Source organism: Chionomys nivalis, chromosome 25, assembly GCF_950005125.1.
Source record: "Chionomys nivalis chromosome 25, mChiNiv1.1, whole genome shotgun sequence".
Classification (NCBI taxonomy): domain Eukaryota; kingdom Metazoa; phylum Chordata; class Mammalia; order Rodentia; family Cricetidae; genus Chionomys; species Chionomys nivalis.
This window is the reverse complement of record NC_080110.1, coordinates 42,201,367-42,273,455: the sequence shown is the minus strand read 5'-3', so window position 1 is coordinate 42,273,455 and position 72,089 is coordinate 42,201,367. Positions and strand designations below refer to the sequence as shown.

The 72,089-nt window shown below is 43.2% G+C and overlaps 2 protein-coding genes across 2 annotated transcripts; both read right to left on the bottom strand.

Moving 5' to 3' along the window:
• Nucleotides 1-24,860: 24,860 nt before the first annotated feature.
• On the bottom strand, nucleotides 24,861-46,731 carry LOC130866286 (2'-5'-oligoadenylate synthase 2-like). Its single transcript, XM_057757591.1, is given in 17 exon segments — nucleotides 24,861-24,908; nucleotides 26,173-26,347; nucleotides 27,013-27,281; nucleotides 28,060-28,092; nucleotides 28,094-28,147; nucleotides 28,150-28,229; nucleotides 31,257-31,545; nucleotides 31,636-31,809; nucleotides 34,731-34,864; nucleotides 35,279-35,289; nucleotides 36,720-36,958; nucleotides 39,069-39,258; nucleotides 41,984-42,229; nucleotides 42,880-43,153; nucleotides 44,394-44,693; nucleotides 45,944-46,137; nucleotides 46,649-46,731. Coding segments are annotated over 17 exon segments (2,793 nt in total).
• A 55-nt stretch (nucleotides 46,732-46,786) lies between these two features.
• Nucleotides 46,787-51,135, bottom strand: LOC130866285 (2'-5'-oligoadenylate synthase 3-like). The gene is made up of 4 exons (XM_057757590.1): nucleotides 51,036-51,135; nucleotides 49,515-49,690; nucleotides 48,744-48,889; nucleotides 46,787-46,940 (listed from the first exon to the last, which is right to left on the bottom strand). Exons 1-4 carry the CDS (start codon nucleotides 51,133-51,135, stop codon nucleotides 46,787-46,789), a joined length of 576 nt encoding a protein of 191 aa, XP_057613573.1.
• Between the last annotated feature and the right edge of the window lie 20,954 nt (nucleotides 51,136-72,089).

Below are 72,089 nucleotides of genomic sequence, written 5' to 3'. Positions count from 1 at the left end.
ACATAGACGCAGAAGTTCTTAACAAAATATTTGCAAACCAAATTCAATGGTGCATTAATAAGAGTATACATTACAACCAAGTGGGCTTTATCCCAGAAACACAAGGTTGATTTACATATGTAAATCATTAAATGTAATATACCATACAAGTAAATTCAAGGACAGAAACCACAAATATTTTAACCAACTTTTAAAAAGCATTTGACAAAGTTCACCACCCCTTTATGATAAAAGTTCTTAAGGCTTCAGAAATAGATGGCACATACCTCAAAATAAGGGCTATATACAATAAATCTATAGCCAACATTATATTAAATGGAGACAAACAGAGAGAATGTTCTCAAAAATGAAAAATGAGACAAGTATGAAAACCTCCTCTCTCTTATTTCATAATAGTGCCCAAAGTTTTAGTTAAAACAAGAGGAAGACTTAAAATGGGTAAATTCAGGAAAGGAAAAATATCAAATTATCCCATTTGTAGACATGATTCTGATTTGGTTTTTGTTCTTTTGTCTTCATTTTGTTGTTTTGAGACAGGGTCTTACTGTGTAACTCTAACAGGCATTCATTTATACCAACATTCTATTCTCAGAGGAATCATGAAAAATATTCCATTCAAAATAACCCCCCAAAATTAAGTATCTAAGGAATGGATTTAGTCAAAGAAGTGAAAAGACCTCTACAAGGAAAACTTTAAGGTAATGAAAAAGGAAATTCCAGAATATACTAGAAAATAGAAACATACGCCATGCTACTAGATTGCAGAATGTGGTGGAAATTGCTATACTACTAAAATTAACTCATAGAATTAATGTGATATCTAACAAATTTTTCATTTTATGTTTCACAGCTTCAGAAAAACACACACAAGAATTCATATGAAACCAAAAAAAGACCACAGGTAGGTAACCAAAGCAATCCTAAGGAGCAAGAACCTTCCTGGCAGTATTACAGCATCAGGCCTCAAATTACACTATCTATCTACAGCAATAAAAGCAGCCAGGTACACAACAACCATATGACACCTCTATTTTACTCCTGCACATATACCCAAAGAACTCCATACCCTATCATAGAGAGATGTGCAGTCCCAAGTCTATTACTGTTTTATTTATTATAGCAAAAATTTGAATAAACATAGTTGTCCATTAGTAGGTGAATAGATAATGAAAAATCTCTCTCTATATATATATAAATATATATATATACATATATATGAATATTATTCAGTACTCAAAAAATAAAATTTTCAGAATTGGATGGGCTTAGAACATGTAATATTAAGAAAGGTCATGCAATTTCAGAAAGAAAAAACCCCACCTGTTCTGATATGTGGAACCCAGCCAATAATCTCTTTATCTGTATAAGCAAATGTACATGGGGGTACAGTATAACATGGAGAAAAGAGAACAAGAAAGGCTAAATATTTGAGGATGCGGAAGGACTGAATAAAAGTAATAAACCAACTTTCATATTTACCATCTGACACAAATAACTGTAGGTATCTATCCAGAAGAAATTACAAAGCTTATAAGAGAATGTTACATGAACACTAAAAGAACAATACACACAACTGTACGGAAGTATACAAAACAGCAAAAAATAAACATTTGGAAATATGTATGGGGGGTGGACTGTTAATACTGACAACTCCAGCTAATGGAGTAAAATAAAAGATCAAACTGCATAGAGATGTCAGAATATAATCTTTTTTTCAAGACAGGGTTTCTCTGTGTAACCTTGGCTCTCCTGGAACTTGCTCTGTAGACCAGACTGGCCTTAAACTCAGAGATCCACCTGCCTTCATCTCTAGAGTGCTGGGATTAAAGGTGTAAGCCCCTACCACACAGTCACAATTTAATTTTTCAAATACCAAAGAAGTGATCTAGAAAATAAACATGTTAGGAATTAGAAAGGGAGAACACTGCACAAAAAAGTTAGAAATGGGGGTGGAGTGGGAAGACAGACTCAAGAAAGAAGAAGAAAGAAGAAAGGGCAGGGCCCAGTACCCTGTAACAGCAACCCTTGTCATAAGCTGGTTGAGCATGAGCTGGGAGCAGACATGACAGAGGGCAGTCTCCATAGCAACTTGCAGAGAACAAGCCAGGAAGCTTGTGAAAGTTCTGGTTCATAGTTCATCCATAGTTTCTACTTCCGCTCCTTCCCTGAATTCCCTCAGTGACAGACTTTGACCTGGAAGTGAGAGTCAAACAAACCTCTTCCTCCTCTAAGCTGTTTTTGATGTGGTTTATCAGAGACATACTTTCTTGAAGATCATCTTACATCAGAGTCTCCACAAGTCTCCACATACTTCTGCATCATTGACTGCTTGAATTTTATCATTGACTCTGGCTCGTGGGTATGAGAGAGCCCAGCAGGCATCGGCCAGCACATTAGTGTCACTGACAAACAGCAGCCACGGAAGGGAATTCAAACAGGGAGAAACCCAGAAAAGAAAAGATGATTAGAAACGAAACAGAAACTAACTGAAATAAGATTAAGACTAAAGAAGCCTATCAGGCAGACACTCGGTGAGTTACAGAGTGGTTTACACTTCAAGCAATTGAAGAACATTTTGATCTCTAGCAATGTGACCAGTACTTAATCAGTTTTCTGAGCTGAGGTAGTCAGAACCCAATGAAAATGATTCAAGAAAAAAATGCTGTGTATTAATCCTTAAATTAGAATTCTTTGTTACAGTACACACTTACAGAAAGTAAAGAAAGTAAAAGAACTTTCAAAGATATTACAGCAGAGACATTCTGTTACAAAACTCTGTTATCAACAAAAACTGCTGTGGTTCTAAGAGTGATATCGAGCTTCATACTGGCAGTTAGAAATTACCCTAAATTAAAGCAAAAACTACCAAAAGCATAGTTTCTACAGACAAATACAATTTCTTTTTTAAAAAAGATTTTATTTATTTATTTGTTATGTATACAGTGTTCTGCCTGAATGTATGCCTAGAGACCAGAAGAGGGCACCACATCTCATTACAGATGGTTGTAAACTACCATGTGGATGCTGGTAATTAAACTCAGGACCTCTGGAAGAGCAGGCAGTGCTCTTAAACACTAAGCCATCTCTTCAGTCCCCAAACACATTTTCTAACACTAAAAATTTTAAACAAAAATCATCTTTCTATAAACATTAATATTGGTTACTATATTACTTTAAGAGTATTTTGTTTCCTAATGATTTCCAACAAGCAAATTGTTTATGTTAGCAAATTTTGGAGGGAGACTCTTCCCTCTACGGAGATGAGATAAAGCTCATACTGCAATTCTGAGTCATGTTCAAGCAGTTTGCTTTGAAAATAACCTACAAGTATAATGAACCCACTGTAAATTATAAAAGATCCTAATTCTCTATAAAGAAAATAATACTACCAATAAGAGATGTCTTTATTCTCCAAAATAAATATTCATTCTTTTCGTAAATTATTCATTCTTTGAAGATAAACATTAATTCTAATGCAGTATTTTATAATTTCAAAAAGAGACATCACCCTAACAAGGTAACAAGAATATACATGGAATCTAAAGAACACATGGAAAACACAACATGGCTTCCCAAGGTGTAATACTTCTTATGTATACAACATTACTCAGAAAGAGAAAAACCTACAGCAGAAGAGGGGAGAAGATACTGGAGTATAAGACATAGTCTCTGCACATGGTCTTATCTCCAGCAATGCTGCCAAGGGCCCAGACTTCCTGTGAAAGAGCTATTCATTAATAAGTTGAATATTTTCATTCCCTCATAATTCTTTCAAAAGAGATGCCAGCAGATCACAGTAACACTTTATAAAATCAACATTTTACATAAGGACTATTATTTTCTTAAAATCACTCATAAGGGAGTAAAACCAGTTATAGTATCAGTGTTAGAAAATGCAATTACTACACAATAATCAAAGAAAATGTTATTTCATCAAAGTAAAAGCTTTACTAGTAAAACAGAATGTTTTTCCCACTGCTGGAAACTGAACTCAGTACCTCAAAAAGGGTGGACAATTGCTCCACAAATTTCCCTTCAACAATATGAAGTATGAATCCTTATTAGTCTTAATCAATGAAACCCAGAGTCCTATATCCAGGGTGAAAGCTGAAAGAGCAGAGAAGCAGAGCAGCCAGTTATCAGAGACTTTTTACCTCTATGAAATCTCAGACTGAATAGGGCAGATCCTGTCTCTACAAGACATCAGATTGAATGGGCAGCCGAGATCCTGTTTCCACCTGCATTATATTCCTGTCTCCATCTTCCTAGTCCTGGGATTAAAGGTTTGGGCCACCACCACCTGACTCTGTTTCTCTATTAGACTGATTCAATCTCAGGTAGCCCAGTGTGGCCTTGAACTCCTGTTCTACCTGTTCCTCCTCCCAAGTAATGGGATTAAATGTGTGTGCCACCACTGCCTGGCCTCTGTGGTTAACTGTTGTAGGAAGGCCACTTGTTTGTTTCCCAGCTGCCCAGACTCCCAGTATAATCACACAGAAACATGCTACGCATGTCCTACTTTATGACTTGGTGGGCCCAGTAACACACAACTCATGATGGGCAGTTCAGGTCTCATATTAAGTTAGTGGCCCACTGTCAAATGTTCAGATTCTTCCAGTGCCTGAGATAAATGGCATGTGATCATCTTATTGGCCATATTTGTGCTTGTGTGTGTGCATGTGTGTGTGTGTAGATTATGTAGCACAGGCTTTAAAACTCACAGTGATCTTCCTACCTCTGGTGTCCAGATTGCTGGCACTAAAATAATGCACTACCACATATAGCTTGAAAATAATTTTTATGGTCTACATCGACTGTTCTTATCAAGGCCAAGGAGGCCAGAAGATGGTGTCAGAACTCCTGGTACTAGAGTTACAGATAGAAGTGGACTTCTATATGTACCAGGAATAGAATCTGGATGCTCTGACAGAATGTTCAGTGCTCTTAACAGGTAAGGTATTTTCTATCCTAAGTTTTCTATTCTTGATTTTACTGTCCAAGGCAGCCTAGTTAGACTCAGATACCTGATGCTGATTAAAAAGTAAAAATTCTCCTCTATTTGGGAAAATAAGTCTCAGGCAGGGATGAGCTCCCTAACTATTTATCCAATACAACATGATCAGCCAATTATTCATATATGCACAATCAACAAAATGGATTCTTCAGTTTGCATTCATGTGTTTCAGCATTCTTATTCACCCAAACTTAACAAGGAAGAAATTGGAAGGGATTGGGAAAGGAGGGAATGAAGAGATAAAAGGGAAAGTGATACAATATCTTTTAATTATCATTTTATGGTATTGTATGGAGCCTGCTTCTTGGTTCCTGGCCACCTGGCTAGCTTAGACCCAAGATAATTACACAAAACTGTATTAATTAAATCACTGCTTGACTCACTAGCTCTAGCTTTTTATTGGCTAGCTCTTACATGTTAATTTAACCCATTTCTATTAATTTGTGTATCACCACATGACAGTGGCTTACCAGCTAGATTCCAACCAGTGTCTGTCTCTGGCAGCTCCATGGCTTCTCCTAACTCTGCCTTCCTCCTCCCATACTATAGACCAAGCCCGTTTTCTTCATTCATTAACCAATAAAATCAGCACATAGACAGAAAGAACCTCCCTCACCATTATTGAAATAAGTTTTAAATAAAAAGAGGGGCTAGAGAGATGACTCAGCAATTAAGAGCACTGGATGTTGTTACAGATCCCAAGGTTCCATTCCCAGAACCTACATGGTAGCTAACCATTTGCTGTAACTCTAGTCCCAGGCATCTCCTATCTTCTTCTGGCCTCTGTAGGTACTGTGCACAGATGTATGCTGGCAAAACACCCATACAACTATTTATCTTTTAACGTTAGAAAAGGAAAGAATAGAATTCTCTACAGTGATGTCACAGTCCTGAGACAGCAGCCAGGGCTAGTTAAAATGAACTCCTGATCTTGCATGGAAACAGTTGTGGTCTTCTGCTGAGGCAGCCTGCTCAGAGGTGAAAGCAGCTTTATTCTGAGGTTAATAGAGTTCAATATAACCGTCCATCTAAGAGCAGAGTACACAGTGCTGTTAAGTGACCTTTTCTTGAAGTATTTTGTATTTATGTTCTCTATCTTTTGTATCTGTGAGAATTGTGACATTGGTACAGTTATCTTTTAGATCAAACATCAAGATTGACAGGTCACATAGGCTCCATAGCAATCTTCTTTCACTGTGTGGTTTACCTGATTTTCAGCTAAGACCATGTTGTTGTAAATTTTAAAAGTGTCACAAAAGAGAGCTCACAAAGAGGGATTTTTTTTATTAGGGTAAAGGGAATGTGAAAAGGGTGGGTCTTTAGGTAAAGTCTTTAAGTAAAGGAGCAGCAGAAGAGAAGAGAGAGGCAGAGAGATAGGGGAAGAGACAGAGACAGGCAAAGAAGTAGAAAGAGAAAGAGAAAAAGGGAGAAAGGGAGAAAGGTAAAATGGAGGGAGAGGGAAAGAGAGGGAGAGGGAAAGGCCCACTTCTAATGTGCACAGGAGGTGATCTTAGTGACTGAAGCTGAGGACATATCCTGTTACAACCCCAAGGGCAGACCAGTACAGATGCCTGAATACTAACACTTGTGGTACAAGATAAACATGTCACAGGCATTTCTTTCCATCATTATTATAATTTATATGTTTCTACATGACTTTGAAGTGAGAATGTCCCTAAACATCTCCACTTTTATATTGTCATCATATTCAGAAATGGATTTGTTAACTGAACCTGCTTAAGAAAAGACAGAACTCTCCATAAATGTGTAGAGACTCCCTTAGTAAAATCCACATGCTTCCTTTGTTTTGGAAATAACTCCCATGCTTTCCCTGCCTCCTGCAGGTAACAATTTTTCTTATTTCTTCTGTCTTGACTGTTGTGATGCTAATCTTGGAAGTCAAATTGACTACATCTGGAATTAACTAAAACCCAATGGGTATACCAATGAGGGATCTTTCTAAAGGTTTTAAAATTAAAGACCTGTCTTTAATCTGGATCATTTGAAGTGATTTCCATGTTCAGATGCTTGTTTGCTGTGCACACCTCTAACCCCAGCACTCAGGAGGCTAAAGCAGTCATATTTTCTAGGTTTGAGACCAGCCCTATCTACAGAATGAATTCCAGGGCTACAGAGAAAATCCCTGTCTCAAAAACACCAAAAAAAGAAAAAAGAAAAAAAACAATTAAACAAAGAATAAGATCTGTCTTAAATCTGTATCACACTTTTGGTAGTCACCTACATATATAAGGAACATATGTTGTGTTCGGTGGTCACACAATAACCGTGGGAGAGACCCCCCAAATCTATTAAACCAGAATCAAGCTTTATTCCAGAAAAAGAAAAAAAAACCACCACAGGCACACAAAGCTTGACCCCTATAACTGTGATCACAGCCAGAGGCTGGTTTCTGAAACTGTGGCCCTGGGGGCTGGTTTGGAACCTCTTCCTACAGTAAAATCTAGCACCAGGTGTGTGTCAAAGGCTTTTACAACCTTGAGGTCAGGCTTAAAGTCACATTACATTGTTAGTTTTACAACTTTTGTTTATAGAGCATTAGAATGGTAACTTAGAGTGTTGGTGAAAGATAGTGGCTGGCACAGTCACTTTTCTTTGCACCTGAAAGAATGTAAGGCAGAGTAGAGTTACATAAGGGGACAGTTAAAAATTAGAACACAAGCAGAGGGTCCCATAGAGGCAATAGCTAGAAGCTAAATTTTTGCCAGTACCTGCCTTCTGGAAAGCTGGGAGGCAGGAAATGATTGTTAAAAGTTTATCTCTGTACACAGTGGTTGCCATGATGTCTGCTCTTAAGGCAGAAAGTGTTTGTTAGAGGTTAGCAGTGGCTGGCAGCCCCCCCCTCCAAAATGTGTTTTAGCTTACAACTTTATATTTTTGCTTTTCTGGACTTGACCCTTAATTTCTATATCTTATTCCTGTACTTTTTATTACTGAAGAAGGAAGCTGTCTCTTTGTCTGCTTGCCCTAGCTCTGGCTACCAAGCTCATTTCTTTACCAGCATTAGAGCCTACTTCCTTAAAATTTTGGTATATACTGAAGACCAGCTGAGATATCCAGCCTCATGAACTTAACAACTACTAGACTCTTCAAATTTCTATGCTTGGCAGACATTTTTTGGATTACCTGGACCACAGCTTGTAAGACGTTCTAATAAATCCACTTTCTATATACATGGAGAGATTCATTCTACCAGTCCTATTCATGTAGACAACTTTGAATAATGCTGCTGTGGGTTTTTTCACCTGCCCATTGAGGAAGATGTGATGGCATTAGTGCTCATAAACACTATTTTTCCTATCTCATTATTCTCTAAGCATTCAACTTTTCCTGAAGACTACTTTTTATTTTTATCCATTTGAAAACAGTTTGTTCTGAATTTCATGAATGAAACTCCAAAGGAATGAAACCATCATGCAGCTTTCTGGTGGGAGAAAGACTTATTATCTGTTTTCAATCTGTGATCTAGTTCTTGCTTTTCTTTCCTGGTTATCTGAATTCCCTGTGACAACCAGGTAAAAATTATCTTCAATTCACCTGGCCTCAGTGTCACATACAAATATTTCCTTTTGTATCTTTAAATCTCCCTTTAGTTGTTAATATTCTAGGCATCCTTCCACCTGTGAGACAGGAACTGTTATGAGCTGGGGTATTTCAGCTCCAGGTTCTTTTCGAGTACTATCTATGAGAACTCTGTGCCCTTCTCCACAGAGAGTGATGAGTAACCAGACCAAGCAAGAGAATTTTTTTATGATGATTCTTTACTAGCAACTTCAATATCCAATACATCAATGGGGTTTACAGTCTTAATAGGCATGGGGGATTGATGATGGGCAACACACAGGCAATTCAATATCACAATTATTACTCCTACTAAACCTTAATACATAAAACCAATTCATAACTTTAATCTAACTTATCTATAAAATACTTCTTAACCTTAATACAACTTATCCATTACTTATCTATAACCTTAATACAACTTATCCATTACTTATCTATAACGTTAATACAACTTATCCATTACTTGTCTATAAAACACTCCTTAACCTTAACTTATCCATTAATTATCTATAAAACGCTTCTTAACCTTAACTTATCCATTAATATTTCCTAACTTATCAATTATCCATAAAATATCTCTTAACAATTCACACACTAAACATATGTATTAATACATCTATGCTCTTCTCTTAACCTCTCATACACACATGAAATAGCATCATACGACCTGGTATTCCCTGGTTTAAAAAGGGCTTTTTGAATTTCTTCAGGCTGGGCTCTTGTGCGTACTGGGGCCTCGGTAGCGAAGATCAACTCTTGACCCCGTAGTCTGTGCTCGGGAGATAAGGTTCTAATGATCCAGGCTGGTATCTGGTAGGGCCTTGGACTCGGCTATTCGAGTGACCGAGTCTCCCGAGACAAGGCTTTTAGTTCTCTACTCTCGAAGATGAGGCTTTGCTCTCGGGATGGCAAAGCGTTCTGTCTGCTCAGAAGACAAAGCTTTGCTCTCAGGATGGCAAAGCATTCTGAAAGGCAGAGTATCTAGTCTGTTCTCAGGAGACAGACCTTCAATATCCACTCTCAAGGAATGAGGATTTGCATTCGGGATGTAAGGCGTTAAATGTCTTTTTTCGGGTACTCGGGAGACAGAGCATTAAATGTTTAGGCAAGGCATTTAATATTGCTGCTTTTCGATAGGCAGGCTAGGAGACTCTCTCTTTCCACCGAGGCCTGGTGCCAAAGTCATTGTGAGAAGTGAGATAACCGTCCTGCTTCAGCCACCTCTTTTAAGTCAGTTCAAAATTGCCCCTCGTTTGATCCTTCTGATAACCAGGTGTCCTAGGTTATCAGTATTGACTGGCCACAGAAGGGTGGGGGTTCCTCTTGTGTGGCAAGATTATTTTGTTACCACGGTTGCTGGGTGCGGCCCCCATATCTGGCAGGGCCAGATGGGTGTGGCAGCCTTCAAATGGGCAAATGTTCTCTTAATATTTCACCTTAGTAATTTTCCATACCACACACAAGAAGAAATGCTTTTACATTACACCAAGTTACATTCATTCTTATTCTATAAATTTCCTGCTCTATCTACACTACAGATTCCCCTTTATTTATTTATTCAGAGGAATCTGTTTCCATGCTCATTACGGGGACATAGTATATTATAATGACCTGCACAAGGTAGCTAGCCACATTGTGTCAAGGAGAAGAATGGGGCAGTGCTTGTGGAGAGCAGGAACATAGCAGGGTCTGCTATTGGAGCCAGGGGCACATGCTATGGAAACGCATCTCTACTGATCTAGAAAAGGTCTTTGGGCCGGGCGGTGGTGGCGCACGCCTTTAATCCCAGAACTTGGGAGGCAGAGGCAGGTGAATCTCTGTGAGTTCGAGACCAGCCTGGTCTACAAGAGCTAGTTCCAGGACAGGCTCTAAAGCCACAGAGAAACCCTGTCTCGAAAAAAAACCAAAAAAAAAAAAAAGAAAAAAGAAAAGGTCTTTGGGATGAAAGGCAGGGTCAGGAACCACTGAGCTGTGTCCTTAATTTTCATTTTTAAATTTTTTATTTCATTAGTTAATTAATTAATTTATTGTTTTTCAAGACAGGATTTCTCTGTAGCTTTGGAGCCTTTCCTGGAACTAGCATTTGCAGATTTCTTTGTTTTTTCCTTCCTTCCTTCCTTCCTTCCTTCCTTCCTTCCTTTTTTAATTTAGTTTTAGTTTTTCGAGGCAGGGTTTCTCTGAATCTTTGGAGCCTGTCCTGAAACTAGTAGATTTATCTATATCTATCTATCTATCTATCTATCTATCTATCTATCTATCTATCATCTATCTATCTATCTATCTATCTATCTATCTCTATCTATCTATCTATCTATCTATCATCATCTATCTATCTATCTATCTATCTATCTATCTATCTATCTATCTATCTATCTATCTATCTATCTATCTATCTATCTCTATCATCTATTGTCTTTCAAGACAGGGTTTCTCTGTAGCTTTGGACCCTTTCCTGTAACTAGCTCTTTTAGAAGAGGCTAGTTTAGAAATTAAAGAGATTCGCCTACCTCTGCTTCCCAAGTGCTGAGATTAAAGGCATGTGCAGCAACCATCACCACATGGCTGAGCTGTGTCTTTAAGCACAGTATAACTGTATGGGAGGTGCTTTTGTCACTCAGGCCACACTAGCCAATCAGGCCCTCCAGGTGACCTGCCAGTCAGAAGTTGTGCAGGATTCTTCCAGCAGTGGCCACTCTCAAGATTGACTTTGAAGAGAAGATGGCTTCAGTGGTTTTGTGTGTTCTGCTGTGAGTGCAGGGAGCTGAGCAGGGAGCATGGGCAAGCTGGAAAATCACAATGAGGTGAGCTTGGAGCTATCCCCAGACCGGGAAAAGCGGCTAGTTGAGCCATGGGAGACAGTGTGGTGCATCCTCCTATGGCCGGGTGGGAGCCGGTGACCAGATGCAGAGTTCATCATGTTTCTGCCTGGTCCTGCTGGTCCTACATGCCCCAGCAGGGTCTGCATGATCCTGTGTGATTCTGCATGATCTTTGAAATTCCTGAGCTGGCTGGAAGCCTCTGAGTAACTTACTATCTTTACTGTGTCTGTTCAGAGATTTGGGAGTGGGACTGTGCTTTGAAATACCCTGTTGTTGACTTCACCGTGAAATGTGGGTTCCCTTAGTGCTTGTATTGTCGCAATGGAACACAGATTTGCCAAAGTCAGATAGCTTTGCTCCCTCTAGTATCTTCCAGAAGTTCTTCACTTGGAACATTTAATATTTGGGTTTATGATCCATCTGGAGTTAATTCTGTGGAGCTTGTAAACAGTATTTCCTGTAGAGAGTAGCACTCCACTGCTAAACTGTAGAAGAGTAGAATTGATGGTAATAGAATTACCAGTTCTTAAGAGACATTAAGTCACAAAATAGAATTTAGGTAAGGGAGAGCTGCACCCCAAATACCCCAAAGGCAATGGTATTCTAACCTGTTAGAGATTAGTATGATAAAATATAAAAGTTTGTTCCCCAGGATTAACCAGCTACATTCCCATCACAAAGGAGACAAGCCTGATTTACAACCAGCACAAATGCCCATCCCTCCATTAAAAAACTGGCTTCTAAATGCTGCTCAAGGGGTCATTACAGGGTCACAACTAACATTAAGTCCTGTTGTGCCATAAACGTATATTAATTCAATAATTAATTTCCATTCTTTTTGAAAAGTGATTTTGAGTCAAGGTCTCCTAATTTGATTGAGGTATGCTTGAACCCTGCCAGTAGCCCCACAAGGCATTGTCCTTGTTCTCCTCTTGACTAAACACTCTAAACCTTGGATTACATGTCTGCTGTACCACACAGTTCTAAAATTACCACACAATTCTAAAATTGTGTTTGCGTCATATAGTGGACTGTCCATTGCAGTATAGGGAAAGGGTTTGTGTGTGGAGCATGGCTTCTCCCTTCAGACCAGAAGAGGAGGAACATTGTTCTGTGTTCACTGCAGGAGGAAACAGAGTAGATAATGGCTAGGTCACAGACTGCCCTGCAGGGGTCTCCATTACAAAGAAGGATTGATGGGGCATAGTGAGTGACTTTCTTTGTAATTTCCCTGCATGTATTAATTTCTTCCATGTGAACAAAGACAGACAGAGTTGGTGGGTGAACAATTTAGGGAGAAGAGCTTGAACTACTAAGTATTCAGTTTCCAATTAGAGAACTCTCCTATGCAGATATGTACAATCTTAGTTGTCATAGTTAAGTCAGCTGAAAGGTTTGAGAAACAGGCAGTTGACTGTAACACCATCACATCACAACACTCAGTAGCCAATATTTTACATGGAACAAAGTCATGCAGTCTCTTATTAATGGCATTCTTTCTCTCAGGGAAGGGACTACTCCATTTCAAATTTAGGATAGATAAGTGTTCTACTATTTTTTTTTTATCATTTTAAAGCATCAATTATTGGTATAATTTTTAACATTAATTTTCTTTAGATGCATTACTGCTATATTTTTCAATGTTCCCAAGTTTAAGAATTTCATTCCATTCTTTCTTAAGTGCTGTTTATTTATTTATATCAGTTTAGAGCAGGGTTTCTTAACCTTGTTGGTCACAGTTTCCTTTGGGGGATCAAATGATCCTATCACAGGACTGGACTAAGACCATCAGAAAGTACAGATATTTTATATTATAATTCATAGCAGTAACAAAAATATAGTTATGAAGTAGTAGTGAAAATAATTTTATAGTTGGGGTTCAACACATCAGGAGGAACTGTTTTAAATGGTTACAACATTAGGAAGATTGAGAGCAACTGGTTTATATCAGTGTCTCCTGTAGCTCAGGCTTACCTCACACTATGTAACTGAGAATTGCTTTGAATACCTAATCCTGCCTCTGCTACCCAGTGCTTGAAAGACAGTCCTGAAACTCCAACCAGGATGGACCTTGACTGGTCTGTGGAAAGGAGAAATAGATCAGTGAATGAGTACCCTCCAACTTCTCTAGATTTTATTGTGAATTTACAAGTGGAGTAGGACCAGTGTAAGAACTTAGTTCACTGACCAACTGTAAAGCAAGCATAGTCACGACAGAAAAGGGGATTGGCAAGAAAGAGGGTAAAAGATTTCCTGCTGGGGCAGTAGTTGTCATTAGCAAACCCTACATTTAAGAATCTATATAAAAATTTATAATTAAACCAAATTACTGTAGTTACAGTAGTTCAAGCAAACTAGAAGAACTGGGTAAAAGTGTGTGGTCCTGCCTAACATGACTGTATACCCTGAGAAAAATGGTGTGAATTGTATTTGGTGTGCTCTAATACAGATCCCTAGTCTCTGGAGCGCATGACCATGAAGCTTGTTTCTACTTTTTAACTGTATTATTTTGATATGGTAATTACATTATTTTCACTGTCTCTCTCTTGCTTCCAACCATTCCCAAGGACCCTTTATTGTGTTCTAATCCATGGACTCTTTTTGTTTAACAATTACTGTTTGAATGTGACCTGTGTTTGGTTACAAGACCTCCCAGCTATGAAGTAAAGGGTTGGCTACACTGGACATTGAGTGTGTAATAGAATATGTACACATAGGACCATGTGCCTTGGAGGAGGAACAGGAAGTGCTCTGGGGGAATAGAAGATTTTACTAAACTACAAATTTCCTAGATTAGGGTCTTGTCTCACCGTAATGTGGAAGGACAAACCTGGAGGGATTTTGCTCTCTGAGACATTTGATCTCTGCTCACCCAGCAGGTTAACTGCTAATGTCTTGAAGCCCAGCTGGGTGGTCCTAGCTAATGAAAGACTCTACTTGGCAGTCAGTATCACCATAGGAGGTAGCTTACAGGTTCTTTCCAGGATTCTCTTGTTCTGCTGAATGGAGCTGTAAGAAGGACCACAAAGCCATACCATGGTAAATATAGGGGCCACTGTCCCCAGACCAAGAAGAGCAGGTTTGATGAGCTATTAGCTGCTTGGAAAGGAATAGACCATGATCCAGACAGGTTTTGTTAGTTTGGGTGGTGTCCCTTGGCCTCTGAACTTAGTTGAGTGTAGATTCCTGGCCAGTGATTTCTTGTTATTTAATTTTGGTTAGTATCTTGTGATTCTTTGTTTAAGGAACTATAATATGTATATGTAGGCCTGTCTTTGTGTATTGTTTTGCCTATGATACCATCTATATCGTTGATTTTATTATCATCTAAGTTTATTGGTTTCTCTATAAAATTATAGATCTTCATCATTCTTTTCCAGAAAATTTACTATATTATGAGGTCCCTGAGCATTTTTTGGTTTAGGAAGTTTCTGTAGAGAAACAGTTTTAGTTTTCTCTTCTTGATCTTAGAGGCTTACTTTTCCTCATTTCTTGGCCTATCTGTGTTTTCTAGTTTTTCATGTTTGATGTGGTTAATATATTGTTTTTGTGTTTTAAAGATCATCTCTACCTTAGTTAGCTTCAGCTGTCAACATGATGTAGATTAGAGTCATCTTGAGAGAACATCTATTAAGGCTTTGCCCAGATCAAAATTGGTACTTACTATGTTTGGGAAAATTTTGTTAATTGATGATTGATGTGGGAAGACTCTTCTCTTCCACTGATGGTTTCAATACCCTAAGCAAGTGGGACTGAGAGGGATAAGAAGGTTAACTAAACAAGAGAGAGTGACTAAGCAAGAGAGAAAGCCAGTAAACATTTTTTCCTAGTGTCTCTTGCCTTCAGTTCCTAACTGGAGTTTCTATCCTAAGCTTCCACAGTTGTGGGTTGTGATCTGGAAATATCAGTCAAACTTATTTATTACCTCAGATGCTTTTATTTAGAGAATTCAATAACAGCTAGAAATGAACAAATTAGGTCAAAATGTGATACACCAAAAGTGATTTTGTTGCTGGGTAGAATGTGGGAACGTTTTCTTTTGGAGGAAATGTGGATGATATTAGGACTTTAGGTGGCAAAAGCCATAGAAAACTGTACACAGAGCTTAATTAACTATTCTTTTAGGACTGGGAATATGGGGGTGTTGAAAGTAGCGCACACAGTGGAGCTTGAGCTTATAGGATTTCAGTGGGAAATAGACTTCATGAAAAATTTATCTATGGATCATTTGTATATTTTCTTCCCAAATCATTCCAATTTTCTCCATTCCCTGAGAAGTTGTGTAAGGGAAAATTAAAAAGTAACTGGGTAATTTCTTGGACAAAGCATTGATTCTGTTGACTGTTTATTACTGATGATTTATTTAGGTCTACAGTAGAAAAAAAATGAGTGGTGTGGGAAGAAATGAAAAGTCAGTTTTGTGGAGAGAAACAACACTAGGAAGATTCAAATGGCAGTCCTGTGGTGAAAAAGAGGACAAAATTTCAAGAAGTTTAGAACCATTAAATAGAAGGCTCTTATTATTTGAAGCCTAGGAAGGTTTTTTATCTATCTAAGGTCTTCAATTTCTCAAAGGAATATGCAACTTGATTCCTAATCTGAGAAAGCAACTTCATGCAGAAGCTGCTGGAACTCTGAACCAAGCATGGCAGCATCCATAACAACTTAGAAGCCAAATTGTGTGTGTTGGGGGGGGGGCGTGTTGATTTTTTTCCTGGAAAAGAGAAAGAAGCAAAATTTATAGTTCATAGAATTTCCTCTTTAGTTTTAGTTTAGCACTGTTGCATCCATCTATGTTTGGCAGTCAGAAAACCACAGAGGAGATTGAGATTTTATTGCATGAAGCTGTGAAGATGAAAACAGATGTATTTTTAGATGATAGGATGTTGAGATACCCAAGCTATGAGATATCTGCCAGGGAGAACTACATACAGGAAGTATAAGTAGCAAAGGATATATATATATATATATATATATATATATATATATAACATTTTTCATGGATAGTGCTATCTAAGCTCTTTGAAAATGAATCCCCACCTGTCTGGTGAAGAGCTAAAGGGTTTGTTGTTTGCCCAACTGAGTTTTAGTGTTACCATGAACCAATCTTCCCTCACTGTGTCCACATTTCTCTCTCTCTCTTTTCAAAATTTATTCTTCTTGTAAACAGAGACTTCTTATTCATTTCCTGGGCACCCAGACCTGAATAATCAAACAAAAACTATATTAATTACAGCACCATTTGGCCTACTAGCTCAGGCTTATTATTAACTCACTCTTTCATCTTAACCCATGTCTATTAATCTCTGTGTCGCCATGAGGCTGTGGCCTACTGATAAGTTTCTGGGATGTCTTTCTGCTTTGGTAGCTACATGACATCTCTTAGATTCTTCCTACTCTCTCTATATATCTCATCCAACCTGGCTATATTCTGCCTTGCCACAGGCCAAAGCAGCTTTATTCATTACCCAATAAAAGCAACACTTATACAGAGGACACCACACATCACTTTTCTTATAATATATCCCAACTGCAGTTTTTCTGCTCTCCATTTTTCTCAGTCCTCTCCAGTACTCCCTTCTCCACCAGATCCACTCAATCTTCATTTCTCTTCATAATAGAGCAGACATCCCAGAGAATTGAAATAAGACTAGGCACATATCAAAGGCTGGATGAGTCAACCTGGTAGAAGAAAAAGGGTTCCAAGAGCAGGCAAAAGAGTCAGAGACATCCCCCACTCCCACTGTTATCAGTTGCACAAAAACAGCAACTTTATGTACATAAAGATTCCACACCAGCACGGGCTGGGACCAAGAATCTTGGTGGAGGGTGTCCGGATTGAATGAATGCACACAGCACGAGGTTGAGGTGGAACAGCTTCTTTATTGTAACGCTGGGGCTGGCTTTTATACCATGGCACCAAATGAGGAGGGGGCTGTGAAAGGACTGTAGCCTGACCCAGGCAGGGATCAAGGAACGGTCACCATGCTCTCCAGGAGCAGAGGGAATTTATTATGTTTTCTTTGCAGATAAGCACCTCAAATGGGGGCAGGGCTATCATAGCTCGGGGCTGCAGTTCCCACATAGTGCTTTCCTCATAGGCCTAGAGACAGTGGTGGGAGGAAACATCATACTGAGGTCATACACAAGAGGGCTGCACGGTCATCTAATAACAGCCAAGCACATTCTGAGTGTTCAGTATCTTCTGCACAGGGCTGGTCATGCATGTGTACTCCTGCTCATGCCAGATTTACTGCAGAGCAGTTTGTTGCATTTATATCATGCATCTCAGGCTTACAGAGTCTGAGATTTGTGTGTGTTTATGAGAAATTATACATGTATGAATGGAGGTAATACAGGACATTGAGTGTCTTCCTTTATAGTTTGTCACCTGATCCATATTTTCTCTGTGAGCAAGGAGCTGGGCTGGCATCCAGAAAGCCACAGAGATTCTCCTGTCTCTGCCCCCATAGTGTTAGGGTTACAGGTCCATGACTAACACTTCCTAAGTTAGGTGGATGTTGTTGATTTGAACTCAGGTCCTCGTGGTGTTCAAATTGCCATTATCCACTGGGCTATCTCCCCAGTCACTGTGTGTTTATACTGCATGATTTTCTGTAGTGCCTAACTTAATATCACATGACTTTATGTGTCTAGGTTCTGAGAAGAGCAATGTGTGTGTGTGTCCTATGAACTTGTAGATGGACAGCAGGCTATGGAATAGCTGTATGTGTGCAATTGTGTGGGGATGCATAGCACATTTGGGTGGATTTGGCACGCAGCAGGCTGTGTCTTAGGTGTGTGCACATGTGTGGCTGTGGCTGTGGCTGCAGCAGGTCACACCATCAGGCTTTGATGCTGACATAGGACAAAGTCACCTACCGATGGAGTTGGGGACATGCCTGGTCACTCACTGACTCATGGGCTTATTTTCAATTTGAAGGTCCAGCAGAGTAGAGCTCATTGGCTATGTCATCTTGGGTAGTCTTGTGGCAGGGTCCTCTCTTAGGTTGTCACCCACACTGCCATTTCTAAGGGGTCCTTCTTTGGTGCCCCGACTTCCTTACTAGAAAGCTGTCTGAGGTTGGGGAATTCTATGACTAAGACAGGTTTCTGGGGGAACCATATTACAGTTTATTTCTGGATCATTCCCTATGGGCCCCCTCCCTTTGCAGTTTCGACAGCATGCAGCTACTCCTTTTCCCAGGCCTCTCATTCCCTGATCATTCCCTGATGCCTGAGACTCTACTGTTTCCATGGCTTTCTTAAGCCAAGATCAGTGACCTTGTCTTTAAGTTAACAGCAGCAGTTCACACAGTGGCCGTCTGGGGATGCTGTGTTCCCCAAATATAAAGCCTCAACTATTATCTACACTCCCCAAGCCCCAGTGTGCATTCAGGGGTGTCCCTGGTTGTCTTTGGATAGAGCTGGACAATTTTTTTTCCTGTGGGGGAATGATTCCTTTATTTATTTATTTATTTATTTATTTATTTATTTATTTATTTAAGATTTCTGCCTTCTCCCCGCCACCGCCTCCCATTTCCCTCCCCCTCTCCCAATCAAATCCCCCTCCCTCATCTGCCCAAAGAGCAGTCAGGGTTCCCTGCCCTGTGGGAAGTCTAAGGACCTCCCCCCTCCTTCCAGGTCTAGTAAGGTGAGCATCCAACCTGCCTAGGCTCCCCCAAAGCCAGTACGTGCAGTAGGATCAAAACCCAGTGCCATTGTTCTTGACTTCTCAGCAGTCCTCATCGTCCGCTATGTTCAGCGAGTCCAGTTTTATCCCATGCTTTTTTACACCCAGTCTGAGCTGGGCAATTTTTAATTTTGGAGATACATTGTGTGTCAGGCCTGGTATAAGATCTTCAAGTAGAGGGTCATTTCATGCATAATATAACATGTGTATGCATGTTGGAGGGTGGAGTGGTGATGGCTAGGTTTCCAGGGGCAGATAGCACTCCTCTGACAAGTTATGCATCCTGCACTAACTCTCCCACAGACACGAAGGCCTCTGGCCTTGTCTGAGGTTTCCCTTGGGAAAGCACGCCTCAGTTATTAAATTTCAGTGAGTTCTCTGCTGCCTCATGTTTAGAAAGACAAAATCCACAGTCAGCCACAAATATTGCTGGTAAACTGAGGGGACATCTAAGGTGCCTTCATTCGCTCTGTGAGCCAGCTTGCTACTTAATGTCCTTCTCTGATGGATTCTCATTTCCCACTCTCAAAATTCTAAATCCCTTTTCCCCAGCTCAGCCCTAAAGTGATCCTCTGTTTGGGTGAATTTATCAAATGATAAATACTTTCAGTTCAGGAATAGAAGGTGTTGGTTGGCGAGATTGTCAGTAATGTGACTGGTCACAATCATGAGTACCTATGTTGGAAGCCCAGGACTCATGAAAATACCAGGAGTGGTGGCACAGGATTATAGTTGCAGAGCTGGAGAGATGAAGAGAAGAGGGTGCCCAGGGCTCTGTCCAGTCAGTCAAGATTAATGTGTAATTCCAGGTCAGAGAGAGACCAGATTTCAGAAAAGATGGATGACTGCTGAGGTGTGTTAGCCATGGTTCATGATCACATCTACCCCACAATAAATCCACATATGATGAGAGAGCGTGAGAGAGAGAGAGAGAGACTATGAAAAAGAGGGGTCTAAAGAAAATGAGGGGCAAGGGATGGCAATGGTGGTAGAAAGGGTAGCACACTTCCTCTAAGGTGTAACCTAGATCTAGCTGCACCCATGTGACATGAAATCAGAAGGGGACTCTCTGGGAATGTTCTGATTTGGGGGGCAAATAACAGGATGTTTGTCGGTGGGAGGAGAATAATACCAATTTTGAGTATTATACCCAAAGGATGCTCAATTTTATACCACAAGGACATGTGTTCAACTATGTTCATCGCAACATTGTTTGTTATAGCCGGAACCTGGAAACCAAATGCCCCTCAACCAAAGAATGGTTAAATAAAATGTGGTACATTTACATAATAGAGTACCACACAGTGGTTAAAAAAACAATGACATCTTAAAATTTCCATGGAAATGGATGGATCTAGAAAAAAAAAACATATTGAGTGAGGGAACCCAGACAGAGAAATATAAATATCATATGTACTCACTCATAAATGGCTTTTACACATAGATCAAAGAAAAACCAGCCTACAGTTCACAACCCCAGAAAACCCAGACAGCAAAGAGGACCCTAAGAGAGACATACATGAATCTACTTAGGAAGGAGAAAAAGACATCTCCTGAGTAAATTGGGAGTCACAGGAGAGGGTAGAAGGAAAGAGGGGATAAAAGCAGAGGAGTGGGGAAAAAGTATAGCTCAATAAAAACAACAAAAAAGCAAACCTTAAAGAAAAGTAAAAAAAAAAAAGACACTGAAACTGAAGTCAGGCTGTCTGCAGCATTGCACTGCAGTCTGTCCCCTTCCTTCAGGTCCTCAGATCCCAGGTCAGGCTGACAAGATCTGCACAGGTCAATGAAAGTCAACAAGTGGCGCCTGAACCAGGGACCTGAATGAAAAGTTACAAGAGGACTGGTGGACCCCTGCATTAGTAAGGAAGTAGGCAGGGATTAATGATGGGCAAAACCCAGGAAAACTGGCACCATATATTGAGTTGATACATCATTTCTTTAAAGTGACAGGTACTACAATGTGTAAATCCCTGTTGAAGAGTGTTGGGATTTAATATCAAACTGTGATACTTAGTTTCCTGAAAAGGGCACTTTAGATCCCAGAGTGTGGAGTCAAGTGAAAGGAAAAATAGTGAAAACCCATTGACAAGAAGAAGGAATTCTGATACAATTCTGGGTAACATGGACATTGGTCTATATCCTGATACAAACAATAAATGGGGACAAGTCAAAGGATTTAGAAAAGACTATGACAGATTCTTCATGGGTATGAGATAAATAATGAAACACACACACACCCCACAAAATCTCACAAGCTAAAAAGGGTCTTTTTTACAGTGCAAGTTCAGAAGGGACCCAGTGAAACAAAATCAAAAGTAAAAATGTCAGTTTTGTTCAAGGATGAACACCTGGCTGTCCACTCCCCTGCCTGACCTGTTATGCCCTCCTCTGCCTCCGGATTGTGAGAGTGCAATGAATGGGGGAGGGGAAAATGATGTTCTGCCATTCCCTAGAAGAGCACCTTTGTTTTCTGGGAATGAGGACACATGGCATACATTACCAGGTTCTGGAAAAAAGACAGAGGTAATTTCTAATACAGACAGTTGATCCCCAGCAAGATTTGTTTCTCATCCTCCGCAGGTGATCAGGTGTCATGTGGCTGATGGAGAGGCAGAAATCCTACTCTTAAGCAGCTGGCATGTGAGGATGCTGATGCCACAGGCCAGGCTGCCACCTGTCCCTTCTGACAGGAAGGACTTGTCAATGAGTATATCCACTACTGTGCAATATTGGGCCTCATCATGCTCAGGGGTTGACTAGGGCTATGGCCTCCAAGAGCAGGAACAACTTCATTTTCCAGGAAACTGATGGAAGATAATATCTCTGTTGGTTTGTCTGCTTAGGACTCACAAGTTGCAGTCCCCAGTAATTGTGCTGCTGTCCCAAGGGCTGTTGACTCTGCAGTCCCTGCTCTTACCCGAGGGGAACAAGATTAGGAGGTACCCTCCTGGTGCATAGTAATCCTATAGTCCCCATATGCATTCTCTCTGCCTCCCCTTCATGGTATAGGACTTGAGGCACAATATGAACTAATACACAAAGTTCAGGCTTGTCTTTCTCAGTGAAATATCCTAGGAAGAGGCAGGGTGTCAAGCCAATGGTATAGGCAAACCAAATTAATGTAGGGCTTGCTGAGAGGGTATTTTGGTTTAGGGCATCCCATTCATTAACTATAGGTTGATAATATTTTGGGGCCACCCAAGAGGACAGAAGAAAAGGTCAGGGACCAGTCTTTCATCTGTCTTATCTTTAGTGGGTTGTGTTTGTCCCACCGAACCACCCATCTTCTTCCAGCACCTGTGTAAGATCTTTAGTCAGGAAAAGATTTTGGGTGGGCATGATGTATTCAGGAATGAATGTTATCGACTTTGACAGCAGAGGGAGTAATTAGGATCACAATGTGAGGGCCTTTCCAATGGGGATTTAGAGTCTCCTTTAGATGATGTTTCACCCAGACCAGGTATCTCAGTTGGTAGTTATGTGTTTCAACAGACGGCCAATCATACATATGGCAGAACAAGAGAAACAGTCCATCATGAGTCCTTTGTCACATCTGTAGTGACCGAAGTAAGGCAAATTAGATATCTCAGCAATTAAATCAGACTTAAGTTTTGGGTAGGTTGGAGGGGGCCTCCCAAACATTATCTCATAGAAAATTAGACCCTCTATATAAAAGGCATTGCTGACCTGGAGGAGGGCAAAGGGAAGGAGTGTGGTCTAGTCTTCATCAGTCTCTAGGGTTAATTTAGTGACGGTCACCTTTGTTTATCCCTATCCTCCTTCTGCTGGACTCTTCCAGAATGATTGACATGCAGGCAATAGGTTTCCCCAACGGAAACTTGTCTATGATCTAGCATTCTCAGGCTATTGAGGGGGCAGGGACAAGTTAAAAATTAAGGAGTTTAAAAGAGAACCTTATATGTTTCAGGACTTTTACTTATCTGGAGTCTGTTTGAGCTGTGACAGATGGATTCAAGCCTTCTGACCTTCTGGACTCCCCTAATCTCTCATGAATTTTTAGTTGATCAAAGGAGATAAAAGTTCTAGTAGCCTTTTCATTTGCACTGAAATCCACATTGTAGAAAAAGCAGTTAACAGGTGCCTGTAAACAGCTGGAACAAATTTGGGGACATAACAAAAGTATGGCTCTCTCTGGTCTTCTCCCCTTCATAACCTACTAAATAAAGTAAACTCCCTGGGTGCTGCAGTTCTCGGATGAGAAGTGGTACAGGGGCCTGCACGGTCCTCAGTAATGTTCCTTTTCTGCAGAGACCAAAGAGAACACGAGGCACAAATGAACCCATGTGTATAAATTTATTACGGGGAGGGTGAGGGCGTGACGGACATTGAGGGAAGGGGAGAGAGAGAGAGAGAGAGAGAGAGAGAGAGAGAGAGAGAGAGAGAGAGAGAGAGAGAGAGAGAGAGAGAGAGGAGAGAGAGAGGAGAGAGAGGCCAAGAATAGTGCTTCCAGCTTTTTAAAGGGGACCCAGCACACGTGCATCAAAGGATATGTTCTGCGCGTGCGCACAGGGGCCTCTGCGCCAGACACTGGGTGCATGTGCTTCTGGGAAATGTAGTTTTCCCAGGGGAATAGCCCTCAGTGTGACAGAGCCAGGGAGAGAAGCGACAGACAACCTTTGCACGAGGATGCATGGGGCTAAGCCTTTATGCACCAATGGAGTTGAAACGCTGGGGTGAGGGCCGTTGGCAGTCAAGAAGGAAAGGGCAGCTCTCAAAGCTAAGGCAGGAGGTATCAACCAGCCTTGGCATGAAGCTTTGTATAGAACTACCCTCTGAGACAAACTACCGCCATCTTCAGGAGTCGACCTAAGCCAGCTCGTCTAATAACATCACAACTGGGGGCCTGCTGACTGTTCGTCTTCCCCCTTGGAAGAGTGGTGTGGGAAGGTTAAGGACTCTTACTTGAGAATTCAGCAACCAGTTCCAACCAGCTGTATGCTGCTCTGATCTATTTACACGTGGTCTCCAGGAGGGGTTAGAGGTAAAAGATGAGGAGACAGGGTGCCCTCTAGGCATCCCTGGGAAAGCCACCATTCTTGGTGGGTGAGGACATTCCAGTGCAGCAGAGTTAGAGTCACCTCAGCCCCGCCCATGACCCCTCACCCACATGCTGCAGGTAAGCCCAAAGAATTCCTTGGTTCCTCACATCTTGGTTTGTCCCAGGATCTTAGGAGGAGGGGTACATGTTGTTTGCATTTCCCCAAGAGAAGGGGTTTTTAGCAGCAGGGGTGGAGGGAGATGGTTGACTGGCTGCTGGGCTGGACACCTCTGCATTCACACAGGCGGGGAAGGCTTGTAGATGGAGTGAAGAGCTCAGCAAAGATGCAGTGAGATACTGAGAACTAACTGGGACTACCAGAAATGAAGGGCAAGGGAGGGGCTCAACCTTAGTGAGACAGGGTGAGTCTGGAGCTGAAGAGAGGCATGGAGAGAAGGAAACAGGGAAAAAACATATAGAATGGGAACACAGCACGCTGCTTGGGGCAAGCATCTCTGAAGTTCACTTTCACAGAGGGGTGTCCACTATGTGAGACCCTGGGGTGGGAGGGGGAGCAGATCCGAAGTCTTGATTTCAAGCAGAGTGTCTGGGAGTGCAGGAGAGAGGTGGGGACCAGCCAGGGAGGACTAGACCTGTTCCCTTCTGTAACATGGCCCGAGTCTTTAAATCAATGGCCAGCCGGCTCTAGAGGCTTCATCTAGCACTTTTATCCCAGATATGGATTCCAACTCAGATACCCACGGTGGGGTAGATTTGAGCTCTGCAGCTTCCTGGGGTCTGTACTACCCGGGGAGAAAAAGACAGGTGGGGTGGGAGCTTAAAGAAAGGTGTGGTGGCAGACGCCTTTAATCCCAGCACAGGCAGGTGAATCTCTGTGAGTTTGAGGCCAGCCTTGTCTGCAGAGTGAGTTCCAGATCATTCAGGGCCACACAGTGAGAACCTGTCTCCAGAAAAGAATCTGGGAAACCTATTTGGGAAGCACAACAACAAACTCTCACACCAGAAGACACAACACAATGTCTCAGTTTCCAACTGGGAAATACACAGGTGAGTCTGGGGACAGTGTTCAGCATCTCACAATGCACAGTACAGCCTTCTCATCTTGTCTCCGGAAGTCAAGAGTGCCAAGGGGGCACAGAAAGAAGAATGAAGTGTGCCTGCCTGTGGGAGGGTAGCCTGGAAGGCTGTGCCTGGTGTATCTTGGGGGGAGGGGGATGGAGTTCCAATCCTTCCACAGTACAATTTTACCCCTTGCTTGGTAGCCACTTTCAAAGCTACAGGTGACCATGTGACAATTCTAGGGTTTTTTTGTTTTGTTTTGTTTGTTTCTTTGTTTGTTTTTGAGACAGGGTTTCTCTATAACTTTAGAGCCTGTCCTGGAGCTAGCTCTTGTAGACCAGGCTGGCCTCAAATGACAATTCTAGGTTTTTAAAAGTGTGAAAATTCATCAATGAAGCATTTAATCTAATCTACTTACTATGTGCCCTCTTTTCTTGTTTTTGTTTTTCTCTGTCTGTGTATTGCATGCATGTGTATGCATCTTTGCATGTGTGTACATGCATATGTCATTTGTATGCATGTTTTGTGTATGTACATGCATATGTCTACATGTATAAGGCCCTGGGATGCTGTGAGGACTCATCGTCTGTCACTATTCCACCTCATTTATTGAGGCAGGCTTTATCAATCAAACCCAGAGATAGCTGATATGGTTAGCTTTGTTAGCTGGCTTGCTCTGGGGATTCTGTTGAGTCAGGCTTCCAAGGTTGGAATCATAAGGAGGCTGCCACACCCACCCTGCATTTATGTGGGTTCTGGGGAAATGAACTCTGCTGAATCACTTCCTCAGATGTCCCCATCCTTCCACTCCTCCCTGCCTCATGATTCCGACTCTCAGTTATCTGGGTCTTTAGGTACCCAGAGCAGGGCAGATGACTGACTGAAAGAACTCCTGGAGTCCAGTTTTTGGTTCTTTGGGGGGCTCAGTAATTCCAAATCACTATAGCAAGAAAGCCCTATGATTGATTTGTGACAGAGCCACCCACTTTCTTACTGGCACTTTCCATAGCTGCACTCTCTGCCCTAAGCCTCCACTTTGTAGTTCAAAACAGAGGGAGGAAAGCCACTCATTTGCTTCTTTGGCTAGAAGATGCCAACACCAGCGGTCACCTTCTCCCATGTGGCCTGTGGGATCAGCTGGATCCAGGATTACTGGTCTAAAGGAGAGTTAAGAGTTAGAGACTAGGAAAGGACTGCTTGTTTACGAGACTGCTGGCTCGATTCCCATCAAAGACACAATGTATCCTGGCAGCCTAGGTCAAGCAATTTGAATCTACTAAAGAGTCAAAGTAACTTCCTAGAATTATTGTAGTTGAAATCCAAAAACCCTTCTAAAGCTGTTTACTTCACACAGTGAACCATAGTGATGACCCCTTTCAAGAGACTCTCACCCAACTACAAGATGTCACAGTACAGTGTTGCTAAGGAGGTCAGCACTGGTGTGTGTGTGTGTGTGTGTGTGTGTGTGTGTCTATGCACACTTGAGCCTGGAAATGGCAATGCTGTTTCTCAGGGATATCCTGCCACCTCAGACCCCTCTCAGATCGGCTAACACACACATTTCACATTTCGACATAACAGAAGAAAGAAAGCAGTGAGGGAGCCCTCTGCCTGCCCCCTCCTCCCCTTCTGCATCCCTTCTGTCTGGCCAGGCCCTTCTACTCCCTAGGTTGGGTTTTCTCACTCATCTGGCAGCTTCTCCCTCAGTTTCACACTGGGAATGAACAAGACCCTGGGGGAAAAGAATCCAGGTCATGGAAGAAATAGCACAGAAGGGTATTGGGTTAATTCAGAACAGGGTGGGGGACGGGGACACAGGCACCTCTTTTTCTGGATCTGGGTCAGTGAAAACGTCCTTATCAGCTCATCTTCGAAGTTGTAGTTGACTGTCCAGAAGACGCAGAGCTGCTTGCATTTGATGGCCAGGTCTAGGATGGTCCGGAAGTCTTTGGCAGTGTTGAAATTATTCATGCCACTGCCCTGCTCCCAGGCCTACACCGTGAGAAGCTCCAGGGCATACTTTGGGGGCAAGGATGCTTTTGGCTTCATTTTCCTTTCACACAGATTGGGAGAGTGGAGATGTCAGGTGACCTTGGAGAGGCAGAGGGGCCCAGTGTGTCTCATGGACTGCTTGGGTTGCAGCTGGGCAACATGGTTATGAAACAGAACTTGAAAGAGGGAGCCCTGACTCCTAGGTAGGCTTGCTAGACTCAGCAGCAGACAGAGTGGTACACATGGTGTCCTGTGTTTGGGCAGCAATGTAACTCCTGGCTGATAGGACCCTCTGTAGGCTAGCTATGAGCCCTGTACCATGGATTGCCATGTCAGAGGAAGATTGGCTGTGGGATGGGGAGGTAGGTTGAGTAGTAAGCAGAGAGGGTAAGGAGGGGGAGGGGTGGTGCTTGAGGGAGTCATGTGACTTGCTGAAATTCAAATCAGAGCAAACCAGTCCCCCAGGCCTCAGCCACTTATGATGATTTGAGTCTCAGCCACAGCTTCCTGTTGCCTTCTGAGAGACAACATGGTGTCCATACAGCTGTACTGGTAACCTGTGGCATGCAACTTTAACTTCCATCCATGTTTCTCAGGAAAACTTGGCTGCCACTGAATTCTTTGACCAATGTGAGGTCAGAACAAGCTGCACATTGCTCTGATGCTAGGAGGCTCTATAGGCCTGACCCAAATACACAAGTACTGAAATGCAATCAGAAGACCCATGGCTAAATGAGCAACAGCTTCCCTCCAGAGGCCCAGCCCCAAGCATGGGAGGATTTGGGGGTTCAGGACAGTTGGCAAAGCTGGTATCCTAGCTTGTTGGTAAAACAACAACCACATTGGCCAAAGCAGGGTCTGGCTGACCTGTTTGTACCAAGTGAATCAGACTCTTCAGTTTGGTGGGTTGGGGATTTAATGAACTCACTCTGAAGCTCTGTAAAACAGGTGGAAAACTCTCCCCCCACTTGATGACTGATGATTTACATAATGCAATGAGAGCCTTGTAGGCTTTGGGTCTGGAGGTGAAGCCAGGATGCAGATGACCTGACATGGGAGCAAAGTGTATGTTAGTCCTATTGTATATGGTAAGTAACAGAGTGAAAAAAACCAATCTTTTTTGAGACAGGATTTTATGTAGCCAAGGTTGTCATTAAACTTGGTATGTAGCCAAAGTTGATCTTGAATTTCTGATCTTCCTGACTCTGCCTTCCGACTGCTGAGATCACAGGTGAGTACTCCCATGCCAGTGTATGGGAGTTGAACCCAGGTTTTGGTGATGTTAGACAAACTCTCTACAGACCTCAAAACTGTGGGTTTTCAAAAAACTTTATTATTTATTCATTTATGTGGTTTTTCATGACAGGGTTTCCATGGCTGTTCTGGAACTCACTTTTTAGACCAGGCTGGCCTCAAGCTCACAGAGATTCACCTGTCTCTGCTTCCTGAGTGCTGGGATTAAAGGTGTGTGCCACGAACGCCTGGCTAAAAACTTTATTTTTATTTGGATGGGTGTGATGTGTTCACACACATGCAAATGTGAGAGGCTGTAGGGGCCAGAAGAAGGAACCAGGTCCCCTGGAGCTGGAGTTAAAAGGTGTGAGCCACCGAACTCTAGTGCTGGGAACCAAACTTGGGTCCTCTGAAAGAGCAGCAAACCCCCCTTAGCCAGTGAACCCATCCTATTTTTTTTTGACAAGTGCAATTTCATTCTGGGGGAAATTTCTTTTGAACCGTGTATATATATATTTGAATTACTGATGGGTATCCAAGATGCAGACAGTAGTGACTCCATGGTCTGGTGGGTGCTGGTAATTTCACAGTAGTACACACACCTGTGGTACCCACTAGGGCAGCCACCAGCCACTGTGGCTGATTGTATTTGAGATCATTAAAAGGAAAAGAGACAAAAATTCAGCTCTTTGGTAGCTCCAGCCACACCTCAAGCTCTCAGTGGATTCAGAACACAGGTCTAGATGTTTCTCAGTGTTGGAGAAAGACCTTCCTGTCTGTTCTGAGCTCGTTTGCACACTGCTGTTGCTGAGGTATCTTTAGTTCACCTCTCATTTTTGTCAACACAGTTTCACTGGGATGGAGTTGCCCCTGTTTGTGAATCTATCGCACAAGGCTGTTTTCAGATTGAAATGTCAAAGCCAAGTAGTGGGAAAACTGTGGCCTCCTAGGCTGAAAACATTTGCTGTGTTGCTATATAGGTGAGTTTTCTGTCAACTTGACACAAAGCTAAGCACACCTGAGAAGAGGGAGTCTCAACCGAGGAGCTGCCTCCACCAGACTGGCCTAAGGCCTCATCTGTGGGGGCTTTTTCTCGATCGATGAATGATGTGGAAGGGCACAGCCCTCTGGGGGTCCTGAGTTGTATAAGAAAGCAGGCTGAGCAATCTAGATGGAGCAAGCCAGTGAGCAGTGTTCCTCCATGGCTTCTGTTTCAGTTCCTGCTGCCAGGTTCCAGCCCTGACTTTCCTCCATGACTCACGCAACTGTGAGAGGAACTAAACCCTTTCTTCCCCAAGATGATTTGGTCAGTGGTTGTATTTGGGTTTTTTGTTTGTTTCATAACAGGGTTTCTCTGTGTAGCTCTGACTGGCCTCGAGCTCACAGAGATCTGCCTGCCTCTGCCTCCAGAGTGCTGGGATTAAAGGTGTGCATTGCCATTGCCCAATTTGGCCAGTGTTTATCACAGTGACAGGAGGCAGACTAGCACAGCTGCTATTTCAAGAGCAAACAGACAAAAGTGAGCTGAAGCCCATTCTATAGACTCCTGTTTATTCTGAGAGAAATCAAAACAGCTGGTTTTTGTTTGCAGTGGGGAGAGATGTGTCAAACCCAGGATCCTCATGCTAGGCAAGTACTCTGCCTTTGAGCTCCAGCCACAAACAATGGGTAAGAGCTGTTTGCTTTACCTTGGGGTGAGGACATTGAACACAGAGCCTTGTACATGCTAAGCAAATGTTTTACCCTGATTTCCCCTGGGCCCCAAGAACAACTCAGGTGGAAGATATTATAGTCTTCATAATTCTAATATAGGAAATACACACACACACACACACACACACACACACACATAGTAGCTTGGCCTTTGTATGTGCATGGATGTGAGAATATATGTGTGTGTGAGAGAGAGAGAAAAAGAGAGAGAGAAAACATGAAGCAGCCTAGAGTCAATCTGAGAAGTTGATTTTGATGCAGGGACCAGCCCACTGTAGGCAGCACCATTCCCTTGACTGATTAAGAGCTAGCCAAGATAAACCTATAAGTGAGACAGCAAGCAGCATTCCCCCATGGTTTCTGCTTCAAGTTCCTTCCTTGAGTTTCTGCCCTGACTTCCCTCCATGATGGCCCTCCATGATGGACTGAGATCTGGACGTGTAAGCCAAACAAACCCTTTTTTCTCTAAGTTGCTTTGTGAATGTGGGTGCATGTGCCTGTCTGCGCACACCCATGAGAGTCCAAAGGAGGATGTTGGCTGTCTTGATGCATCATCCTTCACCTTATGCCACTGTGACAGGGTCTCCCCCTGAACTTCAATCTGATTCAGCTAGACCGTTTCTCTCTCCACCCGTACCCCTAGTGTGCCTCCAGTAGAGCCTGGCGTTTTATACAGGTGGTGGGGATAAAACTCAGGTCCCCATGACTGAATGGCAAACACATACCGTGGAGCTATCTCATCAGTCTATTTTGAGATCTTTCATTCGTCCATATATTTCTGTATCTGCCACCTGTGAATGGGCTTTCTGAGGAGGAGTTTTCTTCACCCAATTTCCTGTCTCTTACCTCACAAATCTGTCCCCCACATTCTGTTCTTTAGTTCCCTTTTCCACAGAGAAAATGAAGGGATGTTGTCTATGATCTGTTTGTAACTGTATGTGCTATCCCTCACACACCATGGAGAACAGAGCCAGCAGCTCCTTAAGGCTGCCTGGACTGCTTACATGAGAGTGGGATTGCATGTAGGTGCCTGGGGGCCTGGGCAAAAACTGGGAGAGAATTACCCAACCCTCCCTGGTTTTTCCTCCATGTTTTCCAGAATTTTCTCAGGAGCTAGGGTCTGTGGACTCCTCCCTAGTGCATCATAGGTGGGCAGGACATCAAAGTTGACACTTTCATTGAGACTCCTGGATTTCAAGGTGAAGCTCAGCACCCTGGGGGCCATCCACTTTGAAGTCTCAAACTTCACCTCCAGCTCCTGGGTCCTTTGGAAGACTTTTAATTGCCTCTGGATTTCCTGGACAAACAGTGAGCGCTCCTCTTTTTGGGAGTGGTAACTCTTCAGAGGACTGAGAAACACTACAATATCAGCATCTGATCCATACTTCAGAGCCGCGCCTTTGCCAGTGGATCCTCCCTAGGAGGAAAGAGAAGGTGAGATGCTGCCTCCCCTCACCCTTGTCTCCCTGGTTCCCAAGAGCTGGCGCTGCTACAGGCCAGCACTCACCTTGAAAGCCTTCAGCACTTTGGTGCTTGAGTCCTTGAAACAGTTGTTTTTGAGGAATTCACAGATGATGTTAACAGTTTTTCTGATCTGCTCCAAGAACTTTTCATTGGGCTGGAGGAGGTCTTTGATGAACGTGTCCAGTAAATGGCTTGGAGTGATGAAGAGTGATATGGGCTGGGGAGGAGAGAAATTTGGTGGGCTCTGCTCAGAAGCCACCCCAAAACTCACCTCTTTTCTCCTGCTAGCCTTCTTCCAACAGTGGGCAGAGACCTTCCTGTCAGAGACCTTCCTGAAAATGTTCTTGAGATTCTGGGCAATCCTTACCTCCTGTGGCCCACCCCCTCTCCAAGCAGAAACTCTCCTGGTCCCTCATGGGCTACTTGGGAGAGATCTAGATCCTTCTGAAGGGGTTGTGGGATGCAGACATGGGAGGTGCTCTGGGTCAGCATGAGGAAATCCCCAAAGACCTTGCAAGAGGCAGGTGTGAAGGTCAAACTTGGAAAAGTAGATGAGAGCTCAGACATGGAGAGGAGGGCCTGGAGGGTGTTGGACTAATGGCTTTGAAGGTGGATAAGGAACTAGGGTACATGGGCAGGATCAAGGAGCTTAAAAAGGGAATGAGGCCTCAAGTGTCTCCATCCCAGCTCTGCGAGACTGCATTTGGATTGCCCACTGCTGTAACAATAAGGTTATAGATTTAGGGGTCACTTTTTAAACAGTGGGGAGTGAGGAAGAAGACAAGTCTAAGTGGATAAGTTTCCTGGAGAGCATTGGCAGAGAGCAGTGCAGCCATCTGGGAACAAGAGAAGGGGCTTAGCTTTTCAGGCTAGCTGATCTTGGTCAGACACCCCTAGATGTTGTGACCCTTGCACCCCCTTGACAGTGGCAGCATACTCAATCCTTCTGCTCCTACAGCTCAGATGGTGTACAGGGTGTGCATGCGCACATGAGTGTACATGTGTTGTGTGCATATGTGAGCTTGTATCATATGCAAGTGTACACACAGGAATGCACACATATGAGAGGCTATAGATGAATATTCAAGAATACGAGTGTTTGCATGTGCGAGTATGCACATTATGTGCACACGTGAGTGCATGCAAATGTGAGTGTATGCAGTTGTGAGTGCTGATGTATTTTCACAAGTGTCAGCATTGTGCAGCACTGTGAGAGTGTGAGGTTCCAGGTGCAAAGGTGCATGTTCGTCTGTGAGTGTATATGTTTACGTGTGAGTGTGTGTGTACATGTGATAAGCCTGAAATGCTCATTCCTGCTTGTGTGTTGGTTCCTGGGCTGTCAAGAGAGGGGTGACATCATGGTCTGAAAAGACTGGCTAGTGAAGAGCACAGGGATCAGAAGGTGTGGTGGGGACTAGAGAGATGACTCATTGGTTCAGTGCACTGTCTGTGGACCCAGGTTCAATTTTCAGCACCCGGGTGGTGGCTTACAGCTGTCTGTGACTCCAGTTCCAGGGGATCTGATACCCTTTTCTGGCCTCTGTGGATATTATACACATTTAATACAACATATATTCAGGCAACAGTTGTACACATAATATATATACTGAGACATGGTTTCTTTGTGTAACCATCCTGGCTATCCTGGAACTTACAGACATTCTCTTGGCCCTACCTTCCCAGGTGCTGGGATTAAAGAGGTGTGCCACCACTGTCTGACATTAAAAACAATTTTTAAGGTGTAGTAGAGACATGGAAGCTGAACATATTATGTGCCTGTGTGTTAGAAGGGGGATCTATGGGGTGCTATTGGTATGGCTGTCAGAATATGAATATGGTGTGTGTGTGTGTGTGTCTTATAGTTTGACAGCACTATGAACTTAAATTTGGTTTTGACCACAGCCCAGTGGTTGTGGAAGTGAAGCACCCTCAAGAGACTCTGGTGACTTGCAACCACCACACTAGTCATGAAGCTGAGGGCATGTGTGTGTGATATCACTTAGCCAACAACGGCAAGTGCCAGAGTTCCTGTCTATGAAGCTCACACAGGCATTGTGAGTCTCTTTTTGCAGAGATAGATGTTTGAAAACTCAGAAGGAAACCAAGGAGGTTGTCCCAAGGAAGTAAAAGGCCAGGCAGTGGTGATAATGGAGCCTGGGGTGGGGGACACGGGAGCGATTGTGGAGTCCTTGGCATCTACCTGGGGAACGACCCCATTCACAGACTCTGCTTCCTTCTGTCTGTCCCACATTGTTAGCGTCTGGTAGCTCTGTAGATGGAGTGTGGCCCCTGCGTCCACACTTTGGATAGAAGTTTGCCCCTCACGTGTTCTCACAGGTGGGGTTTGATTGGCACATCTGTCTCATTTCGAAGGCCAACAAGGCAGCCTTTCGACAGACTCAGCTGGTCTAGTTTGGGAATGCTCTTGATGCCCTCCTCCGACAGGCAGACTACATCTGCATCACTGCTGGCCCCACACCCAGGGGCTGGGCCTCAGGGTCTGCTTGGGAGTCACAGACATGAGTTGTGTACACTTCTAGGAGGCTCAGCTCCTTGTCTGCCCCCAACTCCTGTCTCTTGATTTTGCTCTTGCAGAAATAAACCTATCTCTTTTCTGGGGAACCAACTTTGTTTATAGCCCCTCTTTTCTACCTCACAGCCATCTTTGTGGCCTCTAAGAGTTGGTTGAGTTGCATCTCCCTAAAATATACTGGGATTTGGACCTGTTGTACCCATGACCATGACCTAACAGGAAATGGACTTAGAGAAGCTGGTAGGAGAGGGTCACAAGGGTGAGCTCCAGCTAAATATGACTATTATCCTTAGAGGAGTTGGGTCCCCAGACAGTCACACATCAAGGAAAAGGAGAAGAGACAGGGCAGACATGTGACAGTGGAGGGAAAGACAGGGTGATGATGTCACAAGCCGAGCCAGGGATCAGAGCTGTCCAGGGAGAGTCCACCCCTCCCCTATTCCTTGTCTTTGAACCCCCAGCATCCAGAACTGGGGGGGGCAAATTCTGTTGCTTTAAGCCACACTGAGTGTGTGACATGTCACAGCAGTCACACAGGCAGCCATGACACACTCTCTCAAGTCAGCATCAGGAGGACCCTCTCTCCAGTGTGGACATCCTCTTACCAGAACATCCCAGCATTGTGCAGGTGACATATCATTCAGGCTAGGAGAGTACAGCCAGGCCTGAGCTGCCTCTGTCAGCATCTGCCAGGAGCCGTTATCTTTGCCCACATTATTGGTTGGGTCAGTTGGATTCATGATGGAGGAAGGTCATTGGTTAAAAAATAAAGAAGCTGCTCAACCCTCATAGGTTAGAACATAGGTGGGTGGAGTAAACAGAACAGAATGCTGGGAGGAAGAGCAAGTGAGCTCAGATGCAGGACAGCTCCTCTCAGAGACAGATGCCATGCAGCTGCTCCCCAGGGCAGACGCGATGAAGCAATCCACCAGGTCAGACATGCTGAATCTTTCCCGGTAAGACTGGTGCTACACAGATTATTAGAGATGGGTTGATCAGGATATGAGAATTAGTCAGTAAGGGCTAGAGCTGATGGGCCAAGCAGTGTTTGGAAGAGTACAGTTTGTGTGTTGTTATTTTGGGGCATGGGCTGGCCAGGCGACCGGGAGCTGGGGCGGCAGGAACACAGCCCACAGGTCCCACTACAGATTCAAGATGACTGGTCTAGAAATTTTATCAGATTAAAAGAAATCAGGGCTGAGTTTACTAGAGCACATCTTTAATCTCAGTACTTGGGAGGCAGAAGCAGGTGGATCTCTGTTAGTTAAAGGCCAGGCTCGTCTACATAGTGAGCTCCAGGCCAGTCAGGATTGTACAGTGAGATCCTGAGATCCTGTTCCCTTTGGCCCACCCCCCAGCTCCCCACCCCCAACCTCCCCCACCCCCGCACAGCAGCGCCTGGGAAGATAGTTTAGAAACTAAGACTGCTTAGAACTCAGTCATAAGGACCAGGGTTCAGGACCCACGAACAACATAGGTGTTTTGTACATGACTTCAGTCCCACCTCTGAGGGATAGAGACATGGGGATCTCTGGGGCTTACTGACAGAGTATAAAAGAGAACCCTGCCTCAGAATAATACACAAAGGACACCTATATCCTCTTCTGGTGCACAGATGCACAATTTTTTTTCGAGACAGGGTTTCTCTGTAGCTATGAAGCCTGTCCTGGAACTAGCTCTTGTAGACCAGGCTGGTCTTAAACTCACAGAGATCTGCCTGCCTCTGCCTTTCGAGTGCTGGGATTAAAGGCATGCACCACCACCCAGCCAGACACACAAATTTTAATAAAGAAGTTGGGCTGGGGAAATGGGTCAGTGGGTAAAATACCTGCCTCTCAAAAAGGCCCTGAGTTGGGGACCCTCAAGACCCATATAAAAACTAGATGCTAGTGTGTTTATAATCCCAGCCCTGGGGAGGCAGAGGCAGGTGTGTCCTGGGACTCGCTGGTGAGCCAGTCTAGCCTATTGGTGAACATCGGTGAGAGATCCTGACTTAACAAATAATGTGGAATGGCTGAAGAACCTCCTCAGAGGTTAAGAGCATCGACTTCTCTTGCAGAGGACCTGGGTTCAAGTCCCAGCACTAATGTAGTGACTCACAACCATCTGTAACTACAGTTCTGGGGAGTCTGACATCCTCTCCTGGCCTTCATACGCACTATGTGCACGTGGTTTACAGGCATACACATGGGGAACACACATACTCATAAAAGAAGTGAACCTTTGACGATAAGCAGAGAGTGAAACCTGATGTCAACTTCTGACCTCCAAGTGCATCTGTACCTACGCATGCGAGTGTGCACTCACACACAGAAGGGAGAGGCTGCTGAGGGCTCTGCGGTATCCAGCCACACTAACTCCATCCTCCTCTTCCCAGAGATGTTCCATCTCATGATTCTTGCTATGAATTCCTCCGCTTCCTCTAGTCTTTGAGGTGCAAAGCCTGACCATGGTTTGGAATGTGGAACACATTGACTGAATCTCCTCTGCAGACAGATTCTCATCCCCCTCCCCCTCCCCCATATCAGCAAGGACTCAGAACTCACTCTCAATGGGGCCCAGGCCTGCAGCCAGAGAGATCAGAAGCTGGGTACCTTTGGAACCTGAGTTGGCACAGAAGAGTGTTGCAAACTGTTACATCCTCGAAGCCGTAATTGACTATCCAATAGACACACAGCTATGATGACTGCTTGATGAGTCCCAGCATGATCCTGACACCTTCTGCAATGTCAAAGTCCTCATCTTGGCAGCCCTGTTCCCAGGCATACACAGTGAGCAACTCCAGGGCGTAGGAGAACCCCGGAGATGGGGAAGTCATCCACTTCTCCTGGCACTGGGAGAGAAGACAAGACTGTCAGGAAGCCGGAGCCTAGACGATGTCACCCCCGTGCCTGGAAGTCAAGGTGTCAGTACCATCAGACACAGATGAAGGGATGGAAGGGACACCTGGAATGCTCACGCTTCTCACAGGGGTGTGAGTGTGTGACACAGTGTGTAAGCCTGGGCGGGCATGAGTGTATGTGTATATGTGTTGTGGGTGTGTGAGACTGTGTGAGTGTTTGTGTGATTGTGAATGTGTGTATGTGCCCATGCTTGAGTATGCATGAGTGTGTGAGCATGAACACATGCTGTGTGAGTGTGGGCGCATGTGAGTGTGTTTATGTACATGTGTTTGAGTAAATATGGGAGCACAGAAGTGTGAGTGTATAAACATGTATGTCAGTGTGTGCATGTGTGTGAGTATGAGCTGTGTTTGTGAGTGGGTATGAGGAGGCCGGAGGTCAAGGTCAGGTGTCTCCCTCAGTACCTCTCTACCTTATGGTTTGGAACAGGGCCTCTCATTGAACCTGGGGCTCACTGATTGACTGCAGTGATTGGCCAGTGAGCACAGGGGATCCACCTGTGTCTGCCTCCTGAACACGGAGTTACAGACACAGGCTACCACTCCTGCCTTTACATGGGTAGTGGGCTCTTCCGTGCCTGCGCAACATGTACTTTCCATACTAAGCCTTCTCTCCCGTTCCAGTAGAGTGGTTTAAAAAATCTACTTGGCATTCTTTATTAAAGCTAAATAAGTACGCTCCACTATATTTCATGCAGAGTCCATGTATGCAAATATAGACACACATGTACATGCTGTCTGTGGTTGTGTCTGGGACTCCAGCAATTCTACTGCATGTCTACCCAAGAACAATGAGAGCTTAGGTTCAGAAAAGACATATCAGAGGACACCCACAGTAACCAAAGTCACAGAGGTTACAACCTGGGAATGACTTAAGGGCCCCACAGCAGCAGAGAGGAAAACACGGGTGTGTTACTATAATGGAACATACGAGGGAATGAAAACTACTGCTATGTAATGATGTGGCTGGATTTCTCAGACATGGAGTGAAATAAGATATCACCTGTGTGCAACACAATCCATTTACAGTGTTGGAAAATAAGGGGGGCTGGCAAGATGAAGAGAGTTCAATCCCCAGGACCCACATAGTGGAAGGAGAAAACTCATTTCTGTACATTGTCCTCTGCCACACATACACTTTGGCACATTCTGACACACTCACATGCACACACACTGTTTCTCATGCACTTATGCACACACACACGAACACACTCTCATCCATGCACATATTGCACTCGCACATGTGTACACACATCACATTCTTTTAAATAAGATTCATTATTGGGGATGGTTATTGGAATTTAAAAATTATTTTAATATATTCAATTTTTTATTACTTATATGTATGAGTGTTTTGTTTGTATGTTTGTCCGTGTACCATGTGTGTGCCTGGTATCTATGGTGGCCAGAAGAGGACATGGGATCCCCTAGGACTGGAGTGATAGATGGTTGTGAGTTGCCATGTGGGTGCTGGGAATTGAACCCAGGTCCTCTAGAAGAGTAGACAGTGCTCTCAACCGTGGAGCCATCTCTCCAGCACCCTAATATTTTTTATTATGTGTGTCTGTCCGTGTAAGTTCAGGTGCCTTCATAGGCTAGAGGTTTGAGACCCCCTGGAGATAAAGCTGGTTGTGGGATGCCTGAAGTGGGTGCTGGGAACTGAACTTGGGTCCTCTTGAAGAGCAATATGTGCTCTTAACCGCTGAGTCATTAGTCCCTGGATTTTTTTTTAAGTGTCTTGCTATATAGTTGAGGTTAGCCTTAAAGTCTAGATCCTGTTGAGTCCACTTTTTGAGTACTGGGGCCACAGTTGTGTGACCCCTAGGTGCTTGGGTTGAGAAAATACTCAATTATGGTTTATGGATGAAGAGGAGATCAAATTAGATGAAAGTATGTTGTTAATATTATTAAAATTTGTTTGCTGTGAATGATGTGGGGTGTGGTAACACATAGCTTTGATCCTGGCACTTAAAAGGCAGAGGCAGCCTGAGTTTGAGGCCAGCCTGAGACCCTCTTGAAACAAGGCAATGCCATAAATTACCTCCTGATACCAGTGCTTGACCAACAGGATCAGCTCCTTCACTCTCCTGGGATACCGCTGGACAAACCGTTGCTGTAACGTGGTGAAGCAGGCTGCAAACTCGCCTAGTGCTGCTCTTACGTGATCCATGGATCTTTTGAGATCCCAATAGATCCAGGAGCTGCAATCCTCACCAAAGCCTGCAGGCAGAGTGCAGCAGGGAGCTCGACTCTGATGGCGGTCTGAGTCAGCTGGAGCTGGGGAGATGTCTAGTTAACAGTGGGGCTACTCTCCCTGGTAGGCTAACAGGAAGCCTGACATGAAAACAGGATGGGGTGGACCTGAGACAGAGTCAGCGGAGTCACACAGAACACGAGGCAGTGAACTACACATGAGAAACAGATGCCCCAGAGTGATACTGAAGGCAACTGTGTCTGCACGACTGGCGGATGTCTGTACCACAGAATGCCTTCTACTGGTACCTCTCACAGAGACTCAGGGACACCTCGAGGTGGCAGGAGTGGGGAAAGGTTGGAGGTGCACTGAGCCACTTAGTTTCTATTCTTGTCTGCTGAGCTCTGCCATTCATAAATATATTTAGGTGCACAGCCTGGGGTGAGCAGCCCTGGAAGGACACCCTGGAAGGAGCTGGGCACATACCTTACCATTTATTGAGTGTCGACTGTATACCAGGCACAGTTGAAGTCCTTTATGCAATGATATAACATGAAAGTTTTATAAACCTCTCGTGGGGGTGCAGCTATCAAGTTAATTATATTGAGAGAAATGCCCTGAAGTTAAAAAAGCTGGAATTTTGGGTTAAATGTCCTTGGGAAAGAAACCATGGCAGCAGCAGCCTACCTCATCTGTTTGGGACATGTAGACCAGATTAGTTGGATTTTTATATAGTAAAGGAAGCAATTTATGAATCCCTCTGTAGGGTCTTATTCTTTTTTTTTTTTTTTTTTTTTTTTTTTTTTTTTTTTTTTGGTTTTTCGAGACAGGGTTTCTCTGTGGCTTTGGAGCCTGTCCTGGAACTAGCTCTGTAGACCAGGCTGGTCTCGAACTCACAGAGATCCGCCTGCCTCTGCCTCCCAAGTGCTGGGATTAAAGGCGTGCGCCACCATCGCCCGGCTAGGGTCTTATTCTTATTGCTACGTAGTAATAAAAAAAATGTTGCCAGGGTTGGTGGTGCACACCTTTGATCCCAGCACTCGGGAGGCAGAGGCAGGCATTCTCTGTGAGTTTGAGGCCATCCTCAAAGTTCCAGGACAGCTAGGGCTACACAGAGAAACCCTATGTATGTGTGGTGGTGGTGGTGGGGATATGGAAGATTTAGCTCTACCGCCACCTGGTGGTACCATTTGGGTGCTACATGTGAAGCGTTCCCTTCTCAGGGCAGCAGAGGGTGGGCTGGTCTCCTGCCACCAGGCCCTGGGCATAAAAAGAGAGAAGACATAATTTCCTGCAGCGATGGAACCTCACATCTCTCTCACCACTGACTCCCATTCTTTTGAGGCAGGCACGCCACTACAACCAAACAAAGCTGGAAGCTAGCTGCCCTGATCTTAGAGTCAGTGACAAAGGGATCCATGGGGTCATGTATCAGTTACTTTTCTGGTCCCTGGGATGAGACATCTGACAGAAGCAACCGAAGTGGGGGAAATCTTTCTGTTGGGTCACTGCTGGGGAAGACATGGCTGCAGGAGCTGACGCTGAGTGCTTCCTCCTTGGATCAGGAAACACACTGGAAGTGGGGTTGGAGGCAGGGTGGGGTTATCACCCTCCAGGCTCAATTCCAGGTCACCCACTTCCTGTGGCAAGGACCCTTCTCCTACAGGCTATACTCCCTCCCAAATTAGTGCCACCAGCTGGGGACCAAGTGCTTCAAACCCTAACAGATGAGAAGGGCCCACCGTGGCAACTTGCATTGCTCTCTAATTCAGGCCATCATCCTGAGAATGCTGTGATATGGGTGTGTGTACATCTCCATCTTGTCAGAAAATGATCAGGTGATGCTTATTCACAGTTCCAGTAACCCAGAAGTTCCTCGGAATTGTAGACAATGGAGGCACTCTAGACCCTAGCTCAGAAGCCCTGGGATGTCAGACTAGTTGAATCTACCATTGGCAGCATAGCCACCAGCCAATCCTCTCCTTCTGTTTCCCCATTCATCTGTCTGTCCATCCCTACATCCATTCACTTTTCCATCTGTCTATACATCCTCACTTCCTTCCACCCATCTAAACATACATTCACACATCCACCCATTTTCCCATCTGTCCACTCATCCATCCATACGTCCTCTTACACATTCAGCAATCCCCCACTTCTACCCATCCATCCATCCACCCATCCATACATCTAGTGAGCACCCAGCCATCCACTCTCATCCACCCACTCACCTATAAAAAGAGTTTGGAACATTTTATCTAAAGTAAATGAGATGAGAATGAAGTTCTAGATATAATATGCCCAGGGTAGGAGGCTCTTCCCTCTTGGGGGCTGTGGTGAGGGGTCCCAGAGGCTCATATGTTTGAATGCTTAGTCCCCAGTTGAATCATTTGGGAAGAACTAGGAGGTGTGCCCTTTTTAGAGGCGGTGTGTTGCTGGACCCAGTGACTCTCTTCCTGCTGCCTGTGGATCAGGAGAGGAAGCTCTCAGCTTGTTCCTGTGCTATGCCTGTCTGCTTCCTGCCATGATGATGAGGGACTAACCCTCTGAGCCTGTAGACAGCCCCCAATCAAATGCTTCTTTTTTTTTTTAAAGAGCTGCCTTGGTCAGTAACAGAACTGTGACTCAGACAGTTGTTTGCGAGCCCCATTTTGGAAATAGCCAGTCTGTCTGTCACAGCCTCAGCCTGTAGGAGTCAAGGGCCTCCCCAGTAGTCCCAGAAAGTTTGGGACCCCACCCCAGTGCCTGGAGCACTCACACATAAGATCAAAGCTGGAAGGACCTGCAAGAGTATCCCCTGCCCATGTATGGACAGTAAGACTTCAAGGGTTTGCCCAAGGCTCACTGACTTAGAGTATTTCTTGTGGTGTTTCAGCCATTGTTCAATCACGCTGAGGACTTCACGTTGGTTTTCCTTCTGTTCCTGAAAGCTATGGAAGTGATCCATGAAGAGAACAAGGGTGCCATCTGAGTAGCCTCTTAGGACAGTTTCCTGGTCATAGGAGCCACTCTGCAGGGAATGAAGCAGCAGTAGTGAGGTCTGGACTTTCTGTAGCTCCAAGCAGTGACATTTGTCAAGTTCAGTGAAATTCCCAAATGTCACCATCATTTTAAAATCGGGCTGCTGGCACTAATTTGTGTCCTTGTCAGCACGCTAGCTCCAAACTGGAGGCAAAGCAAAACTGCAATATGATGAATACGTGGCACAGTGGAGTACCATACAAGAATGAAAATGGTGGCACAAACAAAACGCTCACAGATGGAAAGATGCCATACAGCAAAGTGCGAGTGCGCGTATGCACATACCCAGTCTGCTAATTTACTGAGCACGGATTACAGCAGGACTCTGTGCTGCTGGGAACACTGTGTGTCTCACCATCACAACACTCTGAAGTGGGCTCTAGGCTGATTTCATTCTACAGACCCAGACACTGTGGTACAGAGAGATGAAGCCGCCTGCCAGAGGCGTAGCCTGACAGAAGGTGACCTGACTGCATCTTGGGCCCCTGAACAGTCTGCCATCGTGTCCGCAGAGGGAGAAAAACCTTGGGAAGTGCAGTCCCCAGGGCCTGGTGGGGAGCAGTGCTCAGCATCACCGTGGGGGGTGGGGGAGTGGGTGGGGGAGGGGAACAACCTTGGTCTCCAACCTGGCTCTTACCTAGCCACTCCCTGCACAGGGAGCTCACTGCTCTGCAGGAAGTCAGAGATGGCAGCCAAGTCCTGGTCTACCAGATTCAGGCAATCTTCACTGGGTTTGAGTTTTGCGTGGATAAAGTCTTTTAGCTTGTGTGCTGGCACTGTGGGCCCGATAACCCATCGGATGACCTCCAGGATGGTCCCGCTGATGGCTCCCCAAGTGACCCCCCAGATGGCCAGGCAGATGACTTGCCAACCAGCCAGTTTCCCATAGTTGCTAGCTGGCCTCAGGAATGCTGTAATAGCAGAGAGAGGTCCCTTGTAGGTCAGGTCTGGGGATTCTGCCCCAATACTGGGGGGTGTGTCTCGATAGAGGAAGTGGAGTCCAAACTTGCTGCCCTGCCTCCATCACAGCCTTGCCTAGGAAATCAAAACCCAAGTGTGGGAGTCACTGCCCAGCAGCTGCACAGGGAACTTCCCCCTAGCCAGCCTCTCCTGAGACACACCACTCCAGAGTCAGAGGTGTGCACCTCCACAGAGTCCTGATGTGTGTGTCCTTCAGTGCAGGACTGACTTCTTGGTGTCTCTATCTCCTCCATCTGTAGATCAGAGGAACCTGTCTCAAAAGTAACCAAACCCTTGGCCGAGTGCTCACTAATCACTAAGCTAATTTGGTTTGATAGATGGTAGAGGGTGTCCATGGAGACTGGCCCTTTTCTCCTGTTTACAGTGGCTGGAGCTAGCAGTGCCAAGCTTAGCAGTAGAGAAAGCCCAGAGAGGCTACTGACTTACTCAAAGACACACAGCATGGCAGGTGCTCTGGTAGATATAGGCTTCCTTTCTGCCTTTGAATGAATGCAGGGCCCTGGAGAGTCAAGAGTAGCTTCCTAACACACACACACAAACACACACACACACACACACTTAAAGTAAAATTTAAAAATAAAATTAAAAACAAGGGGAATTTTGCCAATTCAATATAATTATTTTGTGTTGGTTTTGAGACAGAGCCTTGCTATATAGCCCAAACTGGCCTTGAACTGGTAATCCCCCTGCCTCAGCCTCTCATAAACCATTATTATAGCATCCTCCTTCAGTGTAGGACGGACATTGTGTTTAGCTGTCCTATGTTGCAGATGGTGTCCTGGGAAGCTCACTGGGAAAGACATAGCGACTTTGGTTTTTCACGTCCCCTCAGAGTTCTGCTGAGTCCTGGACCATCGAGAATACTGGCTCCCTACAGGAACGCTGAAAGCCGGAGGAATCTCAAAGTTCCTCTGAGTGAAGCCAAGGACAGAAAATGACTTCAGGGGATGAACACTAGTGGCTCTCAGGGACCCTGCCTCAGTCTCCTGAGTGCTAGGGTTGTATATGTGCGTCACCTCACCCATTCCTAGCTATGGCCCTCCTGGAACTTCTACCCAGGGCCATGACCTCAACAGAGATCAGAGGATTCACTGCCACCATCATGGTGTCTGCTGTCGGAGATGGAAGGGTCAGCAAGGCCTCTCCACGCCTAAATAGCCATGACCTCACTGCAGCCTCCAACCATCCCACTTCTGGAGCTATTTTGACAAAAGGGTTCAAAGTCTGCGTGGTGGGAAGAGGGGCTGAGATACCAGGCCATTGCCCTGTCTGTTTCCTGATTCCATGCAAACATAGGTCTCTGCTGGTCACATTTGTCTAGACCGGAGGTTTTCAAGCGGTAGGTCTCGACCCCTCTAGGTCGAACAACACTTTCACAGTCGCCTAAGATTACGGGGTCACACGTATTTCCAATGGGCTTTGGAACATGTCTGCCCACATGCTGGTATGCCCACAGACGAGTACCCAGAACTGTATTAAAGGGTCAAAGCATTAAGAAGGTCTAGACTCTGAGAATGTTGTGACCAACAGCCATCAAGAGACATAATTTGGGGTCTGGTTGGCATCCTCCGTGAGTTGGCTAGGTGAGGTGAAGTTGGGACCAACCCCCCTGGGGTTACCTAGAGCCAGGAGCAGGAGACGCCCCTCGCCCAGGCTGGCCACTGTGGGCTAAGCTGAGGAGGCAGGAAAGGGCAACAAGTCTGAAAATACTAGGGAGGCGCTGTCCTCCTGCATCCCTGTTGTTCTTTCCCAACCGTGGTCCAGGGAGAGCCAGGCTTCTGAGACACTACTGGTGGGGGATGGGCAAGTGCAGTCACCTTCCTCCGTTTCTCATTCTTCTCCTTTGGAAGGATCACTACCATGTCCATCCCTCAGGTGGTCCCTCTAGAGAACCCTGCTGTGGCCACACTGCTTCCGGTATCTACCACTTGCTTCCTGTGTGCAGGGCTGGGACATTCATAAGATATGTCTTCCTACCCTCCCCCATCCCCCAACCCCCGGTTCCTAGCTGTCACTTAGACTCGGCTAGGGGATTGGAGACATTTTCCCATTTAAGACAGATAAGTAGACATTTGTCCTGGAGACAGCCTGGCATCACCCTGGTCCTGGTGGGAATCAGAGGACAAGGGACAAACACCGCCCATCCACAGTCCACCCATAGTGGAGCAAAGGTGAAGATTCTGGAAAATCAGTTTCTGGGTCAAGGGCTTGTTAACCCATCCCTTCCTGTCCCCATCAGGACCCTGTTTCTATTGCATTTGAGAACATCAGACATCAGGAGGCAGAATGACCTGACCTCCCTGGGGAGACATGAACAAATGTTGTTCAACCCAGACAGGGTACAAAGACTGAGCAAGGAAAAGATGCCCAGTCTAAGTGGTGAGCTAATGGGTTTATTGTGGTTACTAATGGCATGAGTTGGGGGTTGCAAGGTGTAGGTGACCCCCAAGCACTGCATTATCAAAAAGCCTCAGCCTTCATCGGTGCTGAGTCAGGAATGCTGTACCCCTGCACTTCTCACTTACCCTCCCCGACCTAGGCGCTACCTCCTGAGGGAGTTGGTGGAATCACAGGAGAGGTTTGGGGTCCTTCCTGCTCCTTCTATGTCCCTAAGGCCCAGGTATCACTTGTTTTGCTTATGTCATTATCATGGCTGTGGACCTGGGTATTCGGTAGCTGGCATCACAACCTCTGCCCCAGGATGGCCACGGTCACATTACATGGGGAACATATCTGGTCCACAGCTGGGGGGGTCTCTTCAGGTGGAGGGATACCAGAGAGGAGCGTGGCTTCTTGGCAGGGCCGGGCTGCTGCTAGGTGTGGCTGTAGGGGTCGGGGCAGGGCACAGTGGGTGCAGACTGGCAGAGCCTGAGGTGTCTGGATCCTCGGGTGCCTAGCATGGGAGTCAGGGACACTGGGTGATCAAAGCAGAGGTCAATGAAGCTTCACTAGGTGGGTAAATAGGGGAGGAATGAGAGGGTGGTGGGTGAGCAGGCAATCAGATGGGAGACAGTGTGAGGGGGCACATACACACACATACATATACACACATACACACAGATACGTGCATATATATATACATGTGCACATAACACACAAACATACATGCATATACATACACATGAAGTCACATACAGGCACACACTAAGACACACAGACAGACACACACAAACACAGATCCAGGCATAGATACACACCAACAGATACACACAGAACACATGTAGATACACACAGACAAACAGACATAGACACATGCAGACACACAAAACATATATACATGCAGACACACACAGACATACACACACACACATCTGGCTCATTACTCAAAGTCTCCCATACTGGTGTCATTTTCTCTCAGCTGATGTGACCACTGATCTATCTGGACTTCATACAAAAGCCTGTGGGAAGGAAGACATGCTGGTTACCTTAGCATTTCTGCAGAGCTGAGACCACACACGTACAGGTCCTCAGGGGCCATGGGTGGGTCCTGTCCCTCAGAGAGGACCATGTCTGCTCATGACCATGTCCTCCCCCAAAGGATGCTCTTGTCTACCTCACATGCCTCACACCTTCACCAGCCACAGCTTGATGGGGGTGCGGTCCTTGTCCATGCAGCACAGGGCAGATGTGCTGGCTGCAGCCTCCTGGGCAAGCAGGTCCCAGCAGGCATTGCTGCCCAGGTTGCCTATGGGGTCAGCTGGACCCAGGATGATGCGTCTGCAACTGTACCCAAGGTCAGTCTCATCCCCACAGCGTCCACCTGCAACACTGGCTGGGCTGTTCTCCACTCCCTAACACTACAGGGGCCGGGACCTCCGGGCTCCTCAGTGCCCCAGGTGCACGCTATAGGGCAGGGGTAGAAGAGAAGAGACATATGGAGTGGGGTGTGGCAGCAATGCCTGTAATCCCAGCACCCTGGAGGCAGAGGCAGGAAGATTGTGAGTCTGAAGCAACCAAGGTTACAAAGTCTGTCCTAAAGGGTTGGTGGTGAGGGGACTGGTGAAGTCTCTCAGTGGTTAAGAGCACTAGCTGCTCTTCCAGAGGACCCGAGTTCAGTTCCCAGCAACCACATGGTGGCTCACAACCTGGGTAACTCCAGTTTCTCCATGGGCACTGTACACACAGTGCACATACATATACGCAGACAAAACACGACACACATTAAAAAAATCCTTAGAAGGGAAGGAAGGAAAGAAGGAAGGAGGGAAAAGCAGCTGCACGAGTACCACTTCTTCAGGCTGTGTTCATTACTAACCACTCACAGTGATGCCCTTCCTCCTTGAAGCAGGCATTGCTAATAGATTACAGGCCTGATTCTGCCACTGCCCCTCCCAGCATTCACGACAGACATCATCAGCTAATATATATCATACACCAGACCCTTTCTCAGGATACACTGCCATTGCCTGCAAACGCTCAGTGTAAAGTGCGGTTTCAGAGACAATCCTGCTTATCTCTGTCCCCATTTCAGAGGTGGGCATGACTGTGAAGAATGACACATGCTTCTATAACCTGAAGGCTGCTGATGAGAAGCTGCCAGGTGTAAAGAGTGTGAATATCAGATGCCCAGTTACATCCTAGTTTCTGAGGAATCACAAATGCGCATGAAGTTTGAGGTGGGATTCTCATGATGCAGCCCAGGCAGCCTTTGAACTTGAAGCCCTCTACCCACAGCCTCATGGTTTCATTTCATTCTCTTATGTATACCAGTGCTTTGCCTGTATGTGTGTCTGTACACAAACATGTCTGGTGCATGGAAGCCAGAAGAGGGCGCCAGACCCTCAGGAACTGGAATACGTAGTCACGAGCAACTGTGTGGGTGCTGGGAATGGAACCTAGGTCTCTGCAAGAGCAGCCAGTGTTCTGAACTACTGAGCCATCTCTTCATGCCCTCTACCTCAGCCTCTTGTTGTGATTACAGTTGTGTGTCATGGCATCTGGACACATTTTTGGGGGGAGACAGGTCTCACATAGCCCAGGCTGGCCTTGAACTGGTTTTGTAGCCAAGGATGACTCTGGACTCCCAGTCCTCCCCCACCATCTCATGAGTATAAGTTTTCACAGTTCATGCACTGATGGGGATGGACGCTGGGCAAACCTTGTGTCAGCTAAGCCATGTCCCAGCTTTCACATTAAACATAAAAAGGACATGTATGGCCCAAATCTTGCATGAGAGCCACTCAGACTAGCATGTGATCTGATTTGTCTGCACTTGAGTTGAACTTGGAGTCTTGCATCTATTTCATCTGACAAACACATTTGCAGGTGGCTGGGAAACTGACAGACTCTCTCCTCAGGCACTAAAAGTACCAATCTGGGGAGTTGCCCAGTTCCTGAGAGCAGGTCTTGCCCTTCCATCTTCTGCCAATAGGGAGGCAAGGAGTGGATATTGTGGGTCCAAGGTAGAAGACTCTGGGGGTGACCAAACTTAGGCTTCTGAAGTTACAGCTTCAGGAAGTTGCCGATGGCCTTGTCCTTGGCGTTGTAGTTGACCATCCAATAGATGCACAGTTAGTATACTGGCCAACCAGCTCCAGCACGGTGTGGAAGCCCTCAGCCATGTTGAACTGAGAATTCTGGCTGCCCTGCTCCCAGGCGTACACGGTCAGGAGCTCCAGCCCATGCTGGGGTGGCAAGGAGCCCTTCCCCTGGACCATCTTGTTGCACTGGGGAAGCAAGAGAAAGCAGATGTGCCAGTCCATCTTGGCAACACAACAGCTAATCCCTCACCTGGTGTTCAGAGGGGCTCCAGGGATTGGCAGGTGCACCCCTAAAGCTTAACCGAGCATCATTTTGTGCCCGGTGACTGGCCAGGCATCACCCTTGGCACAGAGACACAATGTGTTAGCTCCACTCTTGGGTGTGTGTGTGTATGTGTGCTGGTGGTGGGGCTCGAGCTTCACTAATTCCAGGCAAGGCTCTTACCAGCCCCTCTCCATGAACTGCACCCCAGCATGCCAGTTACTTATCATTTTGAGACAGGTTCTTGCTGAATTGGCCAGACTATTTTTGTGCTCACTCCATAGCCCAGGCTCAGCCTCCTATGTAGCTAAGATGAGAAGCCTGCACCAGACCTGGCTCAATCCTGCTTTATGGACACGCAAACCAAGGTCCTCTGGGTGGAATGTGACTGACCTCACACACTTGCTTATGGCCAAACAGACACCCCTCCCCTTACCTCCCCCCTCCACTCCCACCATTTCCTCCAAGGAAAGTACTCGGGACACAGTCCCAGCATCGCTGTGAGTGTGCATGTGGGAATTCGGGTGACAGATGGCCCCTGTGCCTAACCTGTTGGTACCATTGCTTCACCAGCTGGATCAAGCTCTTGAGTTTGGTGGGACGGGTGCTAATGAAGTCATGCTGCAGCTCCGTGAAACTGGTAGAGAACTCGCCTGCATTGCTGTAGCTGTGAATTAGGTCCTTGTAGACCTGGGGATCAGGCCTCGAGCCAGGCCTCAGCTGGCCTGTACAGTGGGAAAAGTTTAGAGTCACTCTGTCATCTAGGGAGCCTGGGTGAGCCAGTTTACAAAGCTGGTCTGAGAGACCCGTAGTATCCCTTGTCTAAGGGTGATCTGAGACCCACTGGGAGGTCACCAGGTGTTTTAGTGAGGGCATAAGGGTGGCATGGTCCATCTTAAAGCCCTCATGAGGGTGGAGTTCTTTGCCCAGATTTTTTACAGCCACCTGCTTGCCCACCATAGAGAAAGTCTTGACTGAGAGTCAGCCTAGGGTGTGGTATCTCTAACCCTCTCTGATGCCCTCTCAGCCTGCTCAGGGAGGGGGCTCCAATGGTCATTAGACAAAAAGCCTTCTTCAGGCACCAGGGCTGCAGGGGGCAGTGGACTGATACCATGACTGGCTCTGAGGACATAAACAGAAGCAGACCAGACCAGTTCATGCAAGTAGAACCAGAGCCCACATAGCATCTAGATGCCTGCCTGTCTCACCCAGTATGTGGGTGCTCCAAGTTAAGATTCAAACCCAGGGTGCCTACTTAACATATCAAAGTGGACCTGACCTCCAGGTTCTCCAAGAATCCCCAATTCCTACCTATTGCAGGGTGTGGCTGGCACACCCCACCTTCTACCCTGAACTCTCCAGCCCAGGGGACTGGAGCTGTCCTCACCCCCCGCCCCCTGCGGGGCTCTTCCCCTGTATAATCCAGACATTTTATTTACCCAACCTTTGTGTATCTTTGGCATCCTGGCTGCTGCACCTGACTCCCTTGTCCCTGTCTCTTCCCTTCTCCCTCTCCCCACATAACCCAGTTCAGCCTGTTCAAGTCCAGTCTGGACTCTCTCAGATGTCCCTGTCTCTGACTGTGTTCTCCCTTTTATCTACAATAAACTTTCTCCTTCCCCATACCTAGGAGCAGTCACGTCCTTTCATTTCCTTCTTTTTTTCTTTTTTTCTTTACTGGAAGCTGAACTTGGTCCCGTGGTGGGCTGAATGAGAACATCCCCTCATAGGCTTATATATTAAAATGCCTGATCACCAGGTGGTGGGACTGTTAGGGAAGGATCAAAGGTGTGGCCTTGTTGGAGGAGGCTTTGAGGTTTCAGACACCCAGTCCAGTTCCCAGCTCCCCCATGCCTAGAAATCAGAATGTAAACTCTCCACTGCTTCTCCAGTATTGTCTGCTGCCATATTCCCTTCTATGACGACAATGGACTAATTTTCTGAAACTGTAAGCAAGCCCCCAATTAAATGCTTTTTAAAAATAAGAGCTTCCTTGGTCATTGTGTCTCATCACAGCAATAGAACGGCAGCCAAGATAGGTCCTCTGCAAGAGTAGTACGCGCTCTTAACCGCTAGGCCAGGACCTCAGCCCCTCCTCTCCCAGCACCTTGTTGGAACCAAAAGTGGGGCCTTGCCACAGCTCCCATGCCTGTGACGTGTATAGGACCATGCCTGGAACCACTCTGCCTGTGTCCGGGAACCTCACTGAGGGAGTCGAAGGCTGGCAGCACGTCAAAGTCCACGCTCTGGTCCAGCAGTGTCTGGGATGTCAGAGAGAAGCTGAGCACTCAGGGATTCTTCTTGTTGGAGATGTCAAACTTGACATTGAACTTCTGCTTCTGCTGGCATGCCTCCAGTCGCATCCGGATCTCCGAGATGACCTCTGCCCAGTGGCTGCCTTGCTCAGAGAACTGGCGGAGGCAGCTGAGGAACACCATAAGGTCAGCATCTGAGTGCCCTTGTAGAGCTGTGCCTTTGGCAGAAGAACTGCCCTGGGGAGGACATGGAAGGTGGCTTGAGCCCTGAGTGCCCTTTGGTGTCCCACGGACTGTGCATTCATGACAAACTCAGAAACCTGAGCAACCAGGGAGACAAGAACAGAAGTGATTGAAACATTAATATAAAAATGTAGCCAGGCGATGGTGGTGCACACACCTTTTAACCCCAGCAGGCAGATCTCTGACTTCCAGTCCATCCTGGTACATAGAACTAGTTCTAGAATAGCTAAGGCTACATTAAGAAACCCTATCTCAGAAAAACCTGAGCAGGGAACCTGATCCTGTACTATTATTAAAACAAATAAACAAAAGGCAGGCTAAAATGTCTACATTTATTTTGTTTTTAAAAACAACTGTAGCCTTAAACTCCATTGCTATTTTACAACATACTTTCTATCATAATATCCTATCAATTCCATGTCTTCAAGAACAGTGTTATTTGAAAAGCAAAACCTTAAACTAAGCCATATACATGTATATGTCACTGCCATCTGTCAAGAGCACTTATCACAAGATAATGCAGGCCATGGCACAATTATAGCTTACTCTGAAAACTTGCTTTCATCTGTAATTTTGCTTGTGTAATAACAGCTTTGATATCTCTCTATTAGCATGCATTTTCATATAATGTGTACATGCAATCTTATGATCACATTTCAATATATGGTCACACATATCCATGAATGGTCAAATAGATGACTTTTTATTTATATATATAGTTTTGATTTATAGAATTTATGCTGGGACTACAATTTACAATCCCAGAGAACCTAGACAACAAAGAGGACCCTAAGATAGACATACATGGATCTAATCTACAGGGGAGGTAGAAAAATACAAGATCTCCTGAGTAAATTGGGAGCATGGGGACCGTGGGAGAGGGTTGAAGGGGAGGGGAGAAGAAGGGAGGGAAGTGGAGAAATATATAATGAAAATAATTTTAAAAAAGAATATATGCTGGAACACCCTTCGTAACTAGATCTATTGTCCCATAAGGACTACAGAATCCTAAAAGCCTGCCTTGCTAACTGCACACAATTAGTTCATTTTCACCTCAGAACAAGTTCAACTAGACTAAAAGCTTTTTGTTGAAAGAAAATTTTACAGCTTACACAAGGTCAGAGTCAGAGATGTCCATACAAGATTACTAAGAAAAAGCATGCCAATTCTTCACTTTCTAGTATAATAACAATGGATCTGTGTCTCGAGGTTGTCACTTGCACATTGAGCACTGTGCACCACCACCACCACCTTTGCCTCATCAATGCTGGGATCAAAATTGTATACCACCACACCCAACCCTGAATTGGGGACCATCTTTATACATGATTCAGGGCTATGGAGAGCATATTTCTGTTCTGGGACCCCTTGATTATTTAATCAATTAGTTATATGAGTATGGGGGACACTCCTATGTGTGTATATGAAGGTCAGAGGACAAATACAGGTGTCTTTTCTCTTTTAACATGTGGGGCTTGTTACAGGGTCTTTCTATGTATCCCAGCATTCCTGGAACTCACTAACTATACCAGGCTGACCTGCAAATCAGAGATCTGCCTGCTTCTGCCTCCTTGGTACTTGGATTAAGGCATGGACACTGCACCCAGCCCAGGAGACATTTAAAGGATTGTCAGTAAACTCAGGAAAACCCCTCCCACCTTTATTGATGGGACAGGACTAAGCAATCACAGTGAGACTTGCCTTGCCTTTCATGTCAATGTTACCAGTCAGTATCATTTGACAGTCATGTTCAGCAACGTCCAGTTCTATCCAGTGACTGATTGCTCATCTTCTCTGATCCTTCAGCTTTCACCCTGATAGCTGACTCTGAGTTTTTATTATTAAGACCAAATAAAATTTGTGCTGCATTTGGCACCCAACTTTTGGGGTATGAATTCTCCCAAAAGCCATTTGCTAGTGGTTTGCAGCCACCATCATAGGCCAGAGACACACATGACCAGATTAACTAAACTACTAGGGTTGTCCTTTCCTCTCTCCTGGTGGGATTTCCCAAGACCCCCTTCTTGGACTGCAACCAGATTAGGTAGCTGCCTTGAAATCCAGTCTGAGAGGAGTTAGTTAAATGAGATAATTTTTCCCACATTAAAAATGGGAAACACAATTACAATAGGTCTCTGTATGATTATACAATGCATGGTTTAAAAATGGAACAATTAAATAAAGGGATAATCAACATAACTAGAATTGATGTGTTGTTAATTATCATTGTAATAATCCTTGTTATCAGTTTGATAATTCTTGGTTTATCTCTTAAAAAGTTGTTTGGTATGTGTGCCAAGATACAGGCCTTAGGAAAAGTTAATAAAACAGATCATAGGGATATTCAAATCCAGATAGAGGAATTTTAAGGAGAACCAATCTCAGCACTGCATTATAAAGTTAGAGAAAAATAGCTTAAGGTTTTCAAACAACCCACCTTAATATATCTGCTAAACTTACAGGAATTGCCAAGTGATAGCTATTCCCAAGGCTCTAGAAGAGCTGATTAGACTCCTGTAGCAATGTTAAATTTAAGGAGATTCAAGGAAGTGATAGTCTCATATGGCATGCATTCACTACTTGTGAAGTAAGTGTGAAACTTGTGGTCAACTTGTAATAAAATAGATTTTATTGCTCAAGACTGGAGAGACTTGGTTACAGAAGTTTTGCAGACTGGTCCACAATGGAGGACCTGGTGAAAAGAAGAGGCTAAGACAATTGTACAATGTAGTAGAGCTAGAGGTATGGAAATATCCCAAGATCAACTTCTTGGAGAAGGAGATTATGCTAATATAGAAAGGCAAATCCCTATAAGATGGCCAAACCCTGACTTTATGATGTGCAGCAGCCTTGATTGCTTGAGATAGAACTGAAGAAGTAGGAAAGAAGATTGAGTCATTTACTAAAGTCATACAAACTCAAACCTTCACTGATTTATTACAAAAGTTGACATCAGCATTAAATAGAATGATACCAAATTCAGAAGCTAGAAAAATAATAATTAAATCTCTAGCTTCTGAAAATGCTAATTCTCAATGAAAAGGGATAAAAAGGCAAGATTAGCACCTTTGGAGGAATGGATCTGAGATACAATCAATATTGAATCTCTTGACCATGATGATGCTTGCATAGAAGAGATGATTTTCAGAGGTTTGAAGAAAAAAATCAAAATGTCAAGTGTTTCAATTATGGCAAACAATGTCATCTTAAAAGGGATCATAAACAGGGTGTTCTTAGAAACAATGTTTTTTTTTCTAAACATAATCCATTCAGAGCACCTCTCCCTCTGGATTATGCAGAAGGTGTGGCAAAAGCAGACATTGGACTAATGAATGTAGATCAACAAGGGAGAGTCAAGGTAACCCATTGTTGTCTAAAAACTCCATGAGGGGCCTCTCGCAGGCCCCTGTGCCAAATCAGATTTAGTTGTTTCCTGTCATCATGAAGAAAACTCTTTTCCAGAGCAGTTTAAGAACCTAATGTCTATTGAAAGAAACCATACTGCTCTGGATGATAGAACAGTTATTAAAGAAAGAACAACAATTTCAAGAAAAACCATTAACAATTATTTTTTTCAAACTTCTGTTAAAGAACAAATACCAAAATCATAAATATGAATAAATGATGTTGTCACTGGATGTCTGGTAGACACAGGTGTGGATGTAACAATAATTGCACCATTGGCATCCAGATTGAACCCTTCACGAGGCAAATGTTTTTAGGGATTGAAACTTTATCTCAAATAAAGCAGAGTGTGAGATTGTTTAAATGTATTGGGCCAGAATAACGTAGAGTAAAATACTTTAGAAAGGATGTTTGAAGAAGAAAGTCTTGCCTAAATGGGGATTACAAATTGCTCCTGAAAATATTCAAAGAGGAGATTCTGTTAATTACCTAGGTTACAGAATAGGTTTACAGAAAATTAGAACACAAAAGGCACAAATTAGGAGAGACAGGTTACAGACTCAATGACTTTCAAAGATTGTTAGGAGACATTTCCCGCTTCTGACCAGCTGTTGAGATAACACGTGATCTAAGGGTTCATTTAAACAAAACCTTAAATGGTGATAAAAATTTTAATAGCCCCAGAGAATTAACAGCCGAAGCAGAAAAGGAACTGACAATGGTTGAGGAAAAATTACAGGAGGCACATATGGATAGGGTGAACCCAAATCTTAGTTGTATCCTAGTCATATTGCCTTCCAGAATTTCTCCTACAGGTATTTTAATGCAGAGGGAAGATATTATTTTAGAATGAATACTTATACTACATAAACCAAGTAAAAAATTAAAAACTTATGTGAAAAATGTCTCTGAAATAATTATAAAGTGTAAACTGAGACTTCATCAACTAGCAGGTATAGACCCAGCAGAAATTATAAGTGCCTTTTAGTACTGATGAAATAAAAAAGTTATGACAAGACAATGAACCATGGCAAAGAGCTTGTGCTAATTTTTAGGAGAAATTAATAGCAACTATCCCAAAAGTGATAGACTTAACCTCATAAAGAAAATTTCTTGGATTCTTCCCCGATTGTACATTATTCACCAATAACTGGACTCAGAATTTCATAAAAAACATTAAGTCAATAGTAAAGGTTTAAAAAAAGAGTTTTTTATTACATGGCAACAAGCTAAGGAGATTATAAAGAGGTGTCCTACGTGTTCTTTCTATACTCAAACACCATTGCCTGCAGGGAATAATCCAAATGGGTATTCAAAAAAAATGAAATCTGGCAGATGTATGTGTTCCACTTTATGGCATTTGGTAAATTAAAATATGTACACCACACCATAGACACTATTCAGGTTTTCAATGGGCAACTGCCCTGAGCTCAGAAAAGACTGATTCGGTAATCACACATTTATTGGAAGTTATGGCCATCATGGGTATACCTGCACAAATAAAGACAGACAATGGTCCAGCATATGTACATAAAAAAATGAAACCCTTTTTTACTTATTATAATATAAAGCATATTACAGGCCAGGCAGTTATAGAAAGATCAAATCATACTATAAAGGATATGCTGAACAAACAGAAAAGGATGGAAAATACCCTCCCAGAAATAGATTGCATAATACTTTATTAACCTTGAATTTTCTTAATGCCAATGAGAAAGGAATAACAGCAGGAGAGAGGCATTGCATAATGGAAAAAACTTCTGAATTGAATCAACCAGTATATTTCAAGGATGTGTTTACTTCACAATGGAAATCAGGAGATATACTACATTGGCAAAGGGGTTTTGCTCTTGTTTCCATGGGAGACGAAAAAATATGGATACCATCAAAATTAATAAAGATTCGCTTTGAAAAGGAGAAACCTATAGAAACAGAAATGACAGCTCATCCACACTGGTGATAACCATACAGGTGGTAAGAAAAGCATTTAGGATGGGGCAGGGTCCTGTTCTTGTCATTGCAGGAAAATACTCATCTTCAAAAAGTCAAGACACACCTGATGTTTGAATGATGATAGGTAGAAAAATAACTACCCAATAAGGATCATCAAGGAAATCAAATATGGTTCATAAGTACAAATGATACAATGTATACATACATATATATGTATAGGTATGTATATGTTTATGAATATATAGAGCTGGTTTTAGAGCTGAGCAATGGCTCTGTCCTTCTTTAAATCCAAGCATGTTGTTAAAAGAAAAAACCCAGAGTTTCTATCTAACGTCAAGAGCCATTTGATGTGGGACAGAAAGAAAAAAGAATTTAGAAAATATTTTTGTTTTTCTTCATATCTATTTTTGTCTTTACCATACTTTTCATTGAATATATATATATATGTCTATATAAATAATGTTTAAGTTTTCCACAATGAACAATAAATTTTCCTGCAGTAATTTTTGAAGTTTCCAGGAAGAAGATGGGGCCCCATAACATAACAACAACTCCACCTGGTTGATATGACATTATGATACTGATAGCTCTACTACAAGACCTGTTTTGGGTACCAACTGCACAAGACTATTCCAACTTGTTTAGCTGAAATGGTGCACTTCTTTTACAACATTCTGGCCAGACCTGCACAAAATACTCAGAGACTATTTGCAATCTTACCAGACATTAATATTGAAATTTAACCATCATTTTACTTTTCAGGATCCCCCAGAAAGAATGCCACCTCCATGAAAGCTGGAAGTAATTCTAGAGGATGACAGCCCCTCTCCCAGTAAAGTTTGCTCTCAGGTTTAGGGACATCACTTAGGGGTTGATTATAATTAGTATACGATTTAGGGTTGGGGAGGAATTTTATAAGCTAAGGGATCTTTTTGAAAAAAAAGGGGGGGAATTGGATGATGGGATAATAGATTGGTATTTGTAAGTTATTGTTTATAGATAATTACACTGACATATATTTTTGTATATGGATACAAAATTATGGTATGCATGCATGCTTCTACTTCTGTTTAAAACATTTTTTATGTATTGATATATATATTGTATTGATATGTATATATATTTACCATATCACAGTGTACATTTCTACCTCTGATTAAGATACTTATATATTGTTTATATATTGATCTATATATATTTACCATATTGCAATGTATACTTGTACATTGTTTACATTTGGAGGTCATTGTCCTCATTTATTGTACAGCTGTTTATTCTCTTAGTCTTTAAGTTAGATAGGTATTAAGAATTGTAGATCAATAGTCATGTATGTTTGTCATGTTTATAGTTAGACTAATTAGGTTCTTTAGATACATAGAGATTATATTCTGTATAAATAGTCTTCACCCTCTTCAAAGAGCTGTAGAAAATGGCATTTAATCTAACTTAGAGTTCTGTGGTAGTGAGACACAATTGCTTCTGGCAACATGGATCTATTTCCAAGAGATTGTTGAGCACCAAAGACACTCCACTTGGAACTTGTCTTCTTGGCAAAACTGGCCTCTGGGCAAGGAACTGCCAATACCTCAACTTCTAACAAAATACATAGTATCAGGAAATGAATAAGCAGAACTGTCAAATCTTGCCAAGACAGGGAAAGATGGTTTTGAAAAATTTCTTGCCTGTTAAAAATAATCTGTCATTTATTCTAGGCCTTAGCCAAAGTTGGTTGCTTCAATGCTGCAAACATAACTTTGGGTGATTGCCCAGGTAGCCAGTTGTCTCTGTGATTTGTTGCATGTTTTGGAAGTTGTTTGATTGCACTTACTAATTACTCAGGTAACATTATTTCTCTTCTCAGATCTTAGGTGGGGTTGAAGACTATATAAATGTAATGACTTTCCTCTCATGACTTGGCCAAGTTATTTATTATACAAGACTTAAGCTAGATAGAATAGATTATTTGTTCTTATTGTATATAATTTTGTAGTAGGTTTAGAACTCTCTTACTTAAACAAAAGGGGGAGGTGCTGTGGGAGATGCTACTGCTCCTTTAGCCAATAGACTTTAAGATATCAGCCCACTTGGGTGTGGTCTCATCTGCTTTAAAAAGCAGCAGTATCTGTGTGCTTGCTCTCTTGCTTCTGGCTCTACTTCCAGCTACTAGACTCCTTTCCTGATCACACAGAAGGCTGTTGTCTGGAACAGTGATCTGTAAGTTTTTTTCTTTTAAGTAAATAACCATTCTATTAATCATAATTCCAAACTGGTGTGGGATTGTTTGTGACTTACGCCTTCAAAAGCTATGTGTGGCTAACATAGAATTGAATTTGTGGGGGTGTAATTTGTTACAGCAATGGAGCATGCAGATGATCATTCTTCCAATCTTAGTAACAAACCATAAGTAAATTATGATTCTGGAAAAAAATATTACGACATATTATAAAGAACAGTCACCAACAATTCGGATTGTACAAAAACAGGATACAATAGCTTCTGATCTTACAAAGGTACCAACAGCCCTACCATTAAATTGTTTGACAGACAAACTTGACTCCAGTGCTGAGATTAAAGGCATACCCAACAATGCCTAGCTTTCTTTTATTTAACTATGGGAATGTTATCAGAAACATTCAAGAGTCCTAGTTTTAGATATCTGTGGTTCCAGGCAAGACCACTCACTGTCAACAGCAATCTCACAAAACTTAGCAAGTAAAAAAATAAATATAAACAAGTAACTGAATAATCAAACAAACAAATGGAAGCCAGTTGTCCTGGTGCACTCTTTTAATATTAGCAGAGAGCGAAAGATTTATGTAAATTGGAGGCCATACTGGGCTAGGCAGTTATTTCCAGTATTATATAGAGAGATACTGAACAAAGAACTAAATGAATAAAACAAATAATAAAAGTGATATAAATAAATAGATAAACAAACAAACAAATATAGACAGGAGTATAGAGGCTGGAGAGGTGACTCAGAGGTTAAGAGCACTGACTGCTCTCCAGAGGACCCATATTCAATTCCCAGTATCCACATGGTATCTTGTACCTAGGTATAACTCCATTTCCAGGGGACCTGACACCCTCACACAGTTATATATATAGGCAAAACAGCCATGAACATAAAAATAAATAACTGTAAAAATTAAAAAAACAAATATAATTTACTTGGAATTTGGAATAAAACAAAAAACAAGGGAAAGCAGTGCTGTGGATCTGGATAATGGTCTAAGGTGCCTGGAACCCTGGGCTCTGTCCTCAGTACTGCATAAATTGGGCATGCTAGTCTGTGCCTGTCATCCCAGCATTCAGAATCTGGAAAGTAGATGAAAAGTCCCCACCCTTGTGAGTTGGAAAATGACCCTCACATTTGATATATGCTGAGAATAGAAGCCAGTCTGGAAGCCTCATAACAACCCCAGCTTTGCTATCCTTTGTTTTATTAGTTAGTTAGTTAGTTAGTTAGTTAGTTAGTTAGTTAGTTAGCTGTTTGTTTGGTTCTTAGTTTTTCAAGACAGGGTCTCTCTGTGTCATCCTAGCTATCCTGGAGCTAGCTCTCTAGATCTTCAATTCACAGAGATCAGCCTGCCTCTGCCTCTATCTCCTGCCAGAGACAGCAAAGCATACCCCCCTTCCACTCCCAGTTCCTGAGATGCAGGAAGCAATTCCCTCTAGGCAACCCAGTGGCAGCTTTACAAGCATGTTGTTTCAGGACCAAGGAGAAAACACCTATGTGCCTTGAGGACTGCTTCTACAGTGTCTGTGTACGCATTTGGCAATGTTACAGATGATTCTGGTTATAGAAATTCTACTGGTGTTCTTTTTCCTGCCACACCAGTGACTTCTGAAAATATGGATATGCTGTACAGTAATATGAATTGTCCTTATTTGATAGATCAGGCAGGCACTGAAAACTGTAAAGCAGGTCATGGGGGAAAAGCTGACTAATGAAAGAATTGAGGAAATTCAGGGAAAATGCAGAAATTGTTCCTTGCTTGATTATGAAATTTGGCAAAAGAATTGTACTGAAACAGAAAGGAACTTGGCTGTGATGAATAACACTTCTGAAGAACCTAGGGTTTGGGGGCTAAATGCCTATGGCCTTATAAGTTAGAATGATATGTATTGGAATTGTGAGGAAGAACAATGGGGAAGGTACAACAATGGAGTGAAACCCTTTGAACTGTGCTTCTGTAAACCACAAGTAGTTAGCCTCTGAGGTGAAACCCTTAGAAGTTGTTTTGTGACTAACTCAGCTAAGAATATAGTGGCTGGTATGGGCTTGGGAACTGGAAAAGTGTGATGATGGATGATGATTTTCTGATTTCAAAGAATCTTTGTATTTCTTGTGAACTGCTTTGCCCATGTAATGGCTAGCCTGTGACAAGAAAAAAAGAATGAACTTCCTTGTGTAGAATTTACAATAAAAGATTGAGGTTTGAAGCTTGGGGTAGAAAAAGAACCTGCCCTGCAGCTGATAGCCTGTCAGCTTGCATGAGAACCCAGTGTTTCTGTCCTCACTTCCCCTTCCAGATCCCAGATTTGAGACACATTCTCTACTGAGATGGATCCCCAGCAGGCACCCCAATGCTGGGATTAAAGATTAAAGTGTACATCACCACTGCCTGGTTAATTTTTCTTTCTTTCTTTCTTTCTTTCTTTCTTTCTTTCTTTCTTTCTTTCTTTCTTTCTTTCTTCCTTTTCTATTATGTCTGCCAAATCCAGAGAATCCAAAGCCTCTGGCCTCCCTACACAATTAAAAATAATTAAAATTAAGATAATTAACTTGGTATTAATAAAGAAAAAAGAAATGAATAAAAAACAAAGGGAACCTGGGCTGGGGAAGGGATGACACTTCAGGTGTTGGATTGAAAAGGTGGGCTAGTTTAGGGCTCTGACCTCAGCAGTGTGTGTGTACACTGCGTACACTGCAGTACACAGAACAAAGCAAGTTCTGGTGGTTGTTGGGACTTGGGGTGGCAGGAGAAGAAGCCTGAATGCTCAATGCAAAGTCAGTCTTTCTCTTCTCTATTTTAATGAGTAAAATTTTATTAAAATATTATCAAATGCCACTGTATTTTTTGATCTTCAGGCAAGTTTTATTTATTAAAATATGATTGAAATGCCACTACATTAAATGTAATTAAAAATAAATTGTAAATTTTTTAAAAAAATTTTTTAAAGTGGGGAGCCTGAATGGCACAGAGCTTCTGTTGCTAGACCCACACTCACACAGGGTTTGGATGCCACCTGCCCACCACATGCCTGCAGTGTTATACAGGTGCCCACTCTTCCACTAATGCAGGCAGGCAGGAAAAACAAAGAGTCAAGCCTAGAGAGATGGACTGACTGCTCTTCATTTAGAGTATCCAGAAACCACATGGTGGTATCTGGTGCCCTCTTCTGGTAAAGGGGTATGACTCATGTACATAAAATAAAAGCTTAAATCTCTTTTGTTGTTGTTGTTTTCAATACATGGTTTCCCTGTGTCGCAGCTGGGGCTGTCTTGGAACTAATTTTGTAGACTGGGCTGTCCTCCAACTCACTGAGATCCTCCTGCCTCTGCCTATTGAGTGCTTGGATTATAAATCTTTTTTAAAATTAAAGAATCAAACAAATCAGAAGGCAGTGACCTGTAATTTCCACATAAAGTTGGGCATTTTCTGCAATTCAGCAAGTATTAAGAGAGTTCAGTGAATATGAAGACAGAGACAGGGCCCTGCAATCTCCTTGTGTAATGAGCAGAGTTCTATTGAACCACAATTTGCCAGAGTATGCTGCTTAAAAAATCATGATTATTGGAGGTTGAATAAAGCAATCATTTTCTAAAAGAGGAACTGTTACTCCTTTATGTCTATCTGCCCCCCTGTATCTCTAGCAGAAAGTGACCCTACCCACTAGCCCCTTCACCATTTACTGAACTTCCAGGTCTTGAGGGCAAAGCTAGCATTGTTCACTGCTCAGATAAAGATCCCTGCTAAGGGCCAGGCACTTTTTAAGTATTCCATGCATTACAGTCAGTCCACACAATAACCTTCTGATAGAGTTTCAACTGTATGATTGAGTTAAATGAGTCATGTGTTGTCAGAACGATGTCCTGTTCTCTGTGTTTCTCAAGTTTGATTCTAACCATCATTCCTAGATTTCCCCAAGATACCGAGAACTCCATCTTCTAACACTCAGATGTCATCCGACAACAAATACCGAACATTACCTGTAGTATAAAATGGCAAATGCCAGTGAGTACCTGGTTTTGACTGAAATGAATGAATTAAAACTGAAAAAATAAATTAACTTCTGGGAGGAACAGTATTGTAGTGGTAAGAGCAGATCATTGCAATGGGAACACATGTACTATAGAAACTGTGGGAGCATTCAGTGAGGGGGAGGCAGGGGACATTTTTAATAATAGTCCTGGAAGTCAGCTTGCAACCCCACACAGCCAGACAATGGTTTTACACTGAGCTATATTTCTGGCAGAGGATATTTATAAATACAAAATAAGAATTACCTCAAATCTTTTGAAAGACTAATTCTTGACCACAATATCAGCCAGAGTTGACCAGACAGTTGCTGGACAGATGGACTCTTTATACTACTATGCAGCAGCCATTCTGCAAGCTTGAGGACCTGGTAATGTTTTGTGACAGTTTCTTCTACCAGGTAAATATGCATAAGGACTCCTCCTTTATAAGCTCTCAATTTAATTATTTTGCTTGGATTGATCTAAACAACTTCATTTTGAGTTTTTGATAACTTTTACAGCACACACATAGGATACACATGTTGGGAGCACATTCACAAAAAACAGGAATGATAAACACAGAGGGCTCTTTTCAAGAGAAAAGATATATAACCTGAGTTTACACCCAGGCTGGACATGGAAGTGACTAATGGTCTGGTGATCTGCATTATCTGTAGATCCAGACCATACAAAGCTTTCACAAGCAGGACCAGAGGTGGTTAACAGTCTACATGACATTTGCATTATTTCTATGACCAGGATCTTCCCAAAGTTCCCACACCATACCAAATCCCTCCCTAAGCCCTTAAGATAATGCAAGTAAGTTTGACAGTGGTGGCACATGCCTTTAATCCCACTTGGAAAGCAGAAGTGGATCTCTGAGTTTGAGCCCAGCCTGATCTACAGAGCAAGTTCCAGGACAGCCATGTCAACACAAAGAAACCCTGTCTCAACAAAACAAAACAAAACAAAACAAAGCAAAACAAAATGGTAATAAATGTTGCCTTTCTCTAGAACCAATCTTCTCAAAAGAAGTGACATGTACTTTAAGTTTGGATATGGTTATGCCTCCTTGTGCAAGGGCATTGTATTACATGGGGAAAATTTCCCCCAAATTGTACTGTGCTTGAATGTGCTTTCAGTAAACTGCTGAGAGTCTGACTTCAGAAATTTGAACCAGTATCAGCTAAGTCATGTTGACCAGATTTCCTTCTTGCCTCTTGAATACCATTCCTCTGCCGACCAGAGCATTTACAGCGACCCCCCAGAACACATAAGGAAACGGAATGAATAAAACAGAAAATTAAAACAGATCTTGAATATTTTTTTGGGTCATGGACTTTCCAAAATATCTGAAGACTTGGGTCTCCTCCCTAGGAAGGAAGATCTTTGTACAAACAAAACAATTTGGGATACAATATTAAAAGTTGTTAACTGGTCTCAGAAATCAAAACTTGGTATTTATCAGTGATATTTCCAGGTTAGGTCCTAATTTATGTAAAAGGAAAGTGGAGTGAGTAAACCACAGCAGGTTTAATTAAATAAGACATTAAAGTGAAGTAATAATGTGAAGGATTTTAAATCTGGGCATGATGGCAAACACATGTGATCCCAGCACTTGGGAGGCCAAAGAAGGATGAGGGCCACAGGTTCTGGGCCAGGTAGACTAAAATAAAACCTACAGCTCTACCCATTTGATATATGTATTCTAAGCTATGTATTTACTCATGTTGATTAGCCATGACCACTCAAGTTAAACACTACCACCAGTTCTAATGTACAGAGGAGACAGTTCCATTTGTTAGGCACTGAGAAGACAGACAAGTCATTACACTTGATCACTACATTTTTGTCATAAAGGACTTTTTTTGAAAGGACGATTTCCTGGAAGTAGTTGTATTTACCTCAGGGCACACTTGATCTCAACACTGCCTAGATATCTGTTCCTAATCATGAGGGAAGGCTGACTCTCTGCTGTATCTGATGCCTAGCATTCTCTCAGCTCTCTTTATCCAGAGAGTTTTTGTTTGTTTGTTTGTTTGTTTGTTTGTTTGTTTTGGTTTTTAGAGACAGGGTTTCTCTGTGGTTTTGGAGCCTGTCCTGGAACTAGCTCTTGTAGACCAGGCTGGTCTCGAACTCCCAGAGATCCGCCCGCCTCTGCCTCCCTAGTGCTGGGATTAAAGGCGTGTGCCACCACCGCCCGGCTTCCAGAGAGGCTTTATGTCTAAATTTTTAGTAGTTGTTACTACCACATCTTAAGTGGAATCCTAACCAATGCTTCAAATCATTTAGAATTGACTGTAAGATTTGCAAGAAGGTACTCCTCGTGCTTCAGAATAGAGATTAAAATAACATTCCAAATTTTTATGTCTTAAGTTATCTCAATGAAACTCTTTTGTGCTAGGGATACAACCCAGTGATAGTTTGTCTAGCATTTCAAGGCTTTGGGTTCAATCTATAGCATCACACAAAATAAAACCCACACTCAAAATACTATCATCTAACAAATAAATTTTTGTTCATTTATCTACACACTTTATATTCTTTCCAGTCAATGTTTGACCTATGCAAGTATATTTAAATGGATTACTTAAAGTATAAAATATATTTCTTTGTTTTACTTTATATGCATTCTATTTGTTACTAGCCAAAATGTTCTTATAAGATATATAAAACATGCTAAACTCTATTAAGTGTTCCATAAGTCAAGTAAATTAAGTCAACAGTGACATACAAACCTGATTGAATATTATTTCCCATCACTTGGAGCAATAACTATTAACTTGTATTTTATTATCAGGAACAACTCTCCACAGTGACATACATTTATTTGCTTCTGAAGGGAATAATGAAGCTGTATTTTATCTCAACTTCTTTAAGATTTCTTAGATTTAAGGCTTGGTCAAGAATGCTCCCAGGTCAATGCATTTAGTAAGAATTTTACAAAGAACAAAACCTGATTTGTATACTTGAATGAAATTTGTTTTGCCCCCATCCAGGGCCCAGACTATGAGAGGCAACAGAGTGCTAATAAGATTGTAAGCATATCTACAAGACCCAATTTGCACAGCTTCTCTTCAGCCATTCTATTCATGGTGAGAGATGGTCTGTATTGCATCAGTAGGTGCTTTCTATGGCACAATTTGCCTGGTTAGCAACCCTGTCCCACACTGGTAGAATGTGAAGAACTGCCTTCAGCTTGAGCTATCTGACAGATCATAGAGAGTGCCGGCTAAAGATAATGTCACTCTGGCTACACTTACGAGTCTCCTGTTCAGTGTGAACTCACTGGTGCTTAGTGAGGTCATTCTTGAGGATAAATGCCTTACCAGACTGACAACATTCATATGCTTTCTCTCCGGTATGAATTCTCCAATGAAAAGAACCAAATTACATTAGTACATTACCATTTGGGAAACAGAGGCATATGGATCTCTGTAAATTCAAGGCCAGCCTTGACTACAGAGCTAGTTCCAGGATAGCCAAGGATAAACAAAGAAACCCTTTCTTGAAAAGTCAAAATTAGTTATCTGTAGCAGGGCGGTGGTGGCGCACGCCTTTAATCCCAGCACTTGGGAGGCAGAGGCAGGCAGATCTCTGTGAGTTCGAGACCAGCCTGGTCTACAAGAGCTTGTTCCAGGACAGGCTCCAAAACCACAGAGAAAGCCTGTCTCGAAAAACCAAAAAAAAAAAAAAAAAAGTTATCTGTGATGTACCCATCTATAATTCAGACACACTGGAGACAAAGTGGGCAAATCTCTCTGATGTCTAGAAGAGCCTAGTCTATCTAGTCTATATAGTGAGTTCCAGGCCACCCAGAGTTTCATAGTGAGAGTATTCTTTAAAATAAATGAAAACAATAGAAAACAGGAGCACATTATTCATAAAAATTGTAAACATTACTTTTTTGTATTGTGACTAATTTAGAACAATGATGAAGATATAAAGCAATTGATTCATTCTTGGGGTTCTAACAGGTTTAGATAAAAAGCAAGACATATGCACAACAAAGTAATATAACTAAGTCTTATAATTAAAGTTTTCCCATCTCTAAAACCCTCCCCCAACCTCAGCTCCTGTCTCTCCTCCAAGGAGGTAAGAGGAGAAAACATTTCTTCAGTACAGATCGTTTTATCAGCAGTCAGTCTTTTCCCTGAATGAAAATTATCAAAGAAATAAGAATTTCATGGTATCCACTATTTCATGAGTTGTTAGCCAAAGGGAGAGATATAAATGTTTGTAGAATATCCTTATTCATGTCAGAAGGCAGGTACCAGGGATTGATGGGTTGGAGACAGAGGATCTTTAAGGTCCCAGTGGGGGCCACAAAGTGGGGGATGTAGGGTACTGTCACTGACAAGCTACATGAATTGATAAAAGAATACAATACCTAGATGTATCCACCAGTTGAGTGGATAGAATACAGTTCATACCAACTGGTCCTCAGGTACACCCCAAGCAATGCTCTTGGGCATTTGAACTTTGGGCTTTCACACCCAAACCTAACAATTTTCAAACTCCACAGCTTTTGTAAATGCCTGATAGCCTTAGCCTTAGAATGACTTAAGTTCAAGTCTCGGGCTCTCCTCACAACCTGGATGTCATCTAGAGTACTGGTGGGAGTTCCAGGACAGGAACCAAAAGCTACGGAGAAACCCTGTCTCGAAAATCCAAAAATAAATAAATAAATAAATAAATAAATAAATAAATAAATAAATTTGATGTTGATGCCTTAGGTATATACTTCTCTATTTATGTTGTGATCCAGTTGAAAAATTGACTTTCACTTCTATTTTCAAAGTGTTTATTTGCTTACTTTTATATAATGTTTTCCTCTTATTTTTACTTAATTTTTAAATTTAGTTATTTGTCTTTCCATCGGTTGGTAACAAACACAAGCTTCATACATGCTAGACAAGTATTCTACCATGGAATACTACATGTTCAGCTCCATAGTATCTCAGTTCATTGTTTAGTTTTGTGTTTTTTAGGATAGGGTTTTATTATCAGCTCATGATCGCTTTGCTTTGGCCTTCACCAATGCCAGGACTTAAGTATGTGCTACCAGCTTTACAGTGTTTAAATGTGAAGAGAGAGATATATTTCAAATTGTATGATTTTAAATAATTTTTGTCATTTGTTGTTTAATTTTTAGAAATTTACTTCCTGTTGTATTGGTTCAGCTGAGCAAAGAACCACTACTCCTCCACCATCATTAATAAGAAAATATATGACTTTGTCTCATGTAAAATGTTAGCTGCTGGGTGCTGTGAGCTGACACATGGAGTTACAGCCAATGGCCTATGTCTCAATCATCTGAGCTGACTTCACTGTGTCAAACAGGACTGAACACATCTGCATGGGAGAGTTCATGTAAGACTTTAAGACAATCCTGAAGCCATTTTGACAATTCATAATCCTCTCAGCCTCCGTGCCATAGTGCTACCCCTCCTCCCTTGGGAACCAAGGACGTAACAGCATGTAAGACTTTAAGACAATCCTGAAGCCATTTTGACAATTCTGAATCCTCTCAGCCTCCGTGCCATAGTGCTTCCCCTGCTCCCCTGGGAACCAAGGACCTAACAGCTACACTCACACGTACTCAGTTCCTGGGTTCAGTCCCCTGGGAAACAGGGTCAAAATGACCTCTTACCTCACCTGATCTGGCAACAGCTCTCCAGTCAATTATTGGTAATAGCCCTTTAAATAAGCCAATCAAAATAGTCAAAGAACAACCCCCTTGTTTCTGTGGCCCCTTTAAAAGTAGCCTGTGCCATCTATTCAGGGTCCCTCAGTTTCCCGAATGCTGGGGGACCCTGTCATGACAGAATTAATAAAATTCTCATGCTTTTACATTGGCTGTGATATATGAGATGGTCTCTGGGGGCTACTCCTCCTCGGTGTTTGGACGCTAGAGTCCAACATTCACTAATGGAAACTAAATGCTTAGCAGTTCAAGCTCTCCTCCCTAAACTGTACACCCACTGGTGTCTGTCTTCATTCACCCTGAAGGAATTAATATATGATGGAAAATCACACACTCTGACCCATCAGATCCTTCTTTGTAATGGACACCCCTGCCACCCATGACCTTAGACTTCAGTCTGTGATCTAGCTATTGTCCAGAGTGTCCCCTGCAGTGCACACCATACACTCTTCCTACTCTTCTGGTCTGAAGCTCATGACCTTAGACTTCAGTCTGTGATCTAGCCATTGTCCAGTGTGTCCCCTGCAGTGCACACAGTACACTCTTCCTACTCTTCTGGTCTGAAGGAAGGAGCCATGCTCTATATGACTCAAACTGATAATTTTAGAACTCTGTGGTGCAGCATACTTGTAATCCAAAAATTTATGCTGGTTAGCCAGGAGGATAACAAGGGCAATGCCCTGTGGGGCTACAGACAGAATTCAAGTCCACCTCAATCAGTATAGGGGACATCGACTCTAAACTGCTTTTCTAAAAGCTGAAAAATGCAGTTGTTCTATAATTACTATGCTTTCATGACACACAGGTTGTGACCCTATAATGGCCCCCGAGAAGCAGGTTAGAGGCCTCTGATGGGGAAATGGGTCTTCTGGCTGGTTGTAAATCATGATTGTCTCATTTGTTATAGGAATGTACCTTAATGGCTGATTAACCCTGGTGAACAAACATTTGCATCTCATCATACTAATCTCTAACAGGTATGGTTAGGTATGGTTAGATACTACTTATCTTTGAGGTATTTGGGATGTGGTCCTCCCTTACTTAAATTCTACTTTGTGTGACTTAATGTCTCCTAAGAACTGGTAAATCATTATTCCATTAATTCTATTGTCAATTATACTCTTCTACATCACAGTTTAGCACTGGAGTGATACTCTACACAGGAGAAACCATTTACAAGCTCCATAAAATTAACTACAGATGAATCCTAAACCTAAATGTTAAAAGTGCAGAACTTCTGAAGATACTGGAGACACCAGTCTCCAAGTTTGGCAAATCTGGTGATATCTCTCCACATGCGACAATATAAGCACTACAGGCACCACCACTTGAGGCTCCCTATGCTCTGCTCTGTGCAGACACCGCCCAGACAGTGAAGTTATTCAGAGGCTGCCAGCAGGGATCACTTAGAACTACTTAGGATGAGGCAGAAACACACTAAACTCTGTGTCTGTCCACTGACTCCCACCCAGCCAGGGGAGGTCCCACCACACCACCAGCGAGAGCGGCCCCTCACATACCAAGGCCGGCCACTCCTCCACACATGGGGACATTGGCCCCTTACTCACCTTGGCCCACCGCTCCTCCCATCTGTGGAGAACAACCACTCACTCTCCATGGTGCAGCTGCTGAGATGACAAGCTCTCTTCCCACAAGGGAACCTAAGATGCAGTGTATGAGAGAGACTGTGATTTTTTTCTTCAGGAAGAGCTAAACCAGAAGCCTGACTTCAGGAAGAACCCTCCCATTTGACTGGTGGGTCTGCTGGAGGCTCTGATTGGCTAGTGAGGTCTGAACCAGGTGGGTTAATCTAAAGACAGACATATCCCAGATTGGCTGGAGATGTATGCCAAATTTAATATCAATGTCTTGCTAATGTAAAACAATGGGTTCGGTTTTAAATGGAAGTATACAAATTCAGAAAGAGGCTAATCAGACAATGTTACAAAAGAGGAACATTGGGTAACTCAAGAACATTATAAACAAAGTCCACAGTGGTGTTGGGACTGATAACCAGTTTTCACCCTTCCATGAAAAGTTATTGGTTCTGAGGATCTGAAAAAAAACATTGTCCAAAGGCCCTGGCCCCACATCTTTACCAGCTCTCTCAAGCATATTCCTGAGATTAGAGACACAGCTGTTATTGCTATATACATGAGGGCCTTAAAGAAACCTCCCAAAGCCATGGCAGGTTGACAAACTTAGAGAGGCCTAGTTTCAAGTATCTTCTAGAAGTTCTGCACTTAGCATTTGACATTTAGGTGTAAGGTCCATTTGGAGGTAATTTGTGGGAGTTGTAAATGGCATCTCATGTACTGTCTATTACACTACTAAATTGCAACACAGAAGAGTAAAATTGGTGATAAAAAGGATTGGCCAATAATTAGTAAGTCACACAAAGTAGAATTTGGCTGAGGGAGGGCTGCCTCTGAAATACCCCAAAGACAAGTTGTATGTATGTTAAAGAGGACTGTTAGAGATTTGAATGCTAAAATGTTAATGTTTATTTACCTTTTGTGTATATAAATCTGTAGTGAGAACAACAAATGAGAAACCCTCTGTGTAAAGGACACTCTAGATTAAGCTGGAGCATGACTAGTTTTAAGAGGGATTTCTTAGTTGTGTTGTACTGGATGTTGTAAACATCAATTCCGTGATGATATTTGTTGTTTCTTGGTATCAACTACATACTCACATTAAAATCCAAAAGCATGGTTACAGTAGTGATGCCATGTATCATACAAAGAGTGTCTTGTGTTTTACCCAAGGTTTAGTTGAACAGTTTGTACCTAAGAAATATTAATTTATTACATTATCTTTTAGTTTTGATGTTGTAATAAGAGCGGCGGGGCTGTGTCCCCGGCACCCAGCCGCCCGCATGGCTAGCTTATGTCCCGAAATAATTACACGGAAACTGTATTTTTTAAATCACTGTCTGGCCCATTAGTTCCAGTCTGTTATTGGCTAGCTCTTACATATTGATCTAACCCATTTCTAATATTCTGTGTAGCACAACGAGTTGGCTTACCAGGGAAGATCTTAACCTGCGTCTGTCTGGAGTAGGAGAATCATGGCGACTCCCTGACTCGGCTTCTTTCTCCCAGCATTCTGTCTGTTTACTCCACCCACCTAAGGGCTGGCCTATAAATGGGCCAAGGCAGTTTCTTTATTAATTGAAAGTAACTCCTCCATCATTTCCCCTTTTTTTTGTTTAAACAAAAAAGAAAGCCTTTAACTTTAACATAGTAAAATTATATATAACAAAATGGTTATCAAGCAAGAATTACAGTTACAATATTTATATCTATTTTTTC

What these genes read in the sequence shown, in the direction of transcription:
- LOC130866285 (XM_057757590.1), bottom strand. Translation starts at nt 51,135, where the DNA reads ATGGTCCTATACACGTCACAGGCATGGGAGCTGTGGCAAGGCCCCACT. An exon ending in GCTGAGGTCCTGGCCTAGCG is followed by an intron (nt 49,691 to 51,035) that starts GTTAAGAGCGCG and finishes CCCACTGTACAG; the next exon opens with GCCAGCTGAGGCCTGGCTCG. An exon ending in GTGCTGGAGCTGGTTGGCCA is followed by an intron (nt 46,941 to 48,743) that starts GTATACTAACTG and finishes GTACAGTTGCAG; the next exon opens with ACGCATCATCCTGGGTCCAG.